At 38.0% G+C, this 72,089-nt stretch overlaps 3 protein-coding genes and 1 long non-coding RNA gene across 7 annotated transcripts; 2 read left to right on the forward strand and 2 right to left on the reverse strand.

Moving 5' to 3' along the window:
- Nucleotides 1-21,209: 21,209 nt before the first annotated feature.
- LOC110884585 (thioredoxin domain-containing protein 9 homolog) lies at nucleotides 21,210-25,405 on the forward strand. Its single transcript, XM_022132302.2, has 4 exons — nucleotides 21,210-21,368; nucleotides 21,446-21,721; nucleotides 24,841-24,999; nucleotides 25,088-25,405. The coding sequence occupies exons 1-4, from the start codon at nucleotides 21,348-21,350 to the stop codon at nucleotides 25,259-25,261; spliced, it is 630 nt and encodes a 209-aa protein (XP_021987994.1). The 5' UTR covers nucleotides 21,210-21,347; the 3' UTR covers nucleotides 25,262-25,405.
- On the reverse strand, nucleotides 25,357-27,902 carry LOC110884584. The gene is made up of 4 exons (XM_022132301.2): nucleotides 27,612-27,902; nucleotides 26,880-27,085; nucleotides 26,206-26,464; nucleotides 25,357-25,917 (listed from the first exon to the last, which is right to left on the reverse strand). Exons 1-4 carry the CDS (start codon nucleotides 27,789-27,791, stop codon nucleotides 25,459-25,461), a joined length of 1,104 nt encoding a protein of 367 aa, XP_021987993.1. The 5' UTR covers nucleotides 27,792-27,902; the 3' UTR covers nucleotides 25,357-25,458.
- A 24,269-nt stretch (nucleotides 27,903-52,171) lies between these two features.
- Nucleotides 52,172-55,247, reverse strand: LOC110884583. 4 transcript variants are annotated; one of them, XR_004870352.1, is made up of 5 exons: nucleotides 54,482-55,247; nucleotides 54,293-54,378; nucleotides 53,966-54,002; nucleotides 53,729-53,743; nucleotides 52,172-52,374 (listed from the first exon to the last, which is right to left on the reverse strand). It is a non-coding gene; the product is annotated as an uncharacterized LOC110884583 (long non-coding RNA). The 4 variants fall into 4 exon arrangements; XR_002561352.2 differs by having other exon boundaries at nucleotides 53,649-53,743; XR_004870350.1 differs by having other exon boundaries at nucleotides 52,172-53,743.
- A 7,622-nt stretch (nucleotides 55,248-62,869) lies between these two features.
- Nucleotides 62,870-63,232, forward strand: LOC110881149 (uncharacterized mitochondrial protein AtMg00820-like). The gene has a single exon (XM_022129505.1). It carries the CDS (start codon nucleotides 62,870-62,872, stop codon nucleotides 63,230-63,232), a length of 363 nt encoding a protein of 120 aa, XP_021985197.1.
- Nucleotides 63,233-72,089: the final 8,857 nt, after the last annotated feature.

Consider the following 72,089-nt stretch of genomic DNA (forward strand, 5'->3'; position numbering starts at 1 on the left):
GGTCCGGGATCCCTTGTGCGATTGGAACTAGCCCGGCCCAAACAGATATACCCGGCCCAAACAACAAAACAATTTAAATAATCTTGTGCGGTTCAGTTCGTCTTGTGCGACTGGACCATTCTTGTGCGACCCAATTTGGGCTCCGAGGCCCAGCACTAAAATGTTTTGATTTTGTGCGGCTCGTGTGCATTGTGGGTTGTGCGATTGAAGCTGGTCCAGTCCAGCATGATATGCACGGCCCAACATGTTCAATCGACATCACAACTTGTGCGATTTGACTAACTTGTGCGATACATTTTATTATTTCCGTGATTTAAGCAATCGGTTACAAACAACTAAATGGTTTCCAAATTTACAACAACCAATCAACACGATTAACAGGTTTCCATCCATTCGATTAGCATACCATCGATCAAACAAGCATATTCTAAGCAATTCTTATGAACCCTAATATAATCAACAAGAACAGTAATCATAACACTAAAACATATTAGCATGAATCTTGAACCATTAACATACATCCGATTAAGTCAATTAACTCATCCAAATCGTTGTGTAACAATCCGGAAACATGATATTCTAGCCGATTAACATTCATACAAATCCGATTATAATTCATTCAATCTTAAATCCTGTAATTAACTCACCTCACACTATACTCGATGATAGTTCAATTCGATAAGTATTACCATACACATATGAGCCGATTCACCTTATCATTAATAGCTATAACACAACATCATGCAATCAATTAACAACAAACACTTAAAATACTAACCGGATTAGAGGAGAATGGGATCAACCGAGTCAAGAGCTTCGAGGGATGGGAGGGCCGCCGGCTTCGAGAGAGAGGTGAGAGCAAGTAGGGTTTTGGTGTGTGTGTGTTTAGCAACCGAATGAGGAAACAACTCCCTAGAGGGTGTTTGTTTGCGTATAAGGGGGAGTGGGCCGGCCCATCACGGGCTGCCCCTTTGGTCCGTTTACACGAGATACGGCCCCTAGTGGGCTTGAGCGATCAGTTGTGTGTTGTGTGGTTCGGTTATACGTATCATGCACACAAATTACACATAGCATTCAATACTCACAAGGTTCACATAATCACATATCATAATGTTATAACATTCCATAAGTCAATCAAGTTCACATGATCACATACGTTACATTCATTACAAAGACGGGTTCGAAATACGAGTTGTCACAGAACTGTTTGAGACGGTAGTTCACATTTAACCTAAAATTGGTAAACCTCATGGATAGAATCCGGATCTAGAGCCACACAACCACTAGAATGAGTAGTAGGTCGGGGCAAGCTCCGTTTCTATCAGTTTTGAAGGTATTGAGTGTAAGAGAGTTGAAAGAAGGTTAGAAAAACCATCTTTCAATCCTTTTCATTGTGAATATGTTTAGATCTATGAAAGATATTCATTTGTTTATGTGGATATCGGTTAGATCCAAGTTATTCTTGGTGGGTTGAGGCCAAAACACGAAGTTCTTCAAGAACTCATGGTGTCGTTATCCTAGAACACCTTGAATCTTGATGATTTCACGGTTAAAAGTTAAGATTTAAAAGATAGAAAGGTGTAGGAGTACGTGTAGATCAAGGAAGTACAAGATATAGGACGAGATCTTACCGGGATCGAGAGAAATCTGAAGAAAAGTGAGGAGAATGCGCTGGTCGGACGTCACTTGCCAAAAGTAGAAAGAATGAAAGTGACATGGGGTATTTATAGGGTTACCCAAAGAGGAAAGGGCTGGTCGATCGGCCAGGCAGCTCGATCGGACAGCCTGTCCGATCGGACGGTAGTCCGAGCAGACGGCTGGTCGATTGGCTGGTTACTGATCGATCGGTCGCCTGATTCGAGTGTTTGGTGCGACGAGTTTTGCTGTTTCGATTTCAATTGCGAGCGTTGCGATGCGATAGAGTTTCCTAGTCAAATTACTTTTAATCCCAACTACTTATATCTTGCGCTATCTTTTCTCCACCAATTATCATACTATATTATCATACAAGCATCCTTATTTCGTATTCGTTCAGCGTTTGCGATTCGATTTTGATTGAGTCGATTGCGTTTCGATTGATTACCACACATAACATAAGTTAAACATGCACAAGTAACACATAAGGCACACACACGTATAACAATAACCAAGATGCAAACTTCGAGTTGCGAATGTGATGTTGATTAGATTAGTTTGATTACTGTTTAGTTGAATTTATCGCATTGTTACTTCCTATTGTTCACGGTCGTAAGGCGATTCATAGCGATAAGTATACATCGATTACTGCGATTCTTAACAATTACTCCACATAATACAACTAAGGCGAGAAATAAAATATACTAATCTATAAGTCAAAGAAGTCAAAACAGGAATTGAGCAAGGAGTGACAGATTGCAATTAGCAATCTTTTCTTCCTTTGACTTCAATCTTGACTTTGACTTTGGCTTCCGAAACACGGGGTGTTACAGCCTCCCCTAGTTGAGGGAATTTCGTCCTGAAATTAGGCCGAAGCCGTAACAAACAACTGTGGGTACTTCGCCCTCATGTCGCTTTTGAGTTCCCAAGTGAACTCTGCGCCTCGTTTGCTTTCCCATCGAACTTTCACAATAGGAATGCGCGAGCGTCTGAGCTGCTTGGTTTGGCGATCCATGATTTCGATAGGCTTCTCCACGAAGTGTAGTGTTTCGTTTATTTGGAGGTCATCGAGAGGTACAATTAAATCATGCTCAGCCAGGCACTTTCGGAGGTTTGACACATGGAAAGTCGGGTGGACATTACTAAGTCCCTCTGATAGTTCGAGTCTGTAGGAGACTTTTCCGATCCTCTCTAGAATCTTAAAAGGTCCAACATATCGAGGCGCTAGTTTCCCTTTCTTGCCGAATCTGACCACACCCTTCCAAGGTGATTCCTTAAGGAGTACGTAGTCGCCAACGTCAAATTCAAGGGGCTTGCGTCGTCTATCGGCGTAACTTTTTTTGTCGACTTCGAGCTTTCAACAAGTTGTCTTGAATTTGGAGGACTTTGCCAGTCGTTTCTTGCAATAGCTCAGGACCGGTTAATTGCGAGTGACCGATCTCGTGCCATACAATAAGCGATCAACACCTTCTTCCATATAAAGCCTCGAATGGTTCCATCTGAATGCTGGAATGATAATTGTTATTATACGAGAATTCGACTGACGGCAGGTAAGTGTCCCAATTACCACCGAAGTCTATGACACACGAACGGAGCATGTCTTCAAGAGTACGGATCGTTCTTTCAGTCTGACCGTCGGTTTGAAGGTGGATTGCGGTACTTAGATTAAGCGTAGTACCGAGAGCAGCTTGAAACGTTTCCCATAGTCGTGAGATAAACCAAGCATCACGGTCAGAGATGATGTCGCGAGGCATCCCATGATTACAAATGATCTCGTTGGTGTAGACTCGGGCTAATCGTTCTACCTTGTAGTCTTCTTGTATTGGCAAAAAGTGGGCTGATTTGGTCAAACGGTCAACAATAACCCAAATGCTGTCGTGACCTGATGACGTGTGCGGAAGCTTTGTTATGAAGTCCATAGCTATACTCTCCCACTTCCACATGGGTATTGGCGGTTGTTCGAGTAAGCCAAAGGGCCTTTGATGTTCAGCCTTGACCCTTGCACAAGTCAGGCACTTCCCAACGTAGAGAGCAATATCCCTTTTCATGCCCGGCCACCAGTACTTGTAGGGAAGATCCTGGTACATTTTATCGGCACCGGGATGAATAGAATACCGGGATTTGTGGGCTTCGTCCATCAATATCTGTCGCAAATTGGTCCACTTAGGAGCCTAAACCCTAAACCCTAAACCCTAAACCCTAAACCCTAAACCCTAAACCCTAAACCCTAAACGGTCGAGATAAGGTTTACACATGCGATTCATCAGATCCATGAAACCGCGGGTGCGTTGGTTAAACCAAAAGGCATAACAACGAACTCATAGTGTCCGTAGCACGTGCGAAAGGCGGTTTTGGGTATATCCTCCTCTTGAATGCGTAGTTGGTGATAGCCTGAGCATAGATCGATCTTCGAGAAACACGTAGCACCTTGTAGCTGATCAAACAAATCATCAATGCGAGGTAGGGGATAGCGGTTCTTGATGGTTAGCTTATTCAATTCCCGGTAGTCGATGCACATCCTGAACGACCCATCCTTCGTTTTGATGAAAAGGACTGGCGCGCCCCAAGGAGAGGTGCTCGGGCGAATGAAGCCTTTCTCAAGTAATTCCTGAAGCTGATTCTAGAGTTCACGCATTTCGGACGGTGCGAGTTGGTAAGGAGCTTTGGCAACAGGGTTGGCTCCAGGAATGAGGTCGATACGGAAGTCGATATCACGACTTGGCGGTAGTCCAGGGAGATCATCAGGGAACACCTGAGGAAATTCACGGACCACAGGAACGTCTTTCATTTCTGTCTTCCTTTTCTTTTCCTTCTCCGCTACCACAATGTTAGCCAAGAAAGCTCTGTATTCCTTGCGGAGATACTTGCTAGCTTGGACACATCACATAAGTTTGAGACCTTTCGAAGAAGTTTCGCCATAAACACACAATAAATCACCATTCGCGAGCGAGAATCGAATCATCTTATTGAAGCACACAACTTCAGCATGGTTTTCGCGAAGAAAGTCCATGCCTATTATGACGTCAAAACTTCCGAGTTGCATCGGAATAAGGTCGATTGGGAAGATGTGATTGTTGAGCTCAAGAGTACAATCACGAAGAATGGAACTGATGGCGACAGTTCTTCCAGTAGCGACTTCAACATCGAGCGTCGAGGGGAGATGGGAGTGCTTACGACTAAGGAGCTTCTCGAATTCAAACGACACAAAGCAATTATCGGCTCTAGTATCAAACAAACACGATGCATAAATACCATTCACAAGGAACGTACCATTGACCACGTTGTTGTCAGCCTGGGCTTGGCGCACATTGATGTTGAACGTTCTGGCACGTGCAGCTTGTTGCTGTTGCTGCGGCTGTTGCTGGGCGTGAGGCTGCTGCTGCTGGGGCTCTTGTTTCATAACCCTGTTCAGGCACATGTTCGCAAACTGGTTGGGATCACCACATGCGAAGCAGACTCGGGCGTTGATCGCGGGTGCCTGAGCCGCTTGATGGCCTTGCGGGGCTGGGAGTAGAGCTTGATGAGCAGTGGCAGGGGCTGCGGTGTTGCGGGGACCAGTACGGCAGTTGACAGTGAAGTGGTCGTACATGTTGTAGTGGGCGCAGAAACGACAGGCGAGACCCATTGGATAATGATAGGAACATGTTGGGCAAGCCGGGTGGGGGCCTGTGTATGCACGCTTTGCAGGCGGTGCATAGGTAACTGGAGTTGGGCGGTGGTGAGACTGCTGCTGAGCCGGTACGGCTTGTAGGTTAGCAGCAGTGGTGGTGGCGGTATAGTTCTTGTTGCTGGAGCTGCTGTTGTTGTTCTTCTTCTTTCGGCGTGAGGACCTTGACGATTGAGCGGCGGCGGTTTCGGAGGCTGATGCGGCGGTAGCTTGATGCGGAGACTTTGAAGGCTTATCCCAAAAACCAGCTTTTACCCGCTTGTCGTTGATTTCGGCAGCAAGCAGGTAAGTTTCTTCGATAGTTGCTGTTTTGCGGCATGCACAAAATCTGCAACACAGTCGGGTAGAGCTCAGATGTACTTCTTGATTGCCATATCAGACGTCTTCACTTGATCGGGGCAGATGATGCTGAGCTGCTTAAAGCGAGCAGTCAGGGCAGCGTTGTCTCCATCCTTCTGCTTTATATTCCAAAACTCGTCCTCCAGCTTTTGGCGTTCATGGGGAGGGCAGAATTCGTCCATCATGACGGCCTTCAGCTCTTCCCATGTTAGCTCGTAAGCTGCATCATTCCCGCGTTTTTTTCGTTTGGCCGTCCACAAGTCTAGCGCGCGGGACTGGAAGACGCCGGTTGCGTTTAGGGTACGGAGATTTTCAGGACAACCGCTCTAGCGCAGAGTGACTTCGACGGAATCGAACCATTGAAACATAGCCGTTGGGCCATCTTCTCTAGTGAATTCCTTTGGACCGCAAGCCTGGAACTGCTTTAAGCTGAAAACAGTCTTGGTAGCAACTTTAGGAGCTTCGGTTCTAGACTCCTCAGACGATTTGCTAACGTTCTCGTAAATTTCACTCACGATCTGGGGCACAACCTTGGCCACTTTTTTAGTGAGGATGGCAGCAAGGCGTTTGTCCCTATGTTCTTGGCAAGTGAGTCGTGGGTGACGAGGTCCAGATGATGGTCCAGTTGACATTGTCTGCAATAGACATCGTCATAGGTATCAGACACGTCATAATCGAATCTAACCTCACACGTCTACTACTAAAGCTCAGGAACACAGTGAAACACGTATCACATAATCATGTAAGCACATAATCACAGATTCACATAATGGCACATAAGCACATAAACACAGAAGCACGTACGGCATAGAATCATAGAAGCACGTAAGTAAATAATCACCAGATACAGTCAGAATATAGAAACCTATCATTCAAAGTCTGCGAGCGTTCGAATATAGCGATCGCGTTTAACATAACGAGTAGTATAGTATAAGTGTGTAACATAGCATGAGGTCGTCCATGATTTAGCGATTTGTCAGTGTTTTGGGGTAGAAATGCAGTGCGAGTCATGCGTGTCGATCGATGTGAAAGCAAAAATTGAATAAGTCTCAAAATTTTAAACACATAAACAGATAAATACATACAAACACATAAAATCAACGTGTCATCAGAGTCAGCAGTTGCGGGCTCAGAATCAAAACACATAAAAATCGAGAAATAGGTTGTCTGCGGCTATTAGACATTGACTACCCAAAGTGGTTCGACTATTCTCAAAGACTTGTTGTACACATTTTGACCTTCAGGATCGTGCTTCTGCCTCGATTCTTGGGCGTTCAGCACGCCTCCCTTTAGTCATTCAGCGACTTCAGGTCATTGGAGTCCGTCAAGACTTTGGTGAGAGTTTGTAAAACCAAGAACAAGTCGTCAAGGTTAGGGTTTCACCCCTGGCTTAACAACTTCTTTCTTATTTTAATAAAATAGAGATGAAAATCCACGCTAAAGTATGGATTTCACTCCTGGTTCAACGCGAATTCTCGCGTTTTATAGATAAATACAGATCAAACAAGCAATTTAATCGAGAGTTTGCGGTTTTCACACCTAATCTTGACTGAATCGCTTATTCATAATTGAAAATTCGAGTGCAGTGATAGTGTAGCGTAGGCGAGAATAGCGAGAAATAGCAGTAAACTCACGCATAATCCTTACTGGACATGCACGAGTCGATCTCTTGGGACCTAACTATAGACTAGGTCTCTAAGACTTCGACCCGGACTAGGTCGAGTCTTGCCTAATTCCCTATAGTTATGGCTCTGATACCAATCTGTCACACCCCAACCGATGGCGGAAACATCGGGGCGTGGCACTGAGCGAAACAGAATGTCCAGAAGTTTCCATAACAATTATATTTACCAAATATTTTAAGTAACACGTCCCATACCATGTCATATAAGATAATATAATTATTACAGTACAAATCTAGGCAAATTGTTCTGTTCCGACAACTCAGGTTTCATTAGTACAGACAACTATTTGTTGGTCTCTAAGACTCTTTCCTAGCCTCGATTTCCAAGCAAATAGACACCTTAAGCACCTGTCACATACGTTAAAATAAAGTCAATACACATAGTGTAAAGGCGAGCATACAAGTTTGATAATAGCATATAGAGTTCGAAATAGTTTACGCATAACCAGCACGTACACCGAGTAAAACGAAGCATGTTAGTTATCAACATGAACCTATCCATGCCAATGACTACGGGTTGACTGCCCAAGGCAGTTCGTAATACATGATCACCACTGTAATCCATGTAAATAATTGTCCTTAACAACCCCCGAGTGTACGGGTGCTAAGTCAAACTATAGTACTACTGTTGCTAAGGCAGGTAGACAGCATTCCATGTGTAAACATAATAAACAAGCATTCATTGAGTCACGTATATCATGCGGTAACGGTTAGCGTTAAAAGTATTGTGTAGTGTGTTCGATGTGATTTAGAATAAGTAACGTATGTAACACCCAAAAGTGAAAAAGCAAAAAAGGGATCGAGTATACTCACAGCGGTTGATGGATTGAAGGGGGCGCTTGGGAGTAAGGTTAGCCTGAATAGTTCGATAGCATAACGATAAGTAACGCGTAAAACGTTACAAGTGTTGATGGGTCGAACAACTGGTCGATCAGATGGTAGTATGATCGGACAGCTGATCGTGCGAGTGACAATCCGTTCGGACGGCTATCCGGTCGAATGGTCGTTCGAGTGAATTGTTTCTTTCTTTAGGAAGGATGTGTTTGTGTATGATGGTTTGACTTTTGAAGTTTTTGTTGTAGCATTTGAAAACAGTGAAGTGTCTCTACCTTTCAGGTCGGTCGATCGGACGGTCGGTCGATCGGCCGGCAACCCGTTCGGTTGGCACCTCAGTGAGAACAAGTTCACAGCAGGTTGTCACTCGATCGGACAGCAGTTCGATCGGGTGGCATTCTTAGTGCATTGAACATGTTGAAAATTGTCAAGTGTTGAAGTTTAATTGTCACATGTTCGAGCGGTTAACCCGATCGGATGGTAGTTCGATCGGACAACAACTCGTTCAACGATCAGACTTCAAATGTTGGTGAATAGTTTAAGTGTGGGACCCAAGGTGCAAGCCGTTCGGTTTGGCCAGTCTCGGATTGGCTGTTCGATCGGACGGCACTCCGTCCTGGTCGACCTTTTCGTCTTACACTTGGTTGTTCTGATTGTTTGTCGTTTTTATCGAGGTGTTGTGATATCGCGCCGAACAACAGAAACTTTGTCAATACTTGGTTCTCCTGATCGGACAGGAATCACCCAAATCCGATTAGTGAACTGTTCGAGACGGTGGTTCACGTTTAACCTGAAATTGGTAAACCTCGTGGATAGAATCCGGATCTAGAGCCACACAACCACTAGAATGAGTAGTAGGTCGGCACAAGCTCCGTTTCTATCATTTTTGAAGGTATTGAGTGTAAGAGAGTTGAAAGAAGCTTAGAAAAACCATCTTTCAATCCTTTTCATTGTGAATATGTTTAGATCTATGAAATATCTTCGTTTGTTTATGTGGAAATCGGTTAGATCCAAGTTATTCTTGGTGGGTTGAGGCCAAAACACGAAGTTCTTCAAGAACTCATGGTGACGTCATCCTAGAACACCTTGAATCTTGATGATTTCACGGTTAAAAGTTAACATTTAAAAGGTAGAAAGGTGTAGGAGTGCGTGTAGATCAAGGAAGTACAAGATTTTGGACAAGATCTTACCGGGATCGAGAGAAATCTGAAGAAAAGTGAGGAGAATGCGCTGGTCGGACGTCACTTGCCAAAAGTAGAAAGAATGAAAGTGACATGGGGTATTTATAGGGTTACCCAAAGAGGAAAGGGCTGGTCGATCGGCCAGGCAGCTCGATCGGACAGCCTGTCCGATCGGACGGCAGTCCGAGCAGACGGCTGGTTGCCTGATCGATCGGTCGCCTGATTCGAGTGTTTGGTGCGATGAGTTTTGCTGTTTCGATTTCGATTGCGAGCGTTGTGATGCGATAGAGTTTCCTAGTCAAATTACTTTTAATCCCAACTACTCATATCTTACGCTATCTTTTCTCCACCAATTATCATACTATATTATCATACAAGCATCCTTATTTCGTATTCGTTCAGCGTTTGCGATTCGATTGTGATTGAGTCGATTGCGTTTCGATTGATTACCACACATAACATAAGTTAAACATGCACAAGTAGCACATAAGGCGCACACACACATATAACAATAATCAAGATGCGAACTTCGAGTTGCGAGCACGATGTTGATTAGATTAGTTCGATTACTGTTTAGTTGACTTTATCACATTGTTACTTCCTATTGTTCACGGTCGTAAGGCAATTCATAGCGATAAGTATACATCGATTACTGCGATTCTTAACAATTACTCCACATAATACAACTAAGGCGAGAAATAAAATACACTAATCTATAAGTCAAAGAAGTCAAAACAGGAATTGAGCAAGGAGTGACAGATTGCAATTAGCAATCTTTTCTTCCTTTGACTTCAATCTTGACTTTGACTTTGACTTCCGAAACACGGCTGAATGTCTGCATTCATAACACCATCTAATATTTCATTGGTTCTATCACATGTAATACACATATTTCTAACCTAATAATAAATAAAAGATAGATTAAAATCTTAATAAGTAAATAGCACAATGAATTTATTATTTAAATACATATCTTGACGATCGTACGTGTTAATCGATCACATTATATTTATTTAACTCGTGCAATATACAAAATATTTTAAAGATATAACTATCTTGCTTATTATATAAAATTAAATTTATACAACCATATATAACACGAGGTTCTAAGCTAGTATTATATAAAATCAAGGAATATTGGATTTTAATAATCCCAACTATTCGCCGTTGGCCACCAACAGTCCCAACTTTAAAAATAACCGTTGGCGGTCCTAACTTTTAACATATTGGCCTCCAATGGACCCTGACTAACAGAACCCTAACGTCGTTAGTCTCCGGTCATCGGAAAAACGTTTTTTGGCCGGAAAACTCAATATTTCTGCCACGAACCTTATTATGGACCTTTGGGAACCTTTTTCTAGTAAAAGCCCCAATTATTAAAGTCGCCGTAAATATCCTCTTTCGCCGAAAAACTTCTTTTTCGTCAGAAAACTCAACTTTTTGGCTGGAAAACTCAACATTTTCGTCCCAAATCTCTTTGTAACCTTAGATCGGACCTTTAGAAACCTTTTTCTGGACAAAAGCGGTTTTCTAGCGACCGGAGACTAACGACGTTAGGGTTCTGTTAGTCAGGGTCCATTAGTGGCCAATATGTCAATAACTGGGACTGCCAGTGGTTATTTTTTAAGTTGGGACTGTTGGCGGCCAACGACAAATAGTTGGGATTATTAAAATCCAATATTCCTAAAATCAAATGCAATCAACAATGACCAATGAATATGTTTATTACTAAATGTGACATGAATTTGGTGGTGGCTTGAAAAGATTCTGAACCAATCTGATATTTTTTTGAACGGCAAGGAACAACTTGCCAACCACCGTGACACCGGGCGTTGTGGCCAGCGTCGACTACTCGACTGCTGCAAACCCCTTGGCTCTCCCAGATGCGCGAAAACCCGACCTCCACCCGCCCGAAGGCACGCCAGTGGAATAATCGGTATAACCTCGCCTCTCATCCAAGACGAACCAGCGCCACCCGTATTCGCCCTTCACCTGGATGTCGCAGAAAATAATGGGGAGAGTGGGAGTCGAACTTGGATCACAAGAATGATATGTTAAAAATAGTTAATAAGACTTGAGGGGCTATTTTGTAATAATGTCATAGATGTTGTAAGGACTATTTGTAATAGTGTATTAGTGAGGGACTTGAATGTAACATTGAGAAATACCGTTAGTGGTTGTTATAAAAGTTTGGTGGGATCATAACAGATCTCAGCTTTGATTTGGTGAATTCCTCTTCTTCTTTGTTTCTATCCTAAATTGAAGCTATCATTGGTATCAGAGCTCTATTCCGATTGAGCTCCGGTGACCTGCAACTACTTTTGATCGTTCCGCTTCGTTTCAATCTCTGTGAATTAATCATTGTTCGATTGATTCACCTTCGATTCAGTCCACTTCGTTTCTAATTCATTGAAATCGATTGTTTCAATTTCAATATTTTGATTCATTGTTAATGGTGAATACACGCCAACAAGAAATGGAGAAAATCGAAAAAAACCCTAAGAGAACATGCACAATTGATCCAAAATTCACAATCGATTCAAGAAGATAATCAATCTGCAATAGCTCAATTGGATCTTCAATTGCAGTCAATGTTTGAGAAATTGAAGAATCAAATAGAAGAATTTCAAAATAGGGTCAATTCGGGGGGGGGGGGGGGGAAATGTTGTTCAAGAACCTCGATTAGCAAGATTGGGGCGTCTGGATTTTCCGAAGTTTAATGGTGAAGATGTTGATGGTTGGATATATAAGTGTAATCATTTTTTTTTCAGTAGACAAGACTCCAGAACAAATGAAGGTGCAGTATGCAATAGTCAATCTTGAAGGTCTTGCTTTGAAATGGCATCATGGGTTTGTTACAAGTCAAAATCGTCCAATAGAATTGATTCCTTGGCCTGATTACATAAGATCTATCACAGCAAGATTCTCTGAACATTTATGGGAAGATGCAATTGAAGAAATCAAAAATTTACATCAAACGGGTACCTTAAACAATTACTGTAATGCTTTTGATAATTCAATGACAAAAGTGGTCTTATCTGAAGAGTATGCAGCAATTTTGTTTGTTGGTGGGTTAAAACCAGATATAAGATGTTTAGTGAAGGTTTTCAAACCAAGAACCTTGAGGGAAGCATATGCCATGGCTAGACAACAGGACAATGTTCATACAACTTTATTTGGGGTAAAAGAATTCAAGAAAGTGCATGCCAGTTGTAGTTCCAGTTCTGGATCTTTCTCAAGTTTTAACTCTGGTAATAGAAACCATTTTCAACCAAGAACTTCTACTGTAAGTGCCACAAATTTACCCTTATTGCTTACTCCTCAAAATAAACAATTAAAAACTGTTAGAAGGCTGTTTACTAAAGAAGCAGATGAAAAAAGAGCTAAGGGAGAATGTTCCTTTTGTCCTGAGAAATATTATGCAACTCATAAATGTAAAAATAGACAGTTATTTGTTATAGAAATACTGGATGAGGACAATTGTGATATAAATGAGGAATAAATGGAATTGTTAGATAATGAGGGACGACAGCTAGAAAATACTACACAACCTCATATCTCTATTCATGCTATGAGTGGAATTCCCTCTTATTCCACTATGAGGGTCATAGGTTATATTGGCACTAGAAAGCTACACATTTTAGTAGATTCTGAGTCAACTCACAACTTCATTAGTGACAAGTTAGCTGTGAAGATGCATTGTACAACCTGTGAAGTGCCTTCTATGAAAGTAACAGTAGCTAATGGTCATCCAATTTGCTGTGCACAGATTTGTAAAAAATTTAAATGGATGATGCAGGGTAAGTGGTTTGAGGCTGACGTGTACTTAATTCCTTTAGAAAGTTATGATATGGTCTTGGGTATACAGTGGTTATCAGCCTTGGGTGACATTGTGTGGAACTTTAAAAATCTGACCATGGAATTTCAGTTAGGGGGAACCAACAAGTATTGAAAGGTGTTACAAATAGTGGGGTTAATTTTTGTTCAATGGAAAAGATGGTCAGATATTGGGTCATCCAGATCAACTGATGGAATCCCAGATGTTTAGTTTGCAATTACTAGATGTAGAGGGTCAAACTTTGCATAATTCTTATGTGTCTCAAGAGATAGTTGATCCTAGGATTACTGGATTATTAGAGCATTATGATGATGTTTTTCAAGAACCCAATTCTTTACCACCATCCAGAGAATGTGATCATAGGATCCTTTTGAATGATGAGAACAAGGTCATTAACTTGAAATCCAATAGATACCAAGTTGTTCAAAAAGATGTTATTGAAAAGATGACCAATGAAATGTTGGAAATTGGTGTCATTCGGAACAGTTCTAGTTCTTTTGCTGCTCAAGTAGTCTTGGTTAAAAAAAAGATGGAAGTTGGAGAATGTGTGTTGATTACAGACAATTGAATGAGGCCACAATTAAAAACAGTTTTCCCATTCCACTAATTGATGAGTTGTTGGAAGAGTTACGTGGGGCAACTATCTTTTCTAAGTTGGACTTAAGATCCGGGTATCATCAGGTGAGAATGAACCAAAATGACATCTATAAGACAGCTTTTAGGATCCATCAGGGGTTGTTTGAGTTTTTGGTGATGCCCTGTGGGCTAACTAAGCTCCTGCAACCTTTCAATCTTTGATGAACCAAACTTTTAAGCAGTTTTAAGGAAATTTGTGCTAGTATTCTTTGATGATATATTGATATATAGCACAGATTTGAATCAACACATTGTTCATCTCCAAGCTGTGTTAGAAGTTTTTAGGCAGCAGCAGTTATATGCCAAAAAGTCAAAATGCTCTTTTACTGGTCAACAAATTGAATATTTGGGTCATGTCATTAACAAACATGGGGTTGGTACAGATCCAGCAAAAATAGAGGCTATTGTCAACTGGCATGTTCCTACAACAGTCAAACAGTTGAGAGGGTTCCTTGGTCTAGCAGGGTACTATAGGAAGTTCATTAGATCTTTTGGAATTATTGCAAAGCCATTAACTAAACTTTTAAAGAAAGAATCATTTAAATGGAATGAGTATGCTCAGCAGGCTTTTGAACAGCTGAAAATGGCCTTATGTGAAGCACCCGTGTTAGCATTACCTAATCTCAATAAAACCTTCATTGTTAAGACAGATGCATCTTCTAGAGGTATTTGAGCAGTGTTATTACAGGAGGGCCACCCTTTGGCATTTTTGAGTAAAGCCTTATCTCCTAGACAGTTGACTTTGTCAGTCTATGAGAAAGAATTGTTAGCTATCCTACTAGCTATCAAACAGTGGCACTACTACCTTATCTTAAAACCATTTGTTATTAAAACAGATCAGAAAAGCCAGAAACATTTGTTAACACAAAAAATTACCACACCTTTGCAACATTCATGGTTATCAAAGTTGATGGGCTACAATTATGAAATTTAGTATAAAAAAAGGGGTAGAAAATGTGACTGCGGATGTCTTATCTAGACTAGAAAGTTCTACACTTTTTAGTTTAACAGTATCTACTTTTGATCCTATCCTGTTGGATAGGATTAAACACAGTTGGGAACAAGATCCTGTGATTCGGTGATTCAAAAGCTGCAGCAAGGGCAACAGGTGCATCATTTTACATGGGAACAGGATCTGCTTAAAAGAAAGACAAAATTGATGGTGGGGTTAGATTCTGATTTAAGAATGGATATTATTAAAATGTGTCATTCTTTAGCTTTGGGGAGTCATTCAGGGGTTCATGCCACTCATCAAAGGTTAAAAGGGATGTTTTATTGGAAGGGTTAGATTAAACAAATCAAACAGTTCATAAGATCTTGCTCTATTTGTTAACAAGCAAAGCATGAGACTGTGGCCTATCATGGGTTAATACAGCCTCTTCTAGTGCCTACTGCAGTTTGGTCTGATATCTGTATGGATTTCATCACGGGGTTGCCTAAATCTCAAGCCCAAGTGTTTTTAGATAATGTCTATAAGCTACATGGCTGGCCATCAACTATTGTATCTGATAGGGACACAATATTTTTGAGTAATTTTTGGAAAGAGTTCGTCAGAATTCAAGGAATTGATTCAGCTTTATCAACTGCATACCATCCGCAAACGGATGGTCAAACTGAAGTGGTCAACAGGTGTTTGGAAATTTACCTTCGTTGTATGACAATGCACAGGCCTACTTCATGGGTCAAATGGTTGTCACTTGCTGAATCTTGGTATAATACTAACTATCACTCAGCAATCAATACGACACCTTTTCAGGCTCTTTATGGCTATGCTCCACCCATACATGTCCCTTACATTCATAGAGAATCCATGGTGGAGGTGGTAGATGATTTTATGATGACTAGAGAATAGACAATCAAAATGCTCTTGGAAACATTATTCAAAGCTCAAAATAGAATGGTTCAGATGGATAACAAGCATAGAACTAAAAGATCATTTGAAGTGGGGAATTGGGTTTATCTCAAATTGCAAAATTACGTACAAAGTTCCATCAGGGGTACTGCTTACAACAAATTATCTCCTAAATACTTTGGTCCCTATTTAGTGTTGGAAAAAATTGGTAGTGTAGCCTATAAACTTGATCTTCCTCCTGAGGCTAATATACATCCAACATTCCATGTATCTTTGCTGAAATTGGCTTCAGGTCCACTTGATACGATCATTCCCATTCCAGCTGCTCCTCGTTTCTCAATGCTACCAGCTGCGATTTTAGACAAAAGAGTTGTTAGAAGAGGCAATAGAGCTGTTGGTCAACTGTTAGTTCAATGGAAAGATAAACCTTTGTCTGAGGCTACATGGGAGTTTAAAGATGATTTCCAGTTGAGGTTTCCTGATTTTCAATTACCAGATCCTTGAGGACAAGGATAAAAGTCAACAGGGGAGTATTGATATGTTAAAAATAGTTAATAAGGCTTGAGGGGCTATTTTGTAATAATGTCAGAGATGTTGTAAGGACTGTTTGTAATAGTGTATTAGTGAGGGGCTTGAATGTAACATTGAGAAATACTGTTAGTGGTTGTTATAAAAGTTTGGTGGGATCATAACAGATTTTAGCTTTGATTTGGTGAATTCCTTTTTTTCTTTGTTTCTATCCTAAATTGAAGCTATCAAAGAAACACTAACTCTTTTCCCAACTACTCCACCACTACCTCAATGGCCTGAACCAATCTGAGATAAGAGCACGAGCCAAAATAGAATCTCAATATTAAGACAACTCATGTATCCATTAATACTTACGATTATAAATATCTGTAGCTAGTGTTCAAAAGTGTAACATCTGAATGACTGAATTAATCTTATGATATTTTAGATTATTCAACTCTTCATTTCACTGGGGTTCAGAACGTACACAATTTTATTCAGAGAGCATCTGTAATGCGTAAACACAAAAAGCTTTTGAAACTTGGCTAGTTATTTTACTAGAGTGGGCTTAAACTTTTTAGGGCTTTAGGCCCAAAGAGAATAACAAAAAAAGAAGTTACTTTAGAGTATATATATATCTCTGTGTATATCCATAATTAAAGATCATAAATTTTAATGCCAACAATCTTAAATTCAAATCAACTCCATATAATATGTTATTTTTTTTTTAGAATTTCAAGCCTTAAGAAAGTAGAGACCCAAATCCATTACTTTATTTCCCTTTCCCTTGAGCCGACCCAGTAATTTACACATTAGCAACACCTAGAAAACCTTTTCACGAACTTTTCTCAAGTAATACACACAATATCATTAAGCTACTTACATTTACATCATTATTTACTTTTACATTTGTGTCACATTCACTTTATATACTTTAATAACCCATTTAGTTTTTAAACTATGTGTAGTGGTAATGCTCTTACCCTTGGACGTTTTGCGCCATGTGGCAGCACAGTCTGCAATGGGGCATTATGAGTCGTTTTCTAAAATGGGTGTAGTGGGGATGTGGGCATTGTGGTCTAATAGAATTAAATTAAAAAAAAAACCATAAAAATGTTATTTAACAAAAAAAAGCATGGAAACAGGTGATTGGCCAAAACCTTTTGCTCGATGGCGTTGAATTAACAACGCTCCAGCCCAAAATCATCAAAACAACGCCAACGGGGGCGGAAGCTTGGGCGTTTGGGCGCAAAAAACGCCAAAAAATGCACCACTACGGGTGGTCTTAATACCTTGCAAATAAACAAAAGAATATTAATATTATAAAATATATTATTTAGTATATTAAAACATTTCATGATCTAACGAATCGAAAGGCACGTACATGGAATGTTCGTATTTGTTCATTTTACTTTAACCGAACTACAAACAAACATGCCATATATATATATATATATATATATATATATATATATATATTTGAAAGATATCTTACATAAACCAAAGCATTGCATTTAAAAACCCAAACACAACACAAGTACATAATTCATATATTAATTTATGTCAAAGATAACAAGTTTAACCCACACACCACTTACAACCATGTAACCCGAACAGGTTTACGTGTTGTAATAAAGTTGTAAAAGTGTTAAACATAACTTACATTTATTAAAAACAATATTAAGGTTTTTCTTTCTTTCTTTTTTTTTGTTGTTGTTGTTAATATGGAGCTCTTAATTTATCATTTTTTTATAAATACAACTTAATTTTTATAAAAAGAAAGAGAAAAAGTACATAAACTTGTTTTTTTTAAACATGGGGCTTACCTTTGAGATTTTGGGAGGTCCTTAACCACAAACGCGGTACTCAAAAATTACTTAAAAACCACCTCACAATGGGTGATACTTGAGCTCTCAGTTCATGACTTGGTAATAAACCCATCTCACACAAGGGCGGATCCAGGCTACGTTTGTGGGTTCCTAGGAACCCATTCGGTTTGAGAAAAATGTAAAAAAATTAGTGAGAACCTCATATGATTTGGAAAAAAACAGTGAGAATTAGTGAGAATCTATCAAAAGAAACACAATGAAAAAAGTTCTTAGATCCGCCACTGATCTCACAACATGTGATCCTTGAGCTCTCCGTCCATGATTACCACGTGGATGACATGAGCCAACCGACACATATCAGGTAATCGTACTTAAGTAACTGACTGATCAATTCCAATCATCCATTACATGATACACATGGCTTATGAAATTAAATACAATCGACAACGACCAATGCATATGTACATTATTAATTGTGACATTAAATCGGTGGTGGTCCGAAAAGATTTTGAACTAGTCCGATACTCTAGACCACGATATGAACACAACTATTATGTTCATTTATAATTATAGTTATAAATATAAATATAAATATAAATATCCTAGCTTTTCAAAATGTTTAAACATATGGAAAGGTTTACGAAATCAAATACAATCGACAACGACCAATGCATATGTACATTATTAATTGTGACATTAATTCGGTGGTGGTCCGAAAAGATTTGGAACTAGTCCGATACTCTAGACCACGATATGAAGTCCTATCTCAACGACACAATTATTATATTCATTTATAATTATCATTATAATATAATTATAAATATAAATATACATGTAAATATAAATATAAATACCCATGCTTTTCAAAATCTTCCTATACTAATAAACAAAAATCTTTTTGTACACGTGTCACTCTCTGGTTCCTCCTCCCTTTTAATAATAGTATTACATATTAATTTTTATACACAAAATATAATATAATATTAATTAATATAGTTAGAGATAAACGTATAAATTCAAATTTAATTAATAGTTATCTATAACAAATATAAATGTATCAAATAATATAATAAGTATAATATTATTTAATATAGTTAGAGATCAAACGTATAATTTCAAATTTAATTAATAGTAAATTATTTTTTGAGTCCCTGTGTTTTAGTGGTTTTAACCATTTGAATCCAAAATCAAAAAGTTTAACGTCCTGAGTGTCTAACCGCTAATTCACACCCCCTGTAAAAAAATTCAAAAATCCTTTTGTAAGGCCAAGTTCTCTAAGTTCTCCCAACTTGTCGAAATTTTCATTTTACTCTAACCATATATATTTGTTAAGATAAAATATATTATTTGGATATAAACAATAATTACTAATAAAGTATCAAATCACATGTACAAGTACTTATAGTATATAACTTAGAAGACTAAAATTACAAGTAGATTATCTAAATAAAGTACCAAATTATCTTTAAAGCGAACACTAAATGGTTTTTAAAAGACATATTTTTTTTGCTATTAAGTATATAACATTATATTTACTTAAGCCGTGTAATACACGTGTTCAATATTTTCTTCCAATTTAAATTTATGTTACTATCAATATGTTTTCATCTTAAAAAATTGTCTAACTTCCTAATAACATTGAGTTTTAAATATTAAACTTAATTTCAATCATATTACGCAACTAAAGACATTATCATCATGCTAAATAAAGACATTATATAATATTATAAAAATTTTAATTTGAATATTTAAATGTCAACTACTAATTAAAAAAGTTGTTGTAGACGCTCAAATTTATAGTTTAAAAAACTTTATTCCTACTTTTTTAAACATATACTTTATTTTTAGTATGATTTTTTTAATATGTAATATTTTCTATATAATGATGATATTCGTATCTTGTCTCATGATCCATATATCTAAAAATAGTATTTATATCAAAGTATTTATTATATCATTAATATACATAGTAGAATTTAATTACAATTCATTTACTATAACCTCATAACTTATAATTATTTTTAAAAATACTTACAATTTTATGATTATTATTTTTTTATTTTTTAGTGTTACTTCTTTTTAAGATATAATAAAATGGATTGTAGCATCTCAAAAGAGAAGTGAAAACTTAGAAAATTATTTTGAATAGCGAAAATATAACTGTTCTTTTGTTTTACTATTTTATCTAAATAAGTCATTTCATTAATAAGGATTATATACAAGTTTATAATTTATATTTTTTCGTCATTTGACCCGTGTAATACACGGGGTTGTAAGCTAGTGTGTAACATATGAAAAGAGTTTTGATTTTTTTCAGACGATTCATTCAAATTCAACTCCTTATTCCATTTTTCTTATCTGGGCGTTCATTCTCATATTAGTTTTGAAACAAATCTAGCCGAACCACTCTGAAATTGTCTATCATTTGCTTATCAAAATCTTGAATTACACAAATCTGGTATGGGGCTCCGGTTTGAAATCGGTTCTGGGTATGATCAACAAAGTAAAAAAAAACCCGGTTAGTGTAACATCTGAGTTAGGTATGGTACCATATTTTATAGAGGAAGAGATCGAGTTTTTGTTCGGTTCCAGTACCCTTGTTTTTGGGTTTTGATTGGGTAGGGTCGTGTATACCCAGGTTGGACCCGGTTTTAAATCATAGGATGTGGACTTGATAAATATCTGGTGGGTAGGGTCGAGTACAAAACCAGATTGTGAATACCTGGGCTTTTTAATACCCAGGTTTTTAGATGCACCTTTACTTTTTGGATGATTAAGTACTGATTCAACTGAACAATTCTAGAGGTGTACAAGCCAGATTTTAAAAAAATAACAATTCGAGTTGTAAACCAACTTGGGTTGGTCAACTTTGGTCAAAACCGGTTTGAGAAAAAAACCAGTTCAGATCATAAACTAATTTGGGTCGGTCTGAAACCGTTTTGGGTTATAAACTATTACCCAAAATCAGTATTCAAAAAAGAATATTATGTTTTAGGTTGGTTCAATTTGTCTCAAACTGGAGAGAGAGAACCTGTATACAAACTAACGGTTTGAATCGGGTTGAAACCGGTTTGGCTCAAACCGATTTGATAGTGCAAATCGGTTCGGGTTAAGAACATTTCTAAACCGGTTTTTTTTCCATCTCTAAATTTAACTCTTATTTCGGCATTAATTCTCATATTAATTTGGCCCAAACTTAGCCCGGCCCAGCAATATTTTGAAATTTGAATCACACTCGCTCCTTCTAATGTGCGCCTGTATCTAACAATCTACATCTTCTTCAATCAATCGATCTCAAATTCTCAATTTCAAATCCACAATCTCCAACCAAACTCAAATCCAATGGAGAATACGGTTCAAGAGGTTAGCAATTCAATCATTCCACTTCACACAAACATTACGTAACATAACCTAATCACACACCTAACTTTTCGTTTCAGATCATAGAGAAACAAGTGCTAACGGTAGCAAAAGCTGTAGAGGACAAAATAGACGATGAAATAGCGGCATTGGAGAAGCTAGATCTGGACGATATTGAGGTGTTGAGAGAGCGCAGGCTGCAGCAGATGAAGAAGATGGCGGAGAAACGGAGCCGTTGGATTTCGCTCGGTCATGGTGAATACTCGGAGATATTTTCTGAGAAGGATTTTTTCACGATCGTGAAGGCGAGTGATCGTGTTGTTTGTCATTTTTATCGCGAGAATTGGCCGTGTAAGGTGAGTGATTTCTGTTTTGATTGCTTATAGTTTGAATTTGTTTGTTAGTTAGGGTTTATCTGTATAGCTGTATGATTGATTGTTTGGATTGTTAGAATGAGTTTTTACATATGTTGAGAGGTTAAAATGAATGCTGACATTGCTAATTTTGATAAAACTGTCAGTAAATGCTGAGATTATGCTTCTTTAGCTTTAGTTGTGGAATTGTTAATTGTGAAACTTATATTGTTTTAAACTGTTTTTTCTTATGCTCCGAATCACCACGGTTTTGGAATAGGATTTAGTGAAATGAGTTATCCTTTTAGATTAAGGTATGATGAGTGGTAGAGCGGGATAATTTGAAAATTTATTGTTCATACAAAACAAGCAAGAAGTAAAATGCTGTTTGGTAATGTCTCTTTAGGCTATGTTATGTTTTAGTGAATTTGAGGTTCAACTTAGTACAATTTGAATGGTAATAAGATGTAACAAGGCATGGAAGCAAAATTATCAATACTGTTTTGTAAACTAGTAAATGTTTGAATGTGTATTTGAGTATTTGCCTATCTGTCAAATTTTATAGGATAGGATCTCTATTGATGTAGATGTGATAACTTGCATAGGGAGATGATGGCACTTGTTAAGCAGAATTGAAAGGGTTGTTTGTAACGAAGTTTTATTAATTGTTAGAAGAGAATCTAAGCGGTTAATGCAGTAAAAAATTGGATATCGGTCAAGGACCGATATTTGAGATATAGGTTACCGCGGTGGGGTATCGGTAATTTTAATATCATGCAGAATTTATATATATAGATATTTAACACTAACAATTCAGTATACTCTCCTGCAATTAACAAATTAACCTTTTGCAACATGCTAAACACTAACAATTGTAGCCAGTAGGAACTGATTAAGACTTAAAACAATAACATTTAACACTAACAATTAACAATTAAGACTTACGACACTAATAGCAGCAATAAGATTTAAGACGAATGGTAACACTAAGAAGAAAGGTAATGAAAATTAGAGCCCCAGCGAAGGAAATCTGTGTGGCTTTGATATCATTTTATCGGTTCAAAATCGATAACTCACGTAGGTTATTATCTATAAAATTAAAGATTAGATCAAAATAATTTAGACTTATTATTTTTATTAGCCACATATTAAATATATTCTAACCGATAGAAATTTTAAGAAAGACTATAAAATTAAAATATAAGGAAATTGGTGATGTATCGATCAATATCGCCGATAATATTGGTACCGATATTTTATATGGGGACCGACAACCAATTTATCGGTGATATATCACCAATATTAACTGCATAGAAGAGAATACCATATTGATTTGGTACACTCTTAAGATTAAACAGTAATTGAGTATTTTGCTCTTCCAGTTTGTCAGATTTTATAGGATAGGATCCGAATTGATGTAGATGTAATTAGTTGCAGAGGAAGATGTTGGTCGACTTGTTAAGCATAACAAAAAGGGCTGTTGGTAACAAAGTTCTATTAATTGTTGGAAGAAATACCATATTAATTTGCTACACCCTTAAAGTTAGACAGTAATTGAATTTTTTGCTCTTTTAATTGTCAGATTTTTTAGGACAGGATCCGAATTGATGTATAATTAATCATTTGCAGAGGAAGATGATGGTGACTTGTTAAGCATAATAAAAAGGGCTGTTAGTAACAATTTTTTATTAATTGTCAGGAGAAAATACCATATTGAATCTCTACTCTTTAAGGTTAAACAGTAATTGGGTATTCTGCGCTTCCAATGTGTCACATTCTATAGGATAGGATCCGAACTGTTGTAGATGTAATAAGCTGCAGAGAAAGATAATGGTGACTTGTAAGCATAATAAAAAAGGCTGGTAGTAACAAAGTTTTATCAATTGTTAGAAGAGAATACCATATTGATTCGCTACAGTCTTTAAAGATTAAACAAGAAGTAAAATGCTGTCCCACATTTACAACGTTTGAACTTTGAAAACAATAACTAACTTTGGGTTGATTAAGTTCTCAACTAGAAAGTGTTGTATATTTGGAAAACGTCTCCAAAATTCAAACTCATGAAAGACAGATATGCCATTTTTACTCACTTAAGCCATATGTAGCCAAAAGCTAGTACTTGTGGATACCCAAATGTTGATTCACTATTATATAGGATGGTTAATCTTAACATGAATATGTCAAGGGAACGATACACGAAAGATGCAACAAGGAAACATAACAGGTAATAATATAGTTATACAAATTAATCAAAACTCAGCTTCTTCAAGATTTGAACTAGGTGCCATCAACCCAATAAAGAGGAAGGAACAAACAACTTGAAGAATACACACATAAAAACTACAAATTAATGGCCATACAAAAAGAGATTAACCGCATATGAATTACAGAAGCAGGAGCATAACTCGATTGATGAAAGCTACACTGCTAAATCATATAGTTCTTGAACATAATCACTGTTGTATATGTAGAAGGCTTCTGCATATACCCAGGAAAGATAGAAAATATAAAAAAAATGCAACTTGAGAAATTACCATTAAGCCAGTTGTCGTAAATATATATTCACAAATGAACTACCAAAACGTAAACGATCACCGACCAAGCAAGTTTTTATACAACCCGCCATTTGGTCTGTTTTTCAGTAACTTTGTGAATGATGAAATTTCCATCTACCCTGAGTCGAACAAGAACCTCGTATTCCAACCAATTAATGGATATATTATTTCCACACTTCAGTTCTGATTTGGGATTTTTGCGTTTTGAACTTTTTTTGTGCTTGTTGCTGCTGTGTTATGAGTTAGTTGGCACATGGCCATTAGATTGTACACTTATTAGATGAGGAGTTATGGCATCACTAAGTGAACAATACAAACTCCGAGTGTTCTACCCTTTCAAGTCCTAAGACTATTAAGAAAACACTCAAAACAGTAAGTTAATAATAACTAACGAGGTTAACATGGATGGTATTTAATAACTTGTATCTGATACATGTAGCACAAGATACCACTCTCGAATTTCTAGTGTATTCTTCTTAGTTCAAGATCACTCTTCTAATATAGAATGAAAGAATAAGCCTATGCCCTTGATTTCCAGAAATAGAGTCTGATGTTGACATTGTGCAGGTGGTAGACAAACACTTGAGCATATTGGCAAAACAACATATCGAGACACGGTTTATAAAGATTCAAGCCGAGAAAAGCCCGTTCTTGGCCGAGAAGCTAAAGATTGTCGTTCTTCCAACAATTGCTCTTATAAAGAATGCTAAAGTGGATGATTATGTGGTATGTCAACGCCTATGCACTTTCTCATGCCTTTTTGTAGCTTTTCCGCATTGTTAACTTGTGTTTAAATTTAAATGATAACGCGCAGGTGGGATTCAATGAACTTGGTGGAACCGACGAGTTTAGCACAGAGGAACTTGAAGAGAGGTTGGCCAGAGCCCAGGTTATCCATTTCGAAGGCGAATCATCTTTTAAAGCATCAAAGCCCCAAACAAGAAACGTGCGGCACGGCTCTAATTCACATGATTCAGATTCTGAGTAAATAGTCTTTACATTACAATCGTGTGATGTGTCGTGTATCGCTAATAGATGCTATGAAATTATTTTTGGGTCACGGGTCTCACCATATACATAGGCTTATTATGAATGAACTTGAATCTACTGAACCATAAAATATTAAAATCAATCTCACTTGCAATTACAAAAACAAGATTCAAACGCGTATATATAGCCATTAATTTACATCATATTACCACCATCAGAACCGTCACTCTGTGACAATGATAAAAGATCCATAAGTTCCACCCGGTACTCCAGCCCTCTGAGGTAATGCCCCAACAACATGCACCAAAACAGTAAACGCGCTAGATAGTCCCGACTCAAAGAAACGAGGGGCTGAAACTGCATCGAAGTGTTGTCCACCGCATCATTACTTCCACTTCCATTATTTGAGACTCCTATTGAGGTGTTTTCAGATATAAGTGGAGCTTGTGAGTGCACTTTAGGCGACAGAGTTGCAAGCAGACCATGAACAACGGAGTTGATTGTTTCTTTCAGGTCAGCAGATGTCGGTTCCGACAGTTCAGCAACCTTTTCCGGTTGTAAAGATCTTAAGTAGTCCAGCAGTTCATTCTTTTCTTCCCCGACAAACTGTTGCATGTGGAGGGCTGCGTTCTTCCTTTTTACTTCATGTAGCTCCTGGAATTTACTTAAGTTAAATTTTGAGCGAGTATATAACTTAAAAGATCTATATAGAGTAAAATGCCATTTTCGTCCCTGAGGTTTGGCCACTTTGCAACTTTCGTATAAAGGTTTGTTTTTCCGCATCTGGATCCTAAAGGTTGGAAATCGTGTCATTTTCATCCAAGTGGCAAGATTTAAAACCTTTTGGATCCAGATGCGGAAAAACAAACCTTTATACGAAAGTTGCAAAACTAGCCAAACATCAAGGGATGAAAATGACATTTTACTCATTTATATATTTACCTTTTTGACAGAAGACAAGCGGGATTGCAGTTCTAGAATATATTGTTGCACTTCCGGGGTCATTTGACCAAGATCTGGAATTTGATATCTGTTTTCAGTAGGCTTATGCAACTCATCCTCTTGACCAGCTGGTGTATTTATTAATATATCACTGTTCAATAATACTGGTGATTTAGAATCTTCAATTGTATGCTTATCTTCGTCGGTATCAAAGTTCTTCTCCAGACACAGCCTGTATTCAGCATTCCTTAAAGTATACCTGCAATGCTACATGATTTAATAACGTAGAAACTTATTTACATTCTTTAATAATTACATATCACGGCCATATTATTAAAAGCTCGTGGTAAGAATGGGTTCCATTTAAGCGCTCGGAAATAATATTCCAAAGCTTTCATGTGTTCTCTGTTACTTGTGTGGATAAGTCCTATGTTTTAGAGAAGTCCTTATATTAGGATATCGAATCACATTTGCATCATCTTTGCTTATCTGATACATTTCCTAGCATTAACCAAATATATTTGAATATCCAACTAACAAGTTTGAATGACAAACAGTTCTAATAGCTGTCCCTGAATTCAGATATGCATAGAATCATCAATATTTAAATTCCCAAAAACAAATAAACAATCATAAGAACACTAATGCAAAAATAACAGAAGAAGCCCAATTACCCTGTCATCAAAGAAGAAACCAACAACTTCGAAAGCGGCTTCCACAAAGCTTCAATCAAAACTTGAAACTGGTCCGAAGGTAGCAATCCAAGCATTCCAGATATAGTCCTCTTCATAGCGTCCACAGTAGTAGGCGGAACATCTTTCTGAATAACACTCACATCCAACGGCTCAATCTCTTGAATCAACTTCAACAATAACGATTTCTACTCAAACAAACAAACAAACAAAACTCAATCAGCTCTCTCCGCATCATTAACAACCGCGCATCAAAATACTAAACGTCACAACAGATTCAAAACAATCCAATACAAACGCGCATCAAAACAACCACAAATTCCAGGTACTGTATGTATATCTAAGGTCATAACAATTAGATTGAATAAACACGCATCGAAACAACCACAGCTTCTATATATTTAAGGTCATAACAGATTCAAAGAAATTAGATTGAATGAACCAACAAATTAACAAAACCATACGCATCGAAGCGAACACAGATTCCAGGCAGCACCTGTATATTTAAGGTTGTTGTAACAGACTGACTCAAAACAATCGGATTGAATGAACAAACAAATGATAGATTCCAGCTCCTGTGTATTTAAGGACTCAAAACAATTAGATTAAATAAGCAAACAAACACAGATTCCAACTCCAAGGTCATAACAGATTCAGAAACCACACAAATATAGATTCCAGGTGGTGATAACAGATTAAAAGAAATCAGATTACCTTTGAGCGTGAGTCCCCTTCGTAGGGCCTAATTTCACCTGAAGAAGAAGCGAAAACTAGGGTTTTGACGTGTAAAAAACTTCTGGTGAAACGAAGGGTGGGGGGAGATAGGGGGTTGGTTGGACGAAAAGAGAGTGAAGGAGCAGGGGAGAGAAAAGAGGAGGCAGCAAAAGCTGCCATTGACGGACGCGCCTTTGCGCTCTCTTTCGCTCTGCTACTTTGCTGAGATTGTGAGGAACTTGAGCCACAATTTTGCTACCTAATAAAGGCAACCAAGTTTAGGCTACTGTGTTTCAAGATCCAAATAGTGTACTCAACGCTAGATCGATCACGGTTAGATTACTATTGCGACCACCCTACAGCGTGAAAATAAGTATTTATTTAGATACAGCGTGAAAATAAGTATTTGATTAGAGAGAGAAGTAGAGAGAGCATAAGGACGAAGATTCAAAAAATCGTACTTGAGGTGGTGTACTTGTAGAAGGTATTTATATTTTATACTAGCTGATTTTTACATGACGTCCTTCGATGGGACACACTTTATGATGTGCGTCCTTTTCTTGGAAAGTAGAATGGACCTTTGAGATAGGGCTTTTTCATGACCAGGCCCTTCATGACCATATGTCTGTTCGTCCACTGGTGAAGGTTCGGATTCGGTCATATAGCTACAAGTCTCCCAATTTAATTAAGTCTCGATAGGGACTTAGTGAAACTTTATGACGTACTTGGCTATTTTACAGATGACGTGGCGCTTGTCTGTCATTCACCCTCATGTGTTCGTACGTACCCTTCTTGGAAATCGTAACCGTCTCCTGACGTGACATCTGATTGGACAGATGGGCGACCAACTATCTTCCAACACCTTTCCTTTATATAAAGGAAAAAATCTTTTTACTTTTTTTTTAACTTTTCTTCTCTACTCTCTGTTTCTTTATCTTCTTTTTAACTAACAACAATTAGTTCCCGTGATCCTTCCTTTTATTTCTCTTATTGTTTTATTTATGATTCCGGGTAAGGAAAATTTATCCGCAAGCTTTAGCGTGTTGACGCAAAAGCAACTAGACAAGTTTATTAGGGTTTACCAGATTCCGGTTTTTTTAAATCCCGAGCTTCCGGAGAGAAACCGAGCGATATATCCCTTTTTGACCGGGAAGTTTGCATTTTACACACAAGTGTGTAATTTTGCAAACTACCTCGTTTCGTTTACGAAATTCTTAATAAAGGTCCTTCGGTTTTTTCGAATTCATCTTTCACAAATGAATCCCTTCGGCCTTAGCAGAATAAACCATTATGAGATTTCCTGTAGAGCTTTGAACCGTAAGCTGGATTTAAATGTTTTCCGGTATTTTAATGAATTTATTACGACCGATGTCTGGTATACCTTTGCTTACCGAAAGTCTGTTCCTAGCATCTCATCGGAGGAGAAATCGAGCCTAAAAAATTGGAAGGATCACTTCTTTTGGTTGGACGATTTATGTCTTCCGGCTGATCTACCATGGAGGTTTAAAGATCAATCGATGGATTTTGATCCTAAAGAGAATTTTATTTTTGACCAAGTGTTGGCTCAAAACTGTAACACCCTAACACGTAATTAACGAAAGTCGCAGCGGAAGTTCATGCCATAAAAATTCTTTCATTATAAACCTTACGTCTTACCTGAAAGTTCACTTTTATAATAACTCTTTTATATCGAATACGACAAACTGACTCAATTATAGAATAAATCATAGCTTATGTACAACAATTTACATCCTTAGACAACCCCGTACAATCCCTTAAGTGACTCGGTCTTCGATCTTTATTCCTTGATGATCCTCCGTGACCCGCACAACCTTATGCGTCCATGCTCGTATCCGATTCCTTGCCTCTTCTTGACCCGTTAACACCTCATGCTTGAGTCCGTCTCGACGTGATTCCTATACCTTATGATCCCCTCGTGTTGGAGATCATTAATCCATGCTCGGTTATGGATTTGAGCTTCATCTTGCCTTCCGATTTGAGCATAAAGATGGAACTAGGGTTTGAGGCTCCATGGGAGCCTCCTGCTCTCTCTCTCGAACACACGTATGTGTGTGTTTGTTTGTGTTAGATATTTTATAACTTAACTTTCATTTGCTCCATTTTAGCCCCTTGGTTTACTTTTAAAACATAACTGACACTACCTTTATCATTTAAGACTTTTGACCATACCCTTAACTAGGTTAAATAGCCTAGTTATTTATTTCCTGACGTGTCACATAATAACATACAACAAACATTAACATTCAGATTTTGGGGCGTTACAAGTCTACCACCCTTAAACAAGGTTTCGTCCCCGAAACCTTTCTCACTTTCATCGAACACACATTATCTTTTCTTCCAGTCCATCCATACGACCACTAGCCCATACTTGCCTGATCATTCTTTCCTATTTCATTTGCATTTTCATTTACTTGACCTGTCAATAACTGGTCATTACACATACTCTTCCATCCTTTAATATGATCCATTCTTAATGGATCTAATTACTCCATCTCACCTCTAAAAATTTACATTCTCTACATACTCTGTATAACATTCAACTTTTGTTTTGTTACCACCACAAAACTTACTATTTCATAGTCACACCTACGTGCTTAACTCTAACGTTAATCTTACTCTACGTTTTCGACAGTTATGTATACCTTGCATACCTTTATATTATCTTTAAATCATTTCGTTCATTTTACATTACTATTACTTTCTCTTCATGCATTACTTAGTTCACGTATATAAATAGTTCATATCTCTCCAATCATGAGTTAAACATTTTACTAACCTCTTTTTCATTTCCCAAACCACGATCTGCAACCCAGATCGATCATCTTCTCCTCGTGTACTAACCGTATATGCCAACTTTCATTCCTTCGTGTAATGAGCTTCCGCTCGTGCACGTCCTTTCACCAATACGATTGGTTTCATCACATCACTAATCCAACATTATCACCAACAACATCAGCGGTTAGCATATATCATTCAATCATTCATTACACTAGGTGATTACCCATCTATAACTCTTCTACAATTTTCCTACGTACATGCTATAACACATTCCATACTTCATTCCTTACATACAATTCTTTTACTCTAGTTACTTATTTCGTCACCCTTGCGGTTTGACCCTTCAAGTCCCACTGACATCTCTTACTTATCATAGATGCATCGAGGTACACGTTCGTGCTTCTTTCCATTCATACTTACTTGAAAAGACATTCATTACATTATTCTGGTACTCGTGACCAAGCTTACCCTTCTTATTCATACTTAACTTATTGTCCGGGTGGTAGCTCGCCTTACATTATGACTCCCACGAGTCGATTACTAACACATCTAACTCATCCCGGTTTCAAAACTTCTTTCTTTCATTTTAAAATTAAAAATTTGGGTTTGCGTGCCAATCCTAATCATTCTTTCATCCAGTTACTTTACACTTACTCACATGATTCGTTTGACACAACCACGGTCAAACTATTGACACATCGCGATGTGGGCTATTTTCATCATTTCTATATTTTAACTCGTCCTTCGGACGCAATCATAGCATCCATACCTTTCATTATTTCTATGCTTTGAATCCGTCTAGCGGTTTCGAACATTCTCTTCATGCATTTCATACCTTGAATCCGTCTCACGGATTCAAACATATCATTCATGCCTTTCATCCTTGAATCCGTCTCACGGATTCAAACATTGCATTCATAACTTTCATTCCCTGAATCCATCTCCCGGATTCAGACATATTATTCATATCTTTCCTTCCTTGAATCCGTCTCATGGATTCAAATCATTTCATTCATACATTGCATTCCTTGAATCCATCTCGTGGATTCAAACATTTCATTCATACATATCATTCATATCTTGTTGATCCGTACCTTCTTACGGATTCAACATTCTTCATTTTTTTTTATCACTCATACTTTTCATTCCTACATAGTACTCTCAACTTCCCGAGAGTCTTAATTCCCATTTCCCCCACACGCCCGCCTGCTACCCAACTCTACCGGACATACCTGTAACAATTATCATAATCTCACGAACGTCATACGTTTCTCGTGTACTGGCCAGGTACGCAATCCACATAGTAGTTTCGTGCCTTCATGTAATTGTCACCTTATGTCCGTAGACTTAGGTTTCGGCGCGTGTATCACTTTCAGTACCTCATTACATACAATCCTTGTCTTTCATTTAAAACTTTTCCTTCCTTTAATGAACTTTACCATTGCTTACATCCTTACATTAAATTCACATACCTGGGCTCATTTGCCTACTTGTCTTATTACCTCTTTGCCTACCTTAGTATTTGATGGAGTGTGTGAAATCCGGGTGCTAATGTGTGTTATATTGTATGTTTTATTGCATTTTAAGTGATTATATATATTGAATGTGTTAACTACGAGTGTTCGTGGTTTTACAGGTAAATCACTTAATTTGGTAAAATTGGAGAGTTTAAAGATGAAGTGGAACAACCGTGGGTGATAACCGAGATTTATCACGTCATTAGGAACTTGTTCAAGTCGAAAGATAGCAGAAAGAAACAATTCACGTGGAGGGTTATATAAATCACATAACATTAAATCATTCTAATCATCACAATAGGAGTACACGTGCACATGTGAGGGGATTTGATTGGAGAAAAATTAGAAAAAAAAAAAGAAAGCACATATTGGAGTATGGTACGCAGACATTCAAAAGAAACAGAAGTTACGGAACGTAACTTACGTTTTATGTCCGTAGGTTACGGCTAAAATAAGGTGGTCAACGTGGATGTTTGTTGTTCAAGAATTAAAAGGGCTCAAATCCTATTGCCACATTGACTAACATCTTGGACTTGTGAAAGACCATTGGGCCGTATATGACTGGTCTTTGTGTGGATGACACATGCAAGGAAGCAGCTCAACATAACACATCATGTGCACATGAGACACAAGGACTTATGTGGGTTTGGACACGTGACTAAGGAAACAGAAGAGAATCATCATCATGTGCAACTTAGGGGAATTAATTGAAGCAACCAATATACACACTATATTGGACGGCACTAAGGACACAAAAGTCAAACATCAAAGAGATATACATGGGCCGACATCACATGGGCTTTAACATCAATTCATGTGGGCCGATAGTTGGCGGCTGGACAGTTCTTGGGAGGCACAAAATCTCGAAACACAAAATAATTAAGAATCATCATCTTCGACGACAGCAGCGAGGAAGCGGCTACATCACAGGGGTTTCAACCGGGTATCAAGCGGGCTAAGATCATTCAACTGAGATGAGCGGCTAGTCTTTTATGGTTTCCTTCGGATGGAGGGTTTTTGTAAGTTAGACAATTTTATGTGTTTGTGACAATCGTATAACTTGGTGATCTAAGCATTCGATGCTTTTCACCTTGATTTGATTTGATTTATTGGTTGTAAAGAATTGCACTTATTTAAACCTTAATTTCTAAGCATTCAGTTCCCGAGAGTTCTAGTAATTGGGATATATTTGACATGGGGTTAGGGTTTGTAATTGTAATTAATAATCATTCGATAACCTCCCGTTATGTATCGACCGGAGTACTTAGTCGTTGGTTATCACAATTGATGAATTAGGTTAAACACTTATGTCTATGTGAGTGTTTCGATTAAACACATAATTGAATCTAGCTATAAAACCTGAAATCTGGAGGAACCATTGTTCTCTCTATTGATTTAAACCTCCTTTTAGTTCGTAATTTTTAGATAATTAATCAAATCCAACAATTGAGTTTTACTTTTTAGCAATAGTTAATCAAAACTTAGCATCGTGACACTTTCCACAATCCTCCTCTGGTTCGATATCCGACTTACCCTATCTACTGGTTTAGTTGGTTTTTGCATGTCCATAACGACAGACATCAAAATGGCGCCGTTGCCGGGGAGGCGTGCGCAAAGTGTTTAGTGTTAAGTTTTCATTTAAAAAAAAATCAAAAATAGTGTCTGTTTTGTTTTGTTTTGTTCAGATTTATGCGTGGTTCTTGTGTTTTTGTGTTTGTGCAGGATGACAGATCTTACAATATTATGCACCTCTCTTAGATGCATTTTGTGTAGGGAACCACTTCACCCGTGTATCGGTTGCCACGAGGCCCGATTTAGACGGGAAAGAGCGAAATTGGCAGAACCACCGATGCCTTGCTATGATAATCCTTCCCCTCCACCATATTTTTATGATTATGATACAACGGTGGAGGATGGTTATTACTCTGATGGATGGGATCGGGACGAGGATACTTATTATGAGCCAAGGACGGATGGACGATGTTTCTGTTGCGGTCGTTATCATACTTCTTATGATGAGGATGTGTGCGCGGTGTATTTGGAAAATCCAGAGTATTGGAATAAAAAAATGATGGATGCATACATCTCAACACCGTATCAGGGATACCGACAGTATCATCCCGAGGAATATCCTGAGCCCGAGGGTGTCTATACTTATCAGACCGAGGAGGAGAAAAAGCTTGCTACGTTGGAAGCGAGTTTGTCCAAACTCGACCAGTATTTATCAGCACCCAACCTTTCCGATGAAGATCGAATCAGCTGTTTAGTTTCTAAGTGTCAGAATTTAAAAATGAAGATAGAAATCGAACAACGCCTTTCACCATTACCTGATGACATTAGAGATTATTCTCACATGGAGGAGGAGGTTGTGGAGGATAATACCACACCAATGAACCCTTTATCTGATGAAGAGTCACTAGTGGATCAGATGGTGTGTGAGGATGAGGAGGCAGAGCAGTCTGATGAAATGAATGTGTGTACCGAACCTCTTCCCATATCAATCATTCCTATTAACAAGTGTGGGGAAGAGGGTTCGAGTAAGAAGATGAAAAGGGTGAAGATACAAGACATCGGTGTATATCTCGTGAAGTGGATTAGCGAAATCCGCAGGTGCAGTCTGAACATGCCAATTATACTTACAAACCTATGGATATGGCATGTAAATTTCCGGGCATTCGTTGGAAATGTTAGGGGTAAATGTGCACTGAGACCACCGTAACGCATATCAGGTACGGTCTGGCTGAAGACCTTTAAACTTAGCGCTCTCGGGAGGCAGCCCGAGGATGTAGAGTATTGTATTTTGGTTTGGTTTCGTTTTGGTGTGTTTGTGTTTTGACAGGTTTCTACGTTCCATCTTCACGGATGCAATGAATCAAGTGTGGGGATGTTTGGCAACATCTCCAGTGAGATCTCAAAGAATCTATGTGGGGCGTATGTTCCGGTTAGATCACAACAGTTACACCGCCACAGACACTCACTTGTTTTCTGATCAGGTGCATGTGTTTATCTATCCTGTGTTTTATTCTGTTTTTGTGTACTTGGTGGTGTGAAATTTCTGTGTTGGGAGTGGTTCTTTGTGTGAGTCGTCTAGTTGTTAGCCGTTCATGGTTTGCGGGTGGTATCTCTCGAGTTTAGATTATAAATTGCACCATACATTGGGGACAATGTATCCCAAGTGTGGGGATGCGGTAACTCGAGAGAGGGTTGGTATGTTTGTTGATCTTAAATGCTTGAAGTGGTTGAAATTGGGCTAAAATTGAAAAATTTTGAAAATTTTTGTTTCTCAAGTATGCTTGAAATTCATGAAAACCAATATTTTCAATCGCTAAAGGGTTCTTACTGATGTTAAACTAACTTAGATCCCTAGTCATGATTGTCCCTTTAAGTTTCATGAGAGTATTTCTGACAACTTTTAGAGAACAGTGAGAAGAGATGCCTAACTAGGGGTAACATGCTTTAGGAATTACACATGCTACGTGTCGGCAACCTATATTCCTTTTGTTCGGTGAGATATTTGAGCCTACTAGTTGTTAGATGAAGTTGCAATAACTGTTCAATTGTTGAGAGTAGGCCATATGTTGCTTTGTGTTAAAACTTGTGTGGTTTGATACGTGCCGAGACTGTGCTTTAGCTTATACACATAGATGATAAAGGCATTAGGATCCATTCATTGTTCTATATGTTGATTGTTGATTCCACCCACCTTAGTTAACCATGTTGAGCCTTTTATCCTTCGTTTGCTACACCTTGTTTTAACCGTTTGATTACCAACCATGAATAACAAGTATGTTATGAAAAAAAATAAGAAAAGAAAAAAAAATGGAAAAAAGAGAAAAAGTAAAAACAAAAATCGTTGTTATGTTCGTGTTAAATAAATGGGTCGAAAATACCCAAAGTGTTAGTATTATTGTGAATAAGTTGTCATGGTTTGGTATCTTTATTTGTGTTCACCATATAAACATAAAAACCCAAAAACATTTCCCTACCTTTACCCTTTAACCCAAAACCCAAAAGTCCTTTTGATATGTGTTACGTTATTTGATACAGTGGAGGTGTGATTGCTATACAAGCTTATGATTGCAAGGTAGCATATTTGGTTTTGAGTGAAATATATACTAGCACATTACACGCTAGTCTTGATTAAGCCGAGAGGAGTGATTATTGTGAGGGGCGTGTGGCATGTGTGTAGTATCATAAGCATGTTAGTTTTAGTTTGGTAAATCTTAAACTGTTTTAAATGCGTATCATTTAATTGTCAGATTGTCAATCTCGATTGTGTCAGTCTATGGGATGGGTATGACTTGGGACCTTAAATTGTTAATTCGGTAAGGGATTTAATGGTGATTTGTTAATAAGGTGAGTAATGTTTGTGATGGTTGCTTGAGGACAATCAATGTTAAGTGTGGGGATGTGATGGAGTGTGTGAAATCCGGGTGCTAATGTGTGTTATATTGTATGTTTTATTGCATTTTAAGTGATTATATATATTGAATGTGTTAACTACGAGTGTTCGTGGTTTTACAGGTAAATCACTTAATTTGGTAAAATTGGAGAGTTTAAAGATGAAGTGGAACAACCGTGGGTGATAACCGAGATTTATCACGTCATTAGGAACTTGTTCAAGTCGAAAGATAGCAGAAAGAAACAATTCACGTGGAGGGTTATATAAATCACATAACATTAAATCATTCTAATCATCACAATAGGAGTACACGTGCACATGTGAGGGGATTTGATTGGAGAAAAATTAGAAAAAAAAAAAAAAAGAAAGCACATATTGGAGTATGGTACGCAGACATTCAAAAGAAACAGAAGTTACGGAACGTAACTTACGTTTTATGTCCGTAGGTTACGGCTAAAATAAGGTGGTCAACGTGGATGTTTGTTGTTCAAGAATTAAAAGGGCTCAAATCCTATTGCCACATTGACTAACATCTTGGACTTGTGAAAGACCATTGGGCCGTATATGACTGGTCTTTGTGTGGATGACACATGCAAGGAAGCAGCTCAACATAACACATCATGTGCACATGAGACACAAGGACTTATGTGGGTTTGGACACGTGACTAAGGAAACAGAAGAGAATCATCATCATGTGCAACTTAGGGGAATTAATTGAAGCAACCAATATACACACTATATTGGACGGCACTAAGGACACAAAAGTCAAACATCAAAGAGATATACATGGGCCGACATCACATGGGCTTTAACATCAATTCATGTGGGCCGATAGTTGGCGGCTGGACAGTTCTTGGGAGGCACAAAATCTCGAAACACAAAATAATTAAGAATCATCATCTTCGACGACAGCAGCGAGGAAGCGGCTACATCACAGGGGTTTCAACCGGGTATCAAGCGGGCTAAGATCATTCAACTGAGATGAGCGGCTAGTCTTTTATGGTTTCCTTCGGATGGAGGGTTTTTGTAAGTTAGACAATTTTATGTGTTTGTGACAATCGTATAACTTGGTGATCTAAGCATTCGATGCTTTTCACCTTGATTTGATTTGATTTATTGGTTGTAAAGAATTGCACTTATTTAAACCTTAATTTCTAAGCATTCAGTTCCCGAGAGTTCTAGTAATTGGGATATATTTGACATGGGGTTAGGGTTTGTAATTGTAATTGATAATCATTCGATAACCTCCCGTTATGTATCGACCGGAGTACTTAGTCGTTGGTTATCACAATTGATGAATTAGGTTAAACACTTATGTCTATGTGAGTGTTTCGATTAAACACATAATTGAATCTAGCTATAAAACCTGAAATCTGGAGGAACCATTGTTCTCTCTATTGATTTAAACCTCCTTTTAGTTCGTAATTTTTAGATAATTAATCAAATCCAACAATTGAGTTTTACTTTTTAGCAATAGTTAATCAAAACTTAGCATCGTGACACTTTCCACAATCCTCCTCTGGTTCGATATCCGACTTACCCTATCTACTGGTTTAGTTGGTTTTTGCATGTCCATAACGACAGACATCAGTATTCATTCTAGGCTGCATTCACGGATCATCCTCTTCCAACACTTATGCTTACCTTGCACATACAAAACCGCCAGTTTTGTTATACGTATACATAAATGCATACTTTCATCAACCCTTTACCTTTGGATCTTGATCGAGTCTTGGATTGTACGGGTTTCTTATCTCAAGAGCACACAAGTTTGAGTTCAAGTACTTACCTTCTCGTACTTGATTCCCTCAAACTAGGGCTCTGATACCAACTTGTAACACCCTAACACGTAATTAACGAAAGTCGCAGCGGAAGTTCATGCCATAAAAATTCTTTCATTATAAACCTTACGTCTTACCTGAAAGTTCACTTTTATAATAACTCTTTTATATCGAATACGACAAACTGACTCAATTATAGAATAAATCATAGCTTATGTACAACAATTTACATCCTTAGACAACCCCGTACAATCCCTTAAGTGACTCGGTCTTCGATCTTTATTCCTTGATGATCCTCCGTGACCCGCACAACCTTATGCGTCCATGCTCGTATCCGATTCCTTGCCTCTTCTTGACCCGTTAACACCTCATGCTTGAGTCCGTCTCGACGTGATTCCTATACCTTATGATCCCCTCGTGTTGGAGATCATTAATCCATGCTCGGTTATGGATTTGAGCTTCATCTTGCCTTCCGATTTGAGCATAAAGATGGAACTAGGGTTTGAGGCTCCATGGGAGCCTCCTGCTCTCTCTCTCGAACACACGTATGTGTGTGTTTGTGTGTGTTAGATATTTTATAACTTAACTTTCATTTGCTCCATTTTAGCCCCTTGGTTTACTTTTAAAACATAACTGACACTACCTTTATCATTTAAGACTTTTGACCATACCCTTAACTAGGTTAAATAGCCTAGTTATTTATTTCCTGACGTGTCACATAATAACATACAACAAACATTAACATTCAGATTTTGGGGCGTTACAAGTCTACCACCCTTAAACAAGGTTTCGTCCCCGAAACCTTTCTCACTTTCATCGAACACACATTATCTTTTCTTCCAGTCCATCCATACGACCACTAGCCCATACTTGCCTGATCATTCTTTCCTATTTCATTTGCATTTTCATTTACTTGACCTGTCAATAACTGGTCATTACACATACTCTTCCATCCTTTAATATGATCCATTCTTAATGGATCTAATTACTCCATCTCACCTCTAAAAATTTACATTCTCTACATACTCTGTATAACATTCAACTTTTGTTTTGTTACCACCACAAAACTTACTATTTCATAGTCACACCTACGTGCTTAACTCTAACGTTAATCTTACTCTACGTTTTCGACAGTTATGTATACCTTGCATACCTTTATATTATCTTTAAATCATTTCGTTCATTTTACATTACTATTACTTTCTCTTCATGCATTACTTAGTTCACGTATATAAATAGTTCATATCTCTCCAATCATGAGTTAAACATTTTACTAACCTCTTTTTCATTTCCCAAACCACGATCTGCAACCCAGATCGATCATCTTCTCCTCGTGTACTAACCGTATATGCCAACTTTCATTCCTTCGTGTAATGAGCTTCCGCTCGTGCACGTCCTTTCACCAATACGATTGGTTTCATCACATCACTAATCCAACATTATCACCAACAACATCAGCGGTTAGCATATATCATTCAATCATTCATTACACTAGGTGATTACCCATCTATAACTCTTCTACAATTTTCCTACGTACATGCTATAACACATTCCATACTTCATTCCTTACATACAATTCTTTTACTCTAGTTACTTATTTCGTCACCCTTGCGGTTTGACCCTTCAAGTCCCACTGACATCTCTTACTTATCATAGATGCATCGAGGTACACGTTCGTGCTTCTTTCCATTCATACTTACTTGAAAAGACATTCATTACATTATTCTGGTACTCGTGACCAAGCTTACCCTTCTTATTCATACTTAACTTATTGTCCGGGTGGTAGCTCGCCTTACATTATGACTCCCACGAGTCGATTACTAACACATCTAACTCATCCCGGTTTCAAAACTTCTTTCTTTCATTTTAAAATTAAAAATTTGGGTTTGCGTGCCAATCCTAATCATTCTTTCATCCAGTTACTTTACACTTACTCACATGATTCGTTTGACACAACCACGGTCAAACTATTGACACATCGCGATGTGGGCTATTTTCATCATTTCTATATTTTAACTCGTCCTTCGGACGCAATCATAGCATCCATACCTTTCATTATTTCTATGCTTTGAATCCGTCTAGCGGTTTCGAACATTCTCTTCATGCATTTCATACCTTGAATCCGTCTCACGGATTCAAACATATCATTCATGCCTTTCATCCTTGAATCCGTCTCACGGATTCAAACATTGCATTCATAACTTTCATTCCCTGAATCCATCTCCCGGATTCAGACATATTATTCATATCTTTCCTTCCTTGAATCCGTCTCATGGATTCAAATCATTTCATTCATACATTGCATTCCTTGAATCCATCTCGTGGATTCAAACATTTCATTCATACATATCATTCATATCTTGTTGATCCGCACCTTCTTACGGATTCAACATTCTTCATTTTTTTTATCACTCATACTTTTCATTCCTACATAGTACTCTCAACTTCCCGAGAGTCTTAATTCCCATTTCCCCCACACGCCCGCCTGCTACCCAACTCTACCGGACATACCTGTAACAATTATCATAATCTCACGAACGTCATACGTTTCTCTTGTACTGGCCAGGTACGCAATCCACATAGTAGTTTCGTGCCTTCATGTAATTGTCACCTTATGTCCGTAGACTTAGGTTTCGGCGCGTGTATCACTTTCAGTACCTCATTACATACAATCCTTGTCTTTCATTTAAAACTTTTCCTTCCTTTAATGAACTTTACCATTGCTTACATCCTTACATTAAATTCACATACCTGGGCTCATTTGCCTACTTGTCTTATTACCTCTTTGCCTACCTTAGTATTCATTCTAGGCTGCATTCACGGATCATCCTCTTCCAACACTTATGCTTACCTTGCACATACAAAACCGCCAGTTTTGTTATACGTATACATAAATGCATACTTTCATCAACCCTTTACCTTTGGATCTTGATCGAGTCTTGGATTGTACGGGTTTCTTATCTCAAGAGCACACAAGTTTGAGTTCAAGTACTTACCTTCTCGTACTTGATTCCCTCAAACTAGGGCTCTGATACCAACTTGTAACACCCTAACACGTAATTAACGAAAGTCGCAGCGGAAGTTCATGCCATAAAAATTCTTTCATTATAAACCTTACGTCTTACCTGAAAGTTCACTTTTATAATAACTCTTTTATATCGAATACGACAAACTGACTCAATTATAGAATAAATCATAGCTTATGTACAACAATTTACATCCTTAGACAACCCCGTACAATCCCTTAAGTGACTCGGTCTTCGATCTTTATTCCTTGATGATCCTCCGTGACCCGCACAACCTTATGCGTCCATGCTCGTATCCGATTCCTTGCCTCTTCTTGACCCGTTAACACCTCATGCTTGAGTCCGTCTCGACGTGATTCCTATACCTTATGATCCCCTCGTGTTGGAGATCATTAATCCATGCTCGGTTATGGATTTGAGCTTCATCTTGCCTTCCGATTTGAGCATAAAGATGGAACTAGGGTTTGAGGCTCCATGGGAGCCTCCTGCTCTCTCTCTCTCGAACACACGTATGTGTGTGTTTGTGTGTGTTAGATATTTTATAACTTAACTTTCATTTGTTCCATTTTAGCCCCTTGGTTTACTTTTAAAACATAACTGACACTACCTTTATCATTTAAGACTTTTGACCATACCCTTAACTAGGTTAAATAGCCTAGTTATTTATTTCCTGACGTGTCACATAATAACATACAACAAACATTAACATTCAGATTTTGGGGCGTTACAAAAACATGGTTGATAACCGAAGTCCCATCCATTCTCTTCCGGAGCATATGTTACTGTTAGGCCGAGTGAGCCAGATATGGGGCCGTGGGGATGGATAATGGCAGGTGATTGCTAAGAAGGACGATGGGGAGTGATCCGGCCTTTTTCTACCCACGGCACCGCTTGCTCATTTTCTGTGACAGGTACCACCATGTCACTTCGGGATGCTCTGAAGGTTCCTCGCTTTACTGATTTGGATTTCAGCTTTCTAGAGACCACCAGAGAGCATAACCCATTTTTGAAGCAGATTTTACCAGCCGCTTTTGCGATAAGGGCTCCTGGTGGGCCGAAAGCGCCTCTTGAAAATCCTGGTGGTGTCGAGTCTACTACCGGTACTAGAGGTTCTAGCGTCCCTTTGGTTACTCCAGAGGTGCAAGAGTTGGATGAGAACGAAGATAGTGATCTTGAGTTTCGCGCCCTGGATCGGAATTTGAACGCCCAAACCTCATCGGCAACGGTTTCTTTGGTTAAAGGTAAAGTTACTGCTTCTTCAGCTTTTGTAGATGTCCAAATTTGACACCCAGGAAGAGGAAAGGTAACTCCTTGGTTTCTCTTCGAATTAATCCTAAAAAGGATCGTCATTATTTTCCCAGTGTCTCTAAGAAAGCTAAACCGACCCTTTCTTCTTCATCTGATCCGGTGTTGTCCATTTTGGAGTCTAACGGGCGACAAATCATCTAGGGAGGGAGCTCTTAAAACTACGTCTGGACTGACAATGCCATATACCTGATCCGACCCTTTGGATTCAGTAGACGACGAAGTGATATAGGTGGAGGCCACAGGGACTTTGAGCAAGGGAGATAAGAAAACAGTGAGTTTTTCAGGTACGACAATAAGTTCTTCCTTAGGTCCGGACTGTTTCTTGGGGGATGACGAGGATTAAGTTTCCCCGATTCCTCCTTCTTGGTTCAAACCCGAGGTAATGAACTTTTTTCGTTATACTGATGTTTTTTTCAGATGAGATAGAGGTTGACCCGACCATAGCTGAGGAGAAATTTTCCCCTGACTGGGATGTCAAGAACAAGGATTCGGTGATGGATGCCTTGACTGCAAAAATGTTCATCTTTGGGATAAATACTCCGATCGACCATAGCCGAAGCTGCCATATGAAAAGTCAAGATTTAAGAATGGTCGTTTTAGCTAACCAAGCTCAATCCAACGTTTATGTGACTGAGCTGTACCGAAGGTGGGTTGAAGCGGAGTCGGTGAGAGAGAATCTAGAGCGGGAGTTATTGTCTGTGAAGGATAAGCTGCAGCGTACTCCCGATACCGAGAAGCGAGTTGCCCAGCTTACTCGTGACTTAGCCGCTAAGAAGAAGAAGATCAAAGCCTTGACTGCCCAATGTCAATCGGCTCAAGCTGCTGCTTTAGCCGGAGAAGAAAGGGATAAAAGTGCGGCCGAGCTGGACAAATTTGCTTCTACCATGAAAGAGAATGATAAGGCTCACAAACAACTTTTGGATAAAATGGAGGACTCTTTTTCTTAGGCTCGGGCTGCTTATGAGTGGATGACAAAAGGTTCGGTGTTCACTCCTTTATTGATACCTTGTGCTTTTGTATTCAGAATTTTCTAACTTATTTTACAGAAAAGCTCTTACATAAAACAGGCGAAGCTAACCTGAAGGCAAAAATTGAGGCTATGCAGAAGAAGCATGAGGAAGAGATGTCAGACTCGAAGTTAAAGATTGCAAATCTGAGTGGGAAGGTCGAAGAGCTTGCGATAGTGAAGGCATAGTTTTTGTCGGAGGGTGGCAGGAGTTTAGCAAGGTACATGATGTGCATAAAATACAACATATAAATTGTATCAAATACGGTGTAAAATCAACCCTTTTTCGGTACTAATGTTGGAAAAAACTTGTTTTTTTTGTTCCTTTTTAATTTACAGGGTCAAAAGAGCTTAAATGTGCCAAAGGAGCAAAATAACAGCAAAAACCAACATAAATACAAAGAAGAAGGATTGACGCAACTTGCCAAGCCCCAATCCACGTCCAAACTAAGAAAATGGCAAGATCAGAAGACCTGACACGGGGCCGTGTCCACCAGACACGGGCCGTGTCCAAGACTGGAATTTCTGCAGAAGAAAAGACAACAACAAAGGACAAAACAGACAACCAACACGAGGCCGTGCTAAGCCAACACGGGGCGTGGTCAACTCTAAGATTTGCAGAATCTTAGATAGTACAACAAGTACATTGGCCACGGGCCGTGCCGTTGACACACGGGGCCGTGTTAGTACAAGATCTGACACTGCCGTTAATGATGAAGAGAGAGAAAGATGGCCACGGGGCCGTGCCAGACGGGCACGGGCCGTGGTGAACGTCCTGTTTTCAGCAATAAATAGATGTACTTGGTTCCATTCCAAACCATCCCTTGGCAAACCACTTCTCTCTCACTTGCCACCACTACAACACCATCATCCACCATCATCATCGATCTTCCATCATTTAGAGTGTGTAGTAGTCTCGGGATCAAAGATCGATCGTAAAAGTCTTTGTCAAACAAAGGCCATGCTTGACTAAACTCTTACATCACTTGGTGAAGACAGATCTTTTATGTATTGCTTTTTGATTTCCAATCTTTGGCAACTTTTTAATTAGGTATGTATTAATGACTTTAATAACTAGTTTTTTTATTGAAGGCAAATTTATCTAATCATTCTTCATATGTTGTTGATTCACATATTCGTGTCTTTACGGTCTATATAAAGCGCGTTAATTGCCTGGAAGAGGGTTAGAATGGTGGTTAGGTAAATTTTATGTCTTATTCAGTGTATAGATCTTGCGAGAACCTGGTTCAAGCTTATTAACACTTCACGAGCGGACGGTCTTAACCCCCGCGGGAGAAGTGCAAACCGCTTGAATCCCTTATCTATAAACTACTATTAACACTTTAAACCAACCCTGCGAGGACTGTATCCCTGCTGACTCAGACCAAAGGGTTGACGGTGATCACTGCCTGGAAGGGGGCCCACCACTTTTCGCATTAATAACTTACTTAATTATCTTTCAATAATCCGACCTTGTGGGACTGTATCCTTGCTGACTCAGACCAATAGATTGAGGGAAACGTTGCCTGGAAGGGGGCCTACTACTATAAGTTAAAGATAATATCTTAAAATGACCAAAGTGTGGAAATCGCTAAATGATACATAAAAGAGGAGTTGGACCAAGTGATTCCTTCTTGTCCATCTGTTTTTCCTTATATTTTATTTTTGCTTTTTGTTTTATCTTTTTATAGCTTAAAACATTTTCATCAAATTTTGGTTCGATTAGACGTTAATGATAAGCCGGTATTAAAAGCTCTTGTGTCCTTGGACGACCTCAGTATCTTGCCATCACTATTCTACATCCACGATGGGTGCACTTGCCCTAACGTGTGTGTAGAGTGATAGTAGAATATCGTGTTTTATAAATTTAAAACTTGAATCGGCGAGTAAAAAGAGCTAAAATATACATTAAAAATATATACACACCCGCACACGTTAAGTTTTTGGCGCCGTTAATGTTTTTCTATGTTTTTGAATATAAAATAAAGTGAATAATTTTAGTTATTTTTTTTAATTTGTATTTTTAAATAAAATTAAAAATGGTTTGGACCCAACCTTAATCGATTTGGAAAGGTTAGGGTTTTCTACCCTAAAATCGGTTCTTAACTCAAACCAATTTGGGTTGAACTGATTTGTGACTAAACCAGAAAAAAACCAGACCGGTTTATAAACCGAACCACTATAGGCCCAAACCAAGTTTTGCACACCTCTATTTGAAATAAAGGGTTACTTTCTTTTTAAAGAAGAGAGTAGATCACACTGATAGGCCTAGTTAGGTTGGGCTGGAGTATGCAGCAATGTTGGGCTCAAGGGAAAAAGGAATTGATCACGTGGAGGCCCAAACCAAGTTTTGCACACCTCTATTTGAAATAAAGGGTTACTTTCTTTTTAAAGAAGAGAGTAGATCACACTGATAGGCCTAGTTAGGTTGGGCTGGAGTATGCAGCAATGTTGGGCTCAAGGGAAAAAAGGAATTGATCACGTGGTATTGTGGATCAGGGCCGTCTCCATAGGCTTGGCAACCTAGGTACGGGTCTAGCGCTACCAAAATATAAAGGCCTCCAAGTTTTTAGAAAGTTTTTATATATAGTATATGTATTAGGCCCAAATAAATACGTTTATTTCAAAACTAAAGTGTTTTTTTCATTAAAGGAGCCCAAAATAAATATTATTTAGCAAAAAAATGCAAAATTTCAAAAACCATTTCGCCTTGATTTCCAACTATTACAACACAACAACCATCGATCTAATAATCAATATTTAGCGGCCTAAAGCCCCTAAATACAACCGCAATCATTGCTCCCACTTCCCATCACAACCTGCTTTAAATTTATAGGCTATCGGCTATCACTAGACGAAAAAAGTAAGGGTAATCATCCATGACGTCGGGATTAGAGGAGAGTTTATCGAATATCGACGAACTTAAGACCCCCACTTCAAACTCTCAAAAAATGTAGGAACAACTCTGTTGTGGATCACTGGATTGTGGTAACACATGATGTATCTTTGAAGTTTAATTAAATTTAATTTCCCAACAATGATAAAAGAATTAATTAATGTGTTGACTGTTGAGAATGTTAACTGAAAACGGTTTCCATCAGATGATGTTGCACAAACTGGACATGCATGCATTTGGTTTGGGACCACTATAGTGATTTTGCTTTCTTTTATTTGTTGAAAGGTCAGCAAATCAGGTCAAATTGCTACATATAATGAAATAAAGAGAGGTTTACAAGGTTGTTTAAGTTAAGTGATTAAACAATTGAAGTTGCTAACAGTAAATTATAATCTAAATTACCAAATCGACCTCACAAAAAACCGAGCCTAACTTTTTTGCTCCAACCCGAACCAATTTAGACTTTTTTTTTTCAATCTCCAAATTATAATGTTTCACTTCATAGGCAACATTAAAACAGAGACGAGTAGGTAGACGGGCAATAAGCTGCGCCGCTACCCCCTTCTGAATAGCAAACCCTACCTTGCTAAACACAAAATTCTACCCCTTAACATGCGCGAGATTTAGACCAAAATCCCGATTGCCCACCTCTACTATGAAATGAGGGAAGAAGTTATATTTGGTTACTTTCTTATTAAAGAAGATAGTGGATCACACTAATAAGTCAAGGTGGGCTGGGCTGATGCATGTTGCATTGTTGGACTCAATGGAACTTGAGTTGATTTTTCTACAAAATAGGGAGTAAATTACAAGTTTTGTACTTTATATTTACATCAAATTGCAGGCGCTGTTCTTTTGGCCAAAAGTTTACAGGCGGTGTCCTTAACCTTTCAAAATCTTGCACGTTTTGTCCTTTAGGCCAAACCTGTTTAGAAATCTCAGTTAATTCTTGTCATGTGCAATGCACATGAGGATACAATAGTCTTTTTCCCTCTCATCCCTTTCTATTTCCTCCATTTATAACCCTCACCAACTCCTCAATTCATCTCAATCAGGATTCAATTGCAGATGATGAAATAAAAAAAACAACACTCTCCATCTGACGATAACTCCAACCGAGTAGCATTTAAGGTAAACTTAACTGTACTCTGTTCTTATATTTGTTTGATTTCATCTTGCTTTTAGGCCAAACATGAACAAACTAGTGGGTATCCCCATGTGGTTAAGTTGGGCCGGCTCCTCCTTGGAGGTCATCGGTTCGACTCCCAGCTGTGGCATTAAGGGGGGGGGGGGGACGTCCTAATGATGGCTCGTTTCCTACCGAGGCATGGTTCGGGCTGGAGGGCAACCCGGTTTTACCCAGCTGTTACCCCATCGAGTCTCTCGTGTGGGGGCAGTATGGTTTCCGGGCGAAGGTCAGCTTGCGCGAGGACCGGGGCCCGATCGAATATCGCGTTCCCAGGGGTGGGGTTGACGGGAGATTGTCTTTGACAAGCTCTCGGTGACCTATGGTCAGTATATAGAAAGTCACCTTCCAAAAAAAAGTATTAACAAATTGACAGTGGCTCTATAAGCTATGTTAATCATTTTCCTTTCTAATCATAGAAAAAGGTTAAGAATATGTAAATACGAAGAGAAGAGATCAATTATTAGGGTGATTTATTTAATAATAAATGTTGGAAAGAAAAAATGAATTGGAAAGAAAAAATGAATAAAAAATTATATTATAATTATACTGGGTTTCATTTCTACTCAAAAATCCAAAGTTTGGTGTCGCCTTTACACTTTACAGTAATTGAAACGTTAACAAATTGAAGATAACTGTGAATGAGTGAATCCACTGTAAACAACCGCCTCACAACATCAACCATTTCTTCTACAATCTCATTAAAATCAATGGCTGAACTCATGCTTTCTGCCCTGCTCCCCGTCCTCTTGGAGAAGCTGACCATTTATATCCCATTGATAATGTAATTAAGAACAGGTTGAAGTTATCAAGGGTTATAAATGGGGATATAAAAAGGGTTGAGAGGGAAAAAGACCATTGTACCCTCATGTGCATTGCACATGATAAGAATTAACTGAGATTTCTAACTAGGTTTGGCCTAAAGGACAAAAAGTGCAAAATTTTGGAAGGTTAAGGACACCGCCTGTAAACTTTTGGCCAAAAGGACAGCGCCTGCAATTTGATGTAAACATAAAGGACAAAACTTGTAATTTACTCCAAAATAGGGGTTGAAGAAGAACTTGGATTTTGATACAATTGTATTGAGTTGTGGATCACAAATGGCTTAGAAAGTTATGTTTTCGAATGCATATGTCTTAGTTTGAGTTGATTTAAAAATCCGCACTTTACAAATCTATTGTATTGGACTTTAGCATATTGCTAGATGAATTTCTGGTGCGTATCTATTAAGATAATGGTATGTCATTTGCACATGATCATTTCAACAGAGATATTAGATGTGTTGGGGCATGAGATCGCAGTTTGGATCGTCACAAGACTGTCGAGGTGAGTTAGTAGTGTTTTGTACACTTAAAAATAACCTTTCTCGAGTTCAACTTACCCTATGTGTTGTTTACATTGTGTTACCAAGTGTTATTATGTACGTAGTAACCAGCAAGTCTTCCTCATATAGAGAAAAGCCCTTGCTTTAGGCGTCGTGATTTTTGAGGGGGCATTTTCGAAACTGATTTTCAGTATTTTGTTTATCAATAAGTGCACACTAATTGTTTGATATAATACTTGAATAAAAACTACTTCAATTCTTTCTTTCTTTTTTTGCATGCTTGGATGGCATTGCATGTGCTCTCCTTTATTTGTGGCTGTTGATTCAATTTGAACTTGTGAAATGCTGAATCTTTTAAACTTAACAGATCCACTATTAAATGCAGCTTGATCGCCTAACAATATAGGACGCAAATCACAGGTTTCAACTAGTTGATTGGTTGGTTCCACATGAATGGTGGGGATGTAACTTTGTTACTAGTTATCATAGCTGCACTTTTGTTATAAATTAACTTTATATTAATCAAAACCTAAGGTTATAGTTCATTTAGGAATGTGTGATTGGATTATTCATTTATCATTAAGTTAATGAAACTAGTGAAATAATGGTTAGAGGGTAAACAAGTCGTGACGCTCGTGAGCTACTTGAGATCAGTTCGCTTAAAGTTCGAAATGATTGACTTTAAATGAGCTCAAGCCTAAACTCTATAACATACCAAGCTTGACTTATACATTGGTTCCCGCAAAATAATTTATAACATAAACAAAGTAGTTCTATTTAAATTTATAGAATAAACTAAACGTTTTCTTTCATACTTTTCTCTTTTTGTCAACTTTTGAAAATAAAGAGAATAATAACCAAAGCCTATTGAATGTTTATCTTTTGGAGATTAAAATCATAAATTTTAACCATACATTTTCCTAGTATTATACCCTTTTTTTAACTGATGTTATTATTCCATGTACTTGGATTATAAATATTTGGATGTTCATTTACTTCATTTTAGTTGTAGCTTCACAACATTTGTTTGTTCATTAATCTAGGTTCATCAACATTTATTTGTTTGTTATAGGTTCATCAACATTTATTTGTTTAGCAATGTATAGGTTCATCAACAATTCAACATTTGTAGGTTTATTAAATTTGTTTTAGGCATTAGACCAAGCGTAATGGGCGTTTTTTGCCCTCAATCCCGCCCCAAAACGCCGGCAAGGCCGCCCCCTGGGCGTGTTATGGCGTTTTCTTTCAAAAAAATTCGGGCAGCGTGTTTTTAATCACGCTGGAGAAGAAGGGCTTTGGCCAATGAGTGTGCTCCTGTTCTTTGTTTGGCCAATAACAATTTTTCATGGTTTTTTTTTGTTTAAATTCTATTTACACCCCTTTTAACATAATGCCCCACATTCCCACTACACCCATTTTAGAAAACGCCCCATAATGCCCCATTGCTGACTGGGCTGCCAAATGACGCAAAACGCCCAAGGATGGAGTGTTTACCACTACACATGGTCTAATAATTTTGTGGTTGGTACCAATTAAAAATGACCCTATCGTGATCCAATTAAGACTTCTAAGTTGTTTTTTTCTCTTTGTCGAATAACCTGATTCGTAAATTTGATTTTGATTTGACGTGAGGGAAATATCATAAAGGAACAAGCAACTAATCACTATTAAAGTAATCAAGTCTTAAATGAACTTATGAACTAATAAGTAACTAATTAACAAGTAGAATAACATATTATCCGGATATTAAGTCTCTAATAGTCGAGTGAACCAAAAATCAACTTTTAAATCAGAAATTACAATGGACAATTGGTCTTAAGAATAGTTGATTACCAAGAAATCATGATGTACAAACAATTAACAAATGACCAAATATTTAACTTCGATTAGAACTTTAAAATCTCAAGAGAATCGATTGTGAATCAACAAATTGAGAACTAAGAAGTTGTGACTGTGAATCAGTGTGTATGGTGAGAATCAGGATTCCGAGAAATCATTGTGATGAGAAGGCAATCGATCCAGATCCACTTGATTATCCATCCTCATAAATCATGATTACTAGTGGGGTGCCCGCGCGATGCGGCGGGGGCTTCACTTTGCATTGTGGTCTAATGATTTATTATGTAATTTTTTCTGAAAGGTTTTACGTAAGTAACTTCATTGTGGTAGATATACGTCATAAGCTATAGATATGTCGAGTAAGCAATAGATTTAGCACTTACATTTTCAATAGTTCAAGAAATCATTGATAAAATAAAGTAATACAAGAATAACAGAAGAGTCTAAGGAGTACTTAAAATTTGACTCCCATTAAGAGATATTTGGTGGTATTTAACTAAAAAAACGGATCTGATGTATTTCATTACCATATTCTGTTATTCTATCAACTTCGTGTTCAAATTAGCTATTTAAAAATAAATTTACCATTTTGAATGTAATATTATCAGTTTATCCCAAGTTAATTAAAATTTTGAAGTTTACGGTTTTTTTGTGTATGTGGTGAGTTAATTATATGCAAGGTTAATATTTACAATGCAATAGTTGGCCATTTAGATCAATATGGGGCTTCACTTGTATCGCCATAAAAAAGTAGATGATGCAAACAAGTGGCAAATACCTAAATTTATATCAATCTAAAATGACAACATTCTTAAAAGTTTTACTTTATTTCAACACATATAGTCAGAGCACACATTTCTACAAATTCTAGCAAGATATGCCCAGAAAAAAACGGTGAAATCCTTAGGATAGAAGACCTATTTATCAACCCAGTTTTTTTTAGCCAGCAAAACTTCTATATCTATATATAAAAAAGAAACCAACAAGAAGCTGAAAAATCCGATACAAAAAAAAAAAAAAAAAAACTGAACCAATTACCACATATCAAGGACATCAACCCAGTTAATTAGTTAAAACTCTTTCACGACGCAGTCTACACTTTTAACAAAATACATGCAACAAATAAACTAAGATATACATAAAAACACAAAACTCGTAAACTTATTGACCGTTTCAAAGCCTCGCAAATAATGAGTATCGGCTAAGAAATCTTAAACTCTATGACTGGTACTAAAACTTGATTTCAAAGCTTCACAAATAATGAGTATCAGCTAAAAATCGTGAACTCTATTACTGGTACTAAAACTGAACAATTTCCTCCTGTGAATCATATAACATCACTACTATATGACATTAGTCAAAGCTAAATAAAAACTAATTTGCAAATTTAAGTTTTTTAAAACGACAAATTATGTAATTAGTTGATTGGAATAACAAAAAACAACCTAAATTACGCTAATGAAAGGTTTCCAAATATATCCGCAACGTGTGATTTCACATTTAGAAGTTTATATATAAAACTTTCTTTTAAATTTATCAAACTTCACCACTACCCGTCATGATGTCTAGTCTCTAGTTACAATGGAAGACACTTTTATAATACATTAGGATTCCTTGTGCCTCCACGTTGACCCATGGCCAAACTTGATCAATTATGTTTCCGATCATGAGAGATTTACCTACAATAGTCGACGTAAAAAAACATTAGTTAAAGCTAAATGAGGATTCTATTACAAAGCTAAGTGCTTTCGACAGACGAAACACTTAATGAACTTAAACAAAGGTGCAAAACTATCTCCCGAATTCAAAACTTGCCGTATTATACGCCATAGGTTTTAAAAAGCGTGCCGAGTCACGCCTAGGCATGAGGGGCACTAAGGCGCGCCTTTTCCACAAAGCAAGGAATTTTACTTCTAAATCTACTGTACTATGGTCATCATAGACTAAAAGGATTAACATGACTTCTGTTCTGCAAAAAAAATCACATGTACCTTTGGGATACATGATTGTACATTTGTTATTACCAAAACCAATAACTCTTTCTTTTTCTCTCATTAACTTACAATTATAAACCTAAATTTTTTTCTTGAAAATCGACTATAGTAAGAGAACTGGAATCATAAAAGAAGCAATCTGCCCTATATTCTACCTTCTTGCAATTTAAAAGTCAAATCCAACACTTTCATATCAATAAACATGTATTTAAATAATTTATGTGTGTGTAAATTAAAAAAAAAAAACTAACAGGATTTAGAGACCAGGTGTACACTTGTTTATTTCTGGTAGTCTATTTTATTGCCCAATATTTGCAATAGGGTTGTCCAAAAAGCTCGGAAAAAGCTCGCTCGACATGGCTTGGTTTGAAACTGAGCCGAGCCGGATCAGCTCGATAAGAAAGTAAGCCTAGCTCGGCTCAGCTCGTAGCGAGCCAAATTGACTCGGTTTGGCTCGCTTTTTTAGCTCGGCTCGGCTTAGCTCGGATTATTTTAGTATTTTACTCTTAATGTACCTTATTTTTATATACTTTATAATATATTACAAAAAACTGATTATTATTTACATGTATTTATGAGTGTAATTGTATATCTATAGCATATTTGAAGGTGGATTACCATGCTAATAAACTTATATTGTATTTGGTTGAAATTTAAAATTTATTTTGTTTGTTGAACTTGATTTTCTCTTAAAATGTACAAGGTTGAACTCATTTTAGATATGCTTTTTTAAACTATCGAATAATATTTTAGACTATTGAACTTTGAGAGCTATGTATTAATTTTCTTTTTTAATTCGAGTCAAACCAAGCCAAGCCGAACCCGAGCTTAGATTTACAGCTCGATTTTAAATCTGAGCAGAGCTGAGCCGGCTCAGTTTATAATCGAGTCAAGCCCGAGCTTGCCCTAGCTCGGCTTGGTTCAGCTCATGAACAGCCATAATTTGCAACACAAGGAACCTGAAAATTCTTTTTCATAGATTCTTGGCTTCACATGACACATAAGCAAGGTCGCCATGTGTATTTTTAACGCTTCTTACCTTACACATTTACACCTGAAAAAATAAACAGTAATTAATCATAAAATACAAATTACAGATTTTTTTTAAAAAATGGTGATGGTAGGAACCGATTGAGGATGGAAACTTTGAGAGATTTGAGAGAAATTTACCACATTTTTTTTAGAAACACAATAACATGAATGTTGTTGATGCATAAAATATTTAAAATCAAATATGAATCTAAGCACTAAATAAGAAAGCTAAATGATGGTTTACCTTGAAGTACTGTTACTACACTTCATCTTTCCACTTCCTGTAAATTCCCAATTCAAAAAATCTAATAACAAATTTATTTAAAATCAATTAAGAGAAACTGATTCGAAGAATAGTTAAATTATAATGATAAATGTATAAAATTTGACTGTATTCTAAACGATTAAAATAGAGAAAAACCTCAAAATCGTTGCATAGCATAGTTCAATTATAATGATACTTCAAGCTAATTCAACCAGATCGAATATTAAAAAATAAGTTACAAACATTTACATTGAAAACATAGACAAAAACTAAACAAATGTAACATAGATCTGATAAACAGTTAACCTCAACGTCGTCGGAGATCCACCGGTTGAACAACAAGAAATCTCTGTGTCTTTCCGTCTTTAACAAGTGGTGGTAAGACCTCGATTCTAACAGCAAATAAATAAATTCGAAAACTGATGAAATGAACTACAAGTTTGAGAAGTATAAAAAGAAACAGTGATGTTATTTTATTAGAAGGGAATGAAGAACCTCATAATAGGGTTTGGAAGAGATGACGGCTGCTGGTTATTTATCTCCCGAGATCTTAGGTGATGCAAACCATGGGTATGTGAAAAGAGGAGTATATGGAGATGAGAAGTGGGAATTCAAAAGTTGAATAGTTTAATTGCCCGCTCATTAAATGTTTGTATCATTTGCTTCAGAGGATAATCTTTATCATTGCAATATAAATTTTGAATTTTAAAAAACTTTTCCTACTTAATTAAAATTTTGTTACCCAAAAGTAGGAAGTTTTGTTGATATTTGATAAAGTGTAAAGAAATTTTTTAATCAAATTGTAGTTTAGAAAATGATAGTGCTTTTAGCTTTTCATTTGAGATGATGACTAAAAGTAAGTTGGGCTTTAATCAACTGTATATTAAGGCATATCTACTTGTACATTTAATCCGCACGTCATTGACTAAGATAAACATCGAAACGTCGACAAAAATGAGCAAGTTGTTATGGTACCTTCGGATTTTTTTAAAACATTATAGTTTATAAGATATGTCAAAAATACGTAAAAGAATTATAATTTTGTTGTGGATGGGGGAAAAGTGTAACTTCTACATAATTATATATAATTTTGTTAAAATAAAAGGATTTAAGTGTAATAATATGAGGGACTAAAATACAATTAGTGTTTAAAAGACCAAGTTACCCCCGTTTTAGGGGTGTTTTTATAAATAAAGAGGGAAGAAGTTCTTATTTTTTAGGTATCTTAAAATACCACTCCCTCATGCATTATAATATAGTATAGATAGACTATTTGGTTGGGTCCGTTACACATGATTATTGACATGTTGCACACCCCTTCCATTTCAAGTCTTTACAGGCCGATGCAGGATTCGGGAATTGATAAGTGAATTGAGGGGTACCAGAAGAAATCAATCATAATCATTCATCATAAATAATTTCTCCATAATTCCCTCCTATTTGATTCTGTATATTTTGTATTCATTGTAATTGTTTGACTCTCCATAACAGTAGCCTTGTAATTAGCTTGTATTTTCTATTTATTTGTAATGCAATCTCTCTAGTAAAGCAAGAGATTATTCTTTGGCTAATATGGTATCAGCCTAACCATCCTGGCCTATCCTCTGCTCTCTCTCTCTCTCTCTCTCTTTTTTTTTTCCGAATCCTTTCACTTCTTTTTCTGCTTCCTATTGTCTTTCTTCCCTGCGCAAAAATCATGACCACCACTCCATCCTCCTCTTCCACCCCTACAACCGGAACCAAGCTTCCTATGGCCACAATCATGCATATGATAAGCCTTAAACTCTCTTCCTCTAACTACCTCTATTGGCGCAACCAAATGCTTCCCTTACTCGCAAACCAAGAACTAATCGGTTATGTTGATGGTTCTATTTCTCCTTCACCGAAAACAACTCGTGTCGAATCCAAAGAGCAACCTAATCCTGATTACTCGGCTTGGTTTCTCAATGATCAACAAGCCATCCTCATACTCAACTCTTCCCTTACCGAAGAGGCGGTGGCTGAAATACTTGGTCTTTCCACCGCACGCCAAATCTGGGCAGCCCTCGAAGCGGCGTACAGCAACACCTCTTTGGAGAGGATGCACTTGCTTCGTGATACCCTTCGTCAACTAACCAAAAGGTCTTCCACCGTTTCCGAATATGGGCGAAAGTTCAAATCCATTTGTGATCAACTTTCGGCCATCAGACATCCCGTAAATGATACGGATAAAACCCATTGGTTCTTATGTGGTCTCGGTTCCACTTTTGAGAGTTGGTCCACCGCTATTCGAACTACTCATCCCTCCTTGCCTTTCCGTGACTTATTGACGAAAGCAGAAAGTCAAGAACAATTTCTTGCTTCTCTTCATCCTCCTTCTACACCCACTGTTGCTTTTGTCGCTCATCACAATCATTCGCGTCCAAATGGCTCCTCCACTACTCGGACCAAATCTGGATCTGGGTCGTCTGCTCGTGGCACTTCTTCTTCGGCTCCCTCCAAAGGTACTCGAAGACCTCCCCACTGCCAATTGTGTCGCATGAATGGACATTACGCTAACAAATGTCTGAAACTCTCTACTTTTGTTGCCTCGGCTTCTGGAAATGAAGACATTGCTCATGCCTTTCATGCTCAATGTCATGTTTCGGATGACAATGCTCTCGACTGGACGGCCGATTCCGGAGCCGATCTCCACATGACCGATGATACCGGTAATTTAAATTCATTTTTTCCTTATACAGGAAACTTATCGGTCACTTTTGACAATGGCCATTCCTCACCTATAACTCATAAAAGGCATGTCACTTTACATAACAATGTTCATTTGAACGATGTCTTAGTCGTCCCGTCCGTAACTCGCAATCTTCTTTCCATTAGCAAACTTACAAATGATTTTCCTGTCGATGTTCTATTTTCTAATTCTTTTTTTTTTTGCGATTCAGGACTGGAAAACAAGACAACCTATCACTCAAGGTCGATGTGAAAACGGTCTTTATTTGCTTCGGGACAAATCTTTTGCTTTTGTTGCGTCTGTTTCGTCTAATAAAGCCTCAGTTGAATTGTGGCACAATCGTTTGGGTCATGTTGCTTTTGATACTATATCTATTATGAAACGTCTTGGTCATTTATCTTTCACATCACAATGTTGTGGCACAATCGTTTGGGTCATGTTGCTTTTGCCTAAACCTAATATTTGTTCACCATGTCAAGTTGCTAAAGCTAAAAAATTACCATTTGATAACAATGACAAACGTGCCTCTAATCCTCTAGATCTTGTTGACTGCGATTTATGGGGACCCTCACCAATAACTAGCAAAAATGGTTACAAATATTATGTTGTATTTGTGGACGACTACTCTCGTTTCTCATGGCTATATCCGCTTAAAACCAAAACCGAATTTTATACGGTCCTTCAAAGCTTTTTGCGCTGTCACACCCTGACTTTTGTGGAAGCGTGATTTGGTGTGACTTGCTTAATATCATTGCATTCAACCATAACAAACAACTATATGATAAATCCAAGATGTTCATCCATTGATTAAGTTTTAAAACATTACATCATTGATTTAAACCCCAAAACACATACTTCGTATACAGAATACAACACCAACAGGTTTATAAGTTCCATAAGGACTTTTCAAAAGACACCGAGGATAACTAGGCTCCGAAACATGTATCCTATCCAGGATAGGATACACACTCTAAACCATTCGACATCGGATGACATCTTTTATTAGAGACAAGACTTGTAAACTCCAACGCCCGCCAGATCCATACTTAATTTCCTGAAATACATGTAGTTTGAAAACATCAACAAAGGTTGAGCGAGTTCATGTGTTTTGTATGTGTGCACGAGTATCCTTGAAAACATTTGTAAGTATGTATGTATGTATTTGTAAACTGGTATGAAGCAACAAGGAAAAACAGATCAATTAATGTGTAGCTAATACATTAATATATGTGACATGGTATAGGAAGCACTCAACCCTGTAAGCGTATTTCGTACCGGCCCCTCCGGCGGAACGACATAGTCACCACATGCGGCCAACTCGCAGGCCCATGGGTGGGGCTCCCAACACCCAATAGATCTATCACTCATGCCTCTCGGTCCTTATAGAAGGATTAATGGTCTTAAGTCAATCGGCTATCCATTCACTTGATCTAGCAGTACGTTCCTCAGCTAATAATACCATTCGTAATTGTTTGTAAACAGTATGTAACATGTACTTCACCCCCGAAGTTATAAAACTGAAAACAGTTAAAAGAAAAGGGGGAACATGAACTCACAGTTTTACGTTCCTTGTATCCAATGTAACTCAAGCTTCCTCTAGAACACACGACTACCTACATGCGTACTACGGTCCATTAGATGGGCGGGTCGTGCCTTGGCTTAGTATCAATGTCTTTGAGTTACGTTTCTTTGTATCCTCGATATTATTCCAAGTTATATAATTATTTGTTAAAATAATTAATATTTTAACTTAAATTATATTTATTACATTTTGGAATAACTGTTATAACAATGTATATTATCTTAATACTTCCCAAGTATTTATTCTTATATACCCTTCCCAAGGATGGGCGTATTTGTATTTGTATTCTTATACTTGTATTTTTGCCATGTATTATGGTCGTATTCCGGTGTGTATTTATATGTATGAGAATACGTATTTTTATTGTATTCATTAAGTATTCTTATACTTAATTTCGGATTAATTTTTCCGGAATATTATCTTAAAAAAAATCCACCAATATATATTTCCAAAATATATATTGTAATAAATATTTCTTAGAAAAATTATTTATAATTTTTCTTTGGCAAAAATATTTGTATTTTCTTATAAGTTCAAAAAATTTATATATTTTCAAGTCCAACTTAGAAAATATATATAAACTTACTTTTCTCTAAAAATAATATATTTCATATTTATTTGAGAAAATATATATTTCTTCCAAAGGTAGTATACCTTCTAATAATTCCAAGAAGAATATATATATTTTCACTTGTAAAAAATAATGCATTTCCTTCTTGTAAAAAATATGACATATTTTGTAGTAATTATGAAAATCCCATTTTCAATCCCTTGGTGTCCAAAATACCAATTACCAAAATATACTTGTAAATAATTTTCCGGAATACTTTGTGAGTTATATTCCTTTGTTAGGTTTTACCGATATTTTGTGTATTCTTTGTATATTTATTCCTTGGAATTTTGGTAATATTTTGGATTGTAAGTTTTGGTATTTTGTGAGTTATATTATTTCAAGTCCTAAAATAATATAACTAATACACATAATATACAAGTAATCACACATGTGTGTCTTCAATGTATATATATATTCTAAATATATATATTTAGCCACTTTTATTTATAAAAATCAACCTCCAACACTTATATTTTTGTAACAAAAATTATGGCAAAGTTTATATGGAAAACTCATGGTTAAAATCATGGTTGTAAAACAAGGTTTCCAAGGCCGAGTACTACCCGAGTAGTCGCTACAAGGTAGGCTGCCGAGGCGACTTTCTCTAACTCCGCCTAATTACTCGGAATCGATCAAACACGGTCAAACTCGGCCAAAATAGGATCTAGTAGGTCAATTCGGGCAGAGTTTGACTTAAAAAATAATAAACCATAATTTATATGACTATCATATTAAATAATGAATATGATTTTCACGTATTTTGTCATAAATATTAGTAAATTTATGTTATTAGACACATATTTAATTTCCGAAAACTAATTTCTTTATAATTTAACATGTCCGAGTACTCCCTGAGTACTCTCCGCCTATGCCGAGTACTCTCAACTCCCTGGTCGACCGACTAGGGAGCGTCTAGCGACTTTTGCAACCATGGTTAAAATACACTTGTAAATATTTGTTTAAAATATTTTTCTAAGTGTTAATATTTTTAGAAAATTTTGCCATAGTTTCCCCTAAAATTGGAGGTTTCCATGCTCTCAAGCATATCATTTTCTTTTGTAAAAATCATCACATTCAATTTACAATTATCAACAAACAACCTTTACTTACCAATCTTGCCAAAATCATGCATATTTCACTACTTCATGAACTTGAATATTTGTAAAAATTTGTAGTAACTTGGTAGTGTGTTTAGTAAGTTTAGTTACCCTTTAAAGTGTGGTTGTTTATATAAAAACATCATTCTTGAATGATTTAGATGTTTACAACTTGTAATCATATTTTTCAAAAATATTTCTTTATGTATTCTTCTTGTTCCACAAGTGTTTCTACACTTGTTTATCCACTAAAAATAAGATTTGTTTATGTAAGAACCAAGTTTTAGCAAAACTTATATTTTTAGCTTGGTTTCTTTAGAAATCCTCCATAAATCTTTAGATCTATAAGTATTATTACTCACATTAATCATTATTTTTCAAGAAAACAATATATTCTTTAAAGTTCATGTCTTGCATGAGGATGATTTATAAATCTCTAACATTTTCATCCTCTCATCTTGCTAGATTATGTTTTTAATCATGATCTAGCAAGATCATATAATGATCTACATTATTTACACAAACCATCAATCATCTGGTATCATAATAACACTAAACAACATGATTTGTTTAAGATTTCTTATAGTTTTATGCTTATGTTCATGTTTCATCTTCAAGTTTCTTAGTGTTCTTCATGATTTTCAACATGTATCATTCTTTAACCACATGAAATAGATGTAAAATGGAAGGATTTGTGTTCTTACCACTAGCTCAAGGCTAGGGATGATTCAAGTAAAGAAAACAAGTGGATAAAAGCAAATGATGAAGGTCCTTCAACTTCCGAAAGCTCCAAGCTTCCTAACTATGCTTGTTACACCTTAATAACACTAGAGAATGGTTGGAACTTGAATGAAAAATGATGGATGTGTGGGTGTGTTCTTGACCGTAAGTAGAAGGAAGGAGGAAGAAGAAGAAAAGTGTTGGTGATGAATGGGTGAAATGAAGGTTATGAACTTAGGGATTTACTTATAATCTTCCACCATTTTATAAACCATTGTATAATATGTTTATAAAAGGACCAACATGATCTAATTAATTAATCACATAAAATCTTGATGTGGGCCCTTGTGTTCCAACTAGTGGTGGGGGGGGGGGGGTCTTAGGCTAGGTTCCAACTAGTTAGTTAAGTAGTTAGAATTCAAGTATTAGTTAGGTACTTGGTTACTAGATATTTTTATGTAGTGTTATAAGGTTCGGGGACCATAACTAGCTTGGTAATATTAAACAGTGCTTTTAGTAAAAATTGGTGTTTCGGGTAGTGTCCGGTTGTTCGGTTCGTTACTGTTCGTTAAAGTGCTAAACTTCGTAGTTTAGTGTGCTTTATGTTGCCTTTTTACGACAGTTTTGATTCCCGACACTTAGGAAAGTATTCAGAATCATTTAAGCATATTTCTGCATGATATTAAGTTGTTAAATTGCTGAATTTTTGCTGAATTTGCTGAATTCTGCAGTGTATGAGAGTTTTTAGGCACTTTCCAGCACTTAAACTATCACTAGGAAGGCAGTTTTATGATCCTTACTTTCCTACACACTATACTAGTGTAATACTTGGTTTCTGGCTCATTCTGTGTCTCAATACAATGTCTGTCTATCTACTGAACTCTGTCAGCATTTTTCTGATTTGCCTGATAACTGTGCTAACTGTGTTTCGTGCATCATTTAAGTCAATAGAGTTTGCATGCAGTAATGATATGTCGTTTGCAATATATGATGCACATGTATGTGGTAATAATCGGAAAGCAATTCAAGTAATGAATTGTAATTCAGCACAGTCATTAAGCACAAATCATTATTTAATAATTGTACGGAAGCATGCAAATTTGACAGTTGTCACATGCGCCTTGTTCAAACTCAACTATCACGCAAAGTAAAAGTTTTTCAAAGCGATGGCGGTACGGAATTTGTCAACAAAATTGTTCGCAACATTTTTGACCAAAATGGCACGTTTCATCACTTCTCGTGTCCATACACCGCCCCTCAAAATGGTCGAACGGAAAGAAAGCACCAGCACATTGTTGAAACTGGTCTTCCCATGCTCTTTCATGCTAGTGTTCCCATTACTCATTGGGATGACGCCTTTAGCACGGCAACTTACATCATCAATCGCTTGCCCACAAAAGTCCTAAATGACAAATCTCCATTTCAGATGTTGTTTTCCATCACCCCAACCTACACAAATTTTTGTGTTTTCGGGTGTTGTGTTTACCCGTACCTACGTGATTATGCCCCACACAAACTAGCATCGCGAAGCATTCCTTGTATTTTCTTGGGCTATTGTCCACAATACAAAGGTTATAAATGCTTTGATCCCGTGTCATCACGTATGTATATCTCAAGGCATGCTCGATTTGATGAGACCTTCTTTCCCTATGTAGGCACCTCATCTACAACTAATATTGCAAATTTATTTCTCTCCAGCTTTGATGAACCCATTTCCTTTACTCCAGTAACATCTCAAAACTCTCCACCAACCACTTCTACCAAAAAGCCTTTGACCACTCCCCATTGTCCCTTGTGCAAACCTACTTTTACACAAAATCCAAACCCATCTCAATCATCACATTCCTCGTCCATTCCTTCTGACCGCACCTCACCCAATTCTATCGACCCCACCTCCTCTATTTCATCCGATCCTATCACACCCGGATCATCACCTCCTACATCCAACCACACATCACCCGAACCCACCTCACCCAATATATCTTCCACTGAAAACCATACTTCTCCACCCTTATCTGAACCATCCTCCATAGCTAATTCCTCCGCATCCGTTGCTCATATATCCCCACCACCACCCACATCCCTGCACCCCATGGTTACACACTCCAAAGTCGGAACGTTTAAGCCAAATCCCAAGCATACATCATACCTTTCCACCTTCATGACCTCATCTCTTCATACCGCTCTCCTCACTCATACCGTTCCGAAGGGCTTTAAGAGTGCTTCAAAACATGCGCACTGGATGGATGCCATGCAAGCCGAGCTCACTGCCCTTCAACGGAACCATACGTGGAATCTTGTGCCACGTCCCTCTTCTACCACTGTCGTTGGCTCTAAATGGGTATTCCGAATAAAATATCACTCCGATGGTTACCTTGATCGCCATAAAGCACAACTCGTTGCTCAAGGCTTCACTCAAATACCGGGTCTCGATTTTAATCACACCTTTAGCCCGGTAGTTAAAGCCTCAACCATTCGCATAGTCCTCTCCTTGGCTGTCACCAACGGATGGACTCTTCGTTAACTCGATGTTAACAATGCATTTCTAAATGGTCATCTTTCAGAAACCGTTTACATGGAGAAACCTCCCGGCTTTATCAATCTGCAATTTCCGACTCATGTTTGTAAACTAAATAAGGCTCTTTACGTTCTCAAACAAGCTCCACGAGCTTGGTTTCAAAGACTTAGTTCCTTCCTTATCTCTTACGGTTTCACTTGCAGTCGAGCGGATCCCTCCCACTTCATTTTTTTTCCCAAGGCGATTCCATAATGTATCTCCTTGTTTACGTGGACGATCTTATTCTCACGGGAAACAAGTCCGCGACCATCACCAACTTCACTCAACATTTACATAAGGAATTCGCCATTAAGGACCTTGGCTCCTTAAATTATTTTCTTGGCCTTGAAGTAATGCACGATACAAAAGGCCTCTTTCTTACCCAAACCAAGTATGCAAACAATATTCTTGATCGCGCCGGCCTCACCAATGCTAAACCCGTTGCCACCCCATTATCCACATCCGACTCATTCACCACCGATGGCACCCCATTTACCGATCCCACTCTTTACCGTTCTCTTGTTGGCGCCCTTCAGTATCTAACCATTACTCGTCCCGACTTGTCCTACGCGGTCAACCAAGCCTGCCAACACCTTCACTCCCCTACCGAAACCCATTTCCAATTGGTTAAGCGAATACTTCGTTATGTCAAGGGAACAATCTCTCATGGGTTACACTATACACAACCCACTACTTCTACAATTTTAGGATATTCGGATGCGGATTGGGCACGGTGCATTGTAACACGTCGGTCTACATACGGTTATTCAATTTTCTTAGGCGGTAATGTCACACCCCGATATTTCCACGTATTACCGGTGGGCCCGGTGGGGAGTACCGTGATGTAGTTGATAACATCATAGTCAAACAACACAATTTAAATGCACAGCGGAAGCAAAAGATAAATATATTACAATCCGATATAAAGTAATATCAAAGTAATACAAACGGAATGTAAAGGATCCACAGGCGGATCAATTAAAAGATAATTGTTCAACAGATTTTAACACCTAAGCTTGCGAGACTCTTTATTGATGCTAGGAGTGGCCAGCCTATTCCGATTAGTACCTGCACTTAGCCTTTTTGGGAAAATACGTCAGTTTACACTGGTAAATACAATTTAACTGACTCATTTTGAAAATGTTTTAGAAAATTGATTTGAATGCACATGGCACAAAACTTTTTATAACTTGGGATAATTATTTGAATATAATACTTGTAAAAGAATTACATGTTTGTTATGCGTTCAGTTGCCCGGTTCATGCCGGGTTAAAGATTAATAGACACACCACATGGTATAATCCCGCGGCGAGTTATTCTCGTAACCGGCGGTTATACTTTATTAATTATAAATGCACTGACGGGTGTACGCCTACACCCGTGTGCTAAGGTCGTGGCCATTCTATGAATGATGCCAAGGATCTTCGGTACATGGTCATTAAAACCCAAGGCGTTAAGCAAACAAAACCAAATTTTTAAACGGGTAATCTTGATAATACTTAACCACCAAATGATTAAGGTCAAATGCCCGACCAAGCGGTATTTTATATACCGTACCCCAAGCCCGTATAAGGGAAAATAAGTTAAAAGTATTTACCAGAGCAAATTTATACAATTTATCCCAGCGGTATACCACCAAGCAAGTACAGATAGCTTTTACTGTGCTCCTAAATCTGGAACAAAGGTTTTTAATAACCTATTAGATTTCTAACGGGTCTTTAATTAAGCCTAAGCTTAGACCGGTTAGTTTTAAAGGAGGATTCGGTTCAAAACGCATGATTATGCGAAGACCGGATTAGAATGTGGTTTAGACCCGACAAGCTTGTATACTTGTGTAATAAGGGTAAACTAAACACATTCTGGATTTTGAGATAAAAATGATAAGGTTTGACCCGTTTCGGCTAATTTATGCAAACTAGTTACATAAGTCGATCCGAACGCGAAAAGTGCGTAACAGGTAACCAAAAGAGTCATGAACAGGTTTCCTAAGTTAATATGCCTAAAATATGCTGTGATATCAGTAGGATACCATCCATTATGCCCAAAACGAGTTTAAGACCAATTTATGCCCCGTAGGGGTATTTCGGTCATTTTAAGGGTTATAAGAGAGTTTAAACATTAATCTGAGTTTCAGGTCTGATATAATCAGTAAAAATACCTAATTTAATAAGTTATAACAGTAGGGTATAGCATATATGTGGAATTTACTACTTATAACCAAACTATGCACCGTAGGGGCATTTTGGTAATTTCACATAAGCTTAAAAGGTCAAAATTAGAGAATCTGAGTTTAAAATTTTCTTTACTGTTAAAATATATAAATTTACTTAAAACATCAGTAGGTATTAAGTTTCATATGTCAAAAATAGTTTTAACTCATACTATGCGCTTAAAACGCGTAAAAGTCGGTTTTAAGCGATCTTCGGGTTAAAATAGGAAATCTGAGTTTTTGATCAGTTTATAAAGTTCAAAATATTTTATTCATGATATAAAATCAGTAGCAAAAAGTTTGGTATCAAAATATTATGTATAACTCATTTTATAGGCAAAAAGGGCAAAACCGACCATTACCGAATTTAAGCTAGAATCCTATGTTATGCTCAGCCTAAAAATAAATAAAAATCTTCAAAAATCCCAAAATATTATTTTATATCAGTAGGTAAAAAGTTTGGTATCAAAAATTGGGTTTAAATAGGGTATACGCTAATTATGTCGTTTAATTAATAAAAAACTTTTCATTTACGCTAATGAGCATAACTCCTAATCTAGACCTCAAACTAATGTCAAATTTTAGGGACAAGTTTATAAATCAGTAATAAAGATTATTGTCCTCTCATATTTTTCAAAATCCTCGCTTTAGGGTCAAAAGGGCATAATGGTCAACATTTAGTCGTTTAACAGAAACATGCATGAACTAGGATTTCTATGGAACCAAGTTGTATAACCTCGGAGGGTTATACTAACCTATAATATGGTCCTAATGGAATCCTAAGGCATATCTAAACTAAGCTAAATCGGGTTAGAACTGAAAGTCTAAGCAAAAGTCAACTTTTACGACTTTCGGTTCCGAACCGAGCCTATACTTAGAATTGTCGGGTTGAACATGCTTAGACATGTTCAACTAATATTTACCAAGTTATTAAAGTGAGAAAACTGATTTTATGGTTTCTTATATTAATAGTTATGAATTTATTTAAAACTAACCTGTTTGACTTTCATTTGACCCGACAATTTAACTAAGAAAACATGGTAATTAGGAGGTGCCCTTAAAAGGGTTTAATACCTTCCTAATTACGATCACGTAGCCATGTCCGTTGCGAACCATGGCTTGACCATGCAACGTCTAACTAATAGTCAAAGCGTTTATCGAAACGTTTTGACTTTTCGGCTTTAAGAGCCAAATAAAATGAACAAAGCAAGGAAGGACACTTACAAAAGGTCCAAGAGGCAGAGGATAAATCAAAAGGAGGTTCCCTTGATCAGGCTCCTCAGATTTGAGTGTTAGAGAGCAAAACCCAAGAATGGTGTGAAATGAAATGAAAGGTGAATGTCACACCCCAACCGATGGCGGAATCATCGGGGCATGGCACTGAGCGAAACAGATTGTCCAGAAGTTTCCATAACAATTATTATTACTATTCAATTTATATAATACGTCCCATACCGTACCTTAAATAGCAAACAAATTATTACAGATAACATCAAGTCAAATATTCTGTTCCAACAACTCAGATTTTAAATATAAAAATTGTTCAAAATGCTTCTAGAGACTCGATCTGCAAGATCTCCAGACAACTATGCTCTAGACGCTTATTCTAAGCTCACCTTCCTAGTAGATAAGCGTCCTAATTGCCTGTCACATACGTTAAAATAAAGTCAATACATAAAATGTAAAGGTGAGCATACAAGTTTGATAATAGCATATAGAGTTCGAAATAGTTTACGCATAACCAGCACGTACACAGAGGAAAACGAGGCATGTTAATTATCGACATGGATCTATCGATACCAATGACTGCGGGTTGACTGCCCGAGGCAGTTCGCAATACATGTTTACCACCGTAATCCATGCAAGTAATTGTCCTTAACAACCCCCGTGTGAATGGGTGCTGAGTCCAAACTATAGTACTATCGTCGTTAAGGCAGGTAGACAACATTCCACGTGTAAACATAACAACAAGCATTCATTTAGTCACATAATACATGCGGTAACAGTTAGCGTTTAAAGTAGTTAAGTAGTGTGTTCGGTTGTGATTTAGAATAAGTAACGTATGTAACACCCAAAAGTTCTAAAGCAAAAAAAGGGTTCGAGTATACTCACAGTGATTGATGGATTGAAGGGAGCACTTGAGAGTAGGGTTAGCCTGAATAGTTCGATAGCATAACGATAAGCAATGCGTAAAAACGTAAACGAGTGTTGGAGGGTCGGACAGCCTGGTCGATCGGACGGTAGGTCCGATCGGACGGCTTGATAGTTCGGTTAACCAGTCCGTTCGGACAGTCTGTCCAGTCGGTCAGTAGGCCGATCGGATGGACTGTTCGAGTGGCTTGTTTCTTCCTTTGAGAAGGATGTGTTTGTATATGATGGTTTAACCTTTTGAGGTTTTCGTTGTAGTTTTTGAAAACAATGGATTATCCTTACCTTTCAGGTCGATCGATCGAACGGACCGTTCGATCGGCCGGCTTAACCGATCAGTTAGGTACTTCAATAACAAGTTCTTATCAGGGTGTCACCTGGTCGGACGGCTCGACCGATCGGGTGGCACTCTAACGTGCTGAACAAGTTGAAAATCGATTAAGTGTTGAAGCATAGTATCTCATGATCCGAAGAGTAATTCAAATCAGACCGTAGTCCGATCGAACAACACTTCGTTCAATACTAGACTTCATGAATTTGTTAAAGTGTGGGGCAATGTGCTAGCCAATCGGTTGGCCTGGTCAGAGCTTTCCAAAAGTGGTAAGCATGACAATGACAGGGGTATTTATAGGCTTCCAGAAGAGGAAAGGATTGGCCGACCGGTCAGGCACCCCGATCGGACAGCCTGTCCGATCGGACAGCAGTCCGATCGGCTGGGCTGTTCGATCGGCTGGGTGCCTGATCGTTCAGCTGCCTGATTCGAGTGTTCGGTGCGACGATTTTTGATATTTCGATTTCGATTGCGATTGATGAGAATACGATAGGGTTTCCTATTCAAATTACTTTTAATCCCAACCACTATATCTAACATACAATCACCTATGTCTCGTGCTGTCTTTTCGCCACCAATTATCATAATTGGATTTCGATTGAGTTTGACTGGGTTTCGAGTTTCGATTCGAGTTTCGATTGATTACCACGCATAACATAAAGTAAACACGCATAAGTAACACATAAGGCACACACACACGTATACTAACACCAGAGTTCGCGTAATTCGAGTCTCGAGTTCGATGATGATTAGATTAGCTCGATTATTGATTAATTTACTTTATCGCATTGTTAGTTCCTATCATTCACAGTCGTTTAGCGTTTCGCATTGTTTTGAACATTCGATTACTTTGATTAATAACACTTACTCCACATAATACAACTAACGTAATCGCAAACATAAAATAGACTAACTATGGTCAAAGGAGTCAATCTTGACTTTGACTTTGACTTTGACATTCGGTAACACGGGGTGTTATAGCCTCCCCTTGTTTAGGGAATTTCGTCCCGAAATTAGGCTGAAAGCTGTACATCACCGTGAATCACGCTGAGAACTTCCTCTCTCTAGACTTTCACTTGAACAACTGTGGGTACTTCGCCTTCGAGTTCCCAAGTGAACTCTGCGCCTCGTTTGCCTTCCCATCGGACTTTCACAATAGGAATGTGCGAGCGTCTGAGTTGCTTGGTTTGGCGATCCATGATTTCGACAGGCTTTTCCACGAAGTGTAGCGTTTCGTTTATTTGAAGGTCATCGAGGGGTACAATTAGATCATGCTCAGCCAGGCATTTTCGGAGGTTTGACACATGGAAAGTCGGGTGGACGTTACTGAGTTCCTCCGGTAGTTCGAGTCTGTAGGCGACTTTTCCGATCCTTTCCAGAATCTTAAAAGGTCCAACATATCGAGGCGCTAGTTTCCCTTTCTTGCCGAATCTGACCACACCCTTCCAAGGTGATACCTTTGGGAGTACCTTGTCGCCAACGTCAAATTCCGGGGGCTTGCGTCTTCTATCAACGTAACTTTTCTGTCTATCCCGGGATTTTGACAAGTTGTCTCGAATCTGGAAGACTTTGTCAGCCGTTTCTTGTAGTAGCTCAGGACCGGTTAATTGCGAGTGACGATCTCGTGCCATACAATAGGCGATCGACATCTCCTTCCATATAGGGCCTCGAATGGTCCCATTTGGATGCTGGTATGATAACTGTTATTGTACGAGAATTCGACTAATGACAGGTATTTGTTCCAATTACCACCGAAGTCTATGACACACGCACGGAGCATGTCTTCAAGAGAGTCAGATCGTTCTTTCAGTCTGTCCGTCGGTTTGAGGATGGAATGCGGTACTTAGGTTAAGCGACGTACCGAGTGCTGCTTGAAACGTTTCCCACAATCACGACGTAAACAGAGCATCACGGTCAGAGATGATGTCACGAGGCGTACCATGATTACAAATGATCTCGTCGGTGTAGATTCGGGCTAATCGTTCTACCTTGTAGTCTTCTCGTATTGGCAAGAAGTGGGCTAATTTGGTCAAACGATCAATGACAACCCAAATGCTGTCGTGACCTGATGACGTGGGTGGAAGCTTGGTTATGAAATCCATAGCTATACTCTCCCACTTCCATATAGGGATTGGCGGTTGTTTGAGTAAGCCAGAGGGCCTTTGATGTTCAGCCTTGACCCTTGCACAAGTCAGGCATCTTCCGACATAGAAAGCGATATCCCTTTTCATACCCGGCCACCAGTACTTGTAACGAAGATCCTGGTACATTTTATCGGCACCGGGATGAATAGAATATCGAGATCTGTGGGCTTCATCCATTAAAATCTTTCGTAACACGGTCCGCTTAGGGATCTAAATTTGATCCAGAAAATAGAAGATCCTATTTGATTTGCTTACAAGCTGAGCTCCATCATGATAGATTCTCTCCTTCTTCAAGGTGCGTTCATTAAAGCAAGCATGTTGGGCTTCGCGGATGAGGGTTTCGAGATCGTGTTGGGCTTGGGTATTACGAATACTGAGCAAATAACTCCATCTGCTGAGCGTGTCGGCAACGACATTTGCCGTACCTGGGTGATAACGAATCTCGCAGTCGTAATCGTTGAGGAGTTCTACCCATCGGCGTTGACGCATATTGAGTTCTCTCTGATTAAAGATGTGTTGTAAACACCTGTGACCGGTGAAAATCGTACACTTGGTACCATACAGATAGTGTCGCCATATCTTTAATGCAAAGACAATCGCGCCTAGCTCGAGATCATGGGTTGTGTAGTTCTTCTCGTGGATTTTGAGCTGTCGAGAAGCGTAAGCTATAACCTTGTCTCGTTGCATGAGGACACAACCAAGGCCAAGGTTGGAAGCATCACAGTAGACAATGAAATCGTCGTTCCCATCGGGCAATGAGAGAACAGGACCATTGCAGAGCTTATGCTTGAGGGTTTGGAAAGCAGATTCTTGTTCGGTTCCCCAAACAAAAGACCTGTCTTTATGCGTAAGAGCGGTAAGCGGCACAACGATCTTAGAGAATCCTTCAATAAATCGTCGATAATAGCCCGCTAATCCGAGAAAAGAACGGACTTCAGACGTGTTCTTTGGCGTAATCCAACTCTTGACTGCTTCAATCTTCGCAGGGTCGACATGGATACCTCGACTATTCACGATGTGACCCAGAAACTGAACCTCTTCTAGCCAGAATTCACACTTGGAGAACTTGGCATAGAGTTGGTTCCCCTGGAGTAACTCGAGAACCAAACGTAGATGTTGCGCGTGTTCGGCTTTCGATTTGGAATAAATCAAGACGTTGTCGATGAACACGATGACGAAACGGTCAAGATACGGCTTACACACGCGATTCATCAGATCCATGAAAACCGCGGGTGCGTTGGTTAAACCAAAAGGCATAACAACGAACTCGTAGTGGCCGTAGCGAGTGCGAAAAGCGGTTTTAGGTATATCTTCTTCCTGAATGCGTAGCTGATGATAGCCTGAACGGAGATCGATCTTTAAGAAACACGTAGCACCTTGTAGTTGGTCAAACAAATCATCGATGCGAGGTAGGGGATAACGGTTCTTGATGGTTAACTTATTCAATTCCCGGTAGTCGATGCACATCCTGAACGACCTATCCTTCTTTTTAACGAAGAGGACTGGCACGCCCCAATGAGAGGTGCTCGGGCGAATAAAGCCTTTTTCAAGTAATTCCTGGAGTTGGTTCGAGAGTTCCCGCATTTCGGATGGCGCGAGTCGGTAAGGGGCTTTGGCAACAGGGTTAGCTCCAGGAATAAGGTCGATTCGGAAGTTGTGATTGTTGAGCTCGAGGGTACAATCACGAAGAACAAAATTAATGGCGACAGTTCTTCCAGTAGCGACACATTATAGAAGTGAAAAGACGTGTACGCGATATGAGGGTAAGAATACTTGGTACATTCCGTACCAGCTTGATAGGCTGCTAAAGCCTCAGCCACGCGGGTATTGATTAGGTCAGTCAACTCAGCCTGAGTCATGGTGATGTTGCCACGTCCGTGTCCTCGTCCACTCATGTTTCTATAGTTGGGAATAAACCGATTTAGAAATCGAAACGAGATGGAAGTCAAGTGTCATACAGATATCTATATACTACCAAGTTTACACATAGTA

Source organism: Helianthus annuus, chromosome 10, assembly GCF_002127325.2.
Source record: "Helianthus annuus cultivar XRQ/B chromosome 10, HanXRQr2.0-SUNRISE, whole genome shotgun sequence".
NCBI lineage: Eukaryota > Viridiplantae > Streptophyta > Magnoliopsida > Asterales > Asteraceae > Helianthus > Helianthus annuus.

Excerpts from the sequence above, each read along its gene's own strand:
- LOC110884585 (XM_022132302.2), top strand. The coding sequence starts at position 21,348 with ATGGAGAATACGGTTCAAGAG. Across the intron at positions 21,722-24,840 it reads GCGAGAATTGGCCGTGTAAG|GTGGTAGACAAACACTTGAG; the intron begins GTGAGTGATTTC and ends GACATTGTGCAG. Across the intron at positions 25,000-25,087 it reads CTAAAGTGGATGATTATGTG|GTGGGATTCAATGAACTTGG; the intron begins GTATGTCAACGC and ends GATAACGCGCAG.
- LOC110884584 (XM_022132301.2), bottom strand. The coding sequence starts at position 27,791 with ATGGCAGCTTTTGCTGCCTCCTCTTTTCTCTCCCCTGCTCCTTCACTC. Across the intron at positions 27,086-27,611 it reads AAGGGGACTCACGCTCAAAG|AAATCGTTATTGTTGAAGTT; the intron begins GTAATCTGATTT and ends TTGTTTGAGTAG. Across the intron at positions 26,465-26,879 it reads GTTTCTTCTTTGATGACAGG|GTATACTTTAAGGAATGCTG; the intron begins GTAATTGGGCTT and ends GTAGCATTGCAG.
- LOC110881149 (XM_022129505.1), top strand. The coding sequence starts at position 62,870 with ATGACCTCATCTCTTCATACCGCTCTCCTCACTCATACCGTTCCGAAG.